General features: G+C 34.7%; 2 protein-coding genes across 2 annotated transcripts; both read right to left on the bottom strand.

Moving 5' to 3' along the window:
- Nucleotides 1-14,358: 14,358 nt before the first annotated feature.
- Nucleotides 14,359-15,320, bottom strand: LOC109259535 (olfactory receptor 14A16-like). Its single transcript, XM_019437137.1, is given in 2 exon segments — nucleotides 14,359-15,144; nucleotides 15,147-15,320. Coding segments are annotated over 2 exon segments (960 nt in total).
- A 27,754-nt stretch (nucleotides 15,321-43,074) lies between these two features.
- LOC109259534 (olfactory receptor 14A16-like) lies at nucleotides 43,075-44,019 on the bottom strand. Its single transcript, XM_019437136.1, has one exon. It carries the CDS (start codon nucleotides 44,017-44,019, stop codon nucleotides 43,075-43,077), a length of 945 nt encoding a protein of 314 aa, XP_019292681.1.
- Between the last annotated feature and the right edge of the window lie 28,070 nt (nucleotides 44,020-72,089).

Here is a 72,089-nt window from a genome sequence, read left to right on the forward strand (position 1 = left end):
GAAAGAATTCAAACTTTCACTATTTGTAGATGATATGTTATATGGAAAACCCAAAGATTTCACCAAAAAAAAAAAAATTGGTAGAACTGATATACAACATCAGTAAAGTCTTAGGACACAAAATCAACATAAAGAATTCTGTTATATTTCTGTACACCAATAATGAAGCAGCAGAAATAGAAATCAAGGAATTGACCCCATTTAAAATTGCAGCAAAAAATAAAAGATACTGAGAAATAGATGTAACCAAAGAAACATAAGATCTGTACTCTGAAACTAAAAAACAGTGATGAAAGAAATTGAAGATGTTACAAAGAAATGGAAACATTCCATTCTCAAGGATTGGAAGAACAAATATTATTAAATATCTATATTACCCAAAGCAATCTACATATTTCGTGCAATCCCTTTCAAATACTACCTGCATTTTTCACAGTGCTAGGACAAACAATCCTAAAGTTTGTATGGAACCTTTTTCTTAATAGACAAAGAAATATTTAAAAAGAAGAGCAAAGTTGGAGACATCACAATTCTGGACTTCAAGTTACATTACAAAGCTGTAGTGATAAGATGGCAAGGTACAGACACAAAAATACACATGAAGATCAATGGAACAGAATAGAAAACCAGAAATGAATCTACAACTATATAGTCAAATAGACTTCAACAAAGCAAGAAAGAATATCCAAAGGAAAAAAAAAAAAAGACCGTCTCTTCAAAATTGATGTTGGGGAAACTGGACAGCAGCATTCAAAAACAAACAAACAAACAGAAACTGGACCACTTTCTTACACCATACAAAAAATATACACAAAATGAATGAAAGATCTAAATGTGAGAAATAAAATCATCAAAATACCAGAGGAAAGCACAGACAGTAAGTCTGAAATCAGCCATAGCAACTTCTAACTAGATATGTCTCCTCAGATGAGGGAAAAAAAAACAAAAAACAAAAATGAACTATTGGGATTTCATTAATACAAAACAAAACAAAACAACAACAACAAAAACCCTCAACTTTTGCACAATGAAAAAAACAATCAAGAAAACTAAGAGCCTACCTATGGACTGGGAGAAGGTGTTTGCAAATCACATATCTGGTGAAAGGTTAGCATCCAAAATCTATAAAGAACTTATGAAACTCAACACTCAAAAAACAAATAGTCCAGTTAAACAATGGGCAGAAGATATGAATAGACATTTTTTCAAAGAAGACATACAGATGGCTAACAGACACGTGAAAAGATGCTTAACATCACTCATCATCAGGAATATAGAAATCAATACTGCAATCAGATATCACCTTTTATCATTCAGAATAGCTAAAATTAACAACACAAGAAACAGCAGGTATTGGTGAGGATCAGGAGAAACCTCATACATGGTTTGTAGGAATGCAAACTGGTGCATCCACTCTGGAAAACTGTATGGAGCTTCCTTAAAAAGTTAAACATAGAACTTTGAAGGGATAAATGCACCCCTATATTTATAGCATCATTATCAACAATAGACAAATTATGCAAAGAGCTCAAATATCCATTGACTGATGAATGGAGAAAGAATATGTGGTATGTGTGTGTGTGTGTGTGTGTGTGTGTGTGTATTTATATATGTATATATATACACATATATATATGTGTATATATATGTGTCTATTGACCTCCATTTGAATGATGAATATTTCTCTATCCCATCAGTTTCAAATGCAGGTGTCTTTAAAATATCTCTTATAGGCAGCAAATATATGAATCTCTTTGTTTTATCCATTCTGACACCCTATGTCTTTCATTTCATGCATTTAGTCTATTTACATTCACAGCAATTACTGATAGATATGTATTCAATAACATTTTATTACTTGCTTTGTTATTTCTAGAATTTTCTCTGTTCTTTTCTAATCTTTGTCACTTTTGGTGACTTTCCTTCCTACTTAAAGAGTCCTCTTTCAGTGCTGGTTTAGTGGTCATGAACTCCTTTAGTTTTTATATACTGGATTATTACTCAGTTATAAAAATGAATTCTTTCCATTTGCAAGGACATGGTTGGAGCTAGAGTGTATTATGCTAAACAAAATAAGTCACTCAGAGAAAGACAAATGCCACATCATTTCACTTATGTGTGGAATTTAAGAAACAAAATAGATGAACATAAGAAAAAATTTAGAAAAAAAAGAGTCAAACCACAAAGCAGACTCTTAACAATATACAAAAAATAAAGAATTGGAGGGGTCATGGGGTGGATGAGTTAAATGAGTGATGGTTATTGAAGAGGGCACTTGTGACGAGCACAGGGCGTTGTATGTAGGTGATGAATCACTAAATTCTATACCTTAAACTGTTATTACATTGTATGTTACCTAAATGGAATTTAAATGAAAACATGAAGTATAAAAAATTAATTAATTAATTAGATAAACAAATAAACAAATAATAATATTTAACTGGAAAATTTTTCTCCTTGCATTTGTACTATGAGATAATTAATATAAACTAATTTGTAAAAATGCTTGCAAATGAAAATAATCAACGGTCACTTTATGTATCCACATTTGAGAGGTAAATTTATCTGTCTTCATACATTATTGCATTTTAATATTCAGGTAGAGAATAAATAGAAGGAAGACTCTTATTTGCAGTTTTAAACAATCACCTAGGATTCATTCTTCTGATAACTTTTATGCTTTAACATTATGCATTAAAATAACTTTTTAGATGTTTGCACAATAAACATTTTATATATTCATGTGATAGATTTGGTACTGGCTTATCCAGAGGCTTAGGTACCTCCAGGACTCAAGATCATTGCATTTCTTATTGCTTATATATTAATATGAGTAATGGTACACAGACCTAGTTAAAAGTTTACAAAATATGAGAGAAAAGCCATTATCAAAATATCACCACTTACTATGGAATCAAAGTTCTAAGAGATTACTTAATGTTTCCCACACTTTGAATATCATTGAGAAGTTTAAGAGCCATAGTTTTAATTTTGATTGCTGTATATTTTCATAATTATGCTACAATCTAAAAATCGACATTTTATGCGGAGTTTATTTTCTGATTTTGGTGTAAAATGCATAAAGGGACTGGAAGTTAAATTCAAAATATATTTTTCTGGATCATAAATCCTATCATCCTTCTTAGTATTTTTTTTTTGTGTATTTAATTATTTTGAGAGAGAGAGAGAGAGAAAACAGACACAAGCTAGGGAAGGGCAGAGAGAGAGAAAGAGAGAGAGAGAGAGAGAGGATTTCAAGCAGGCGCTGAACTGTCAGAACGCAGCCCAGTGCAGAGCTCGAACTCACAAACCATGGGACCCTGATGTGAGTCAAAATCAAGAGTCAGACACTTAAGGGACCAAGCCACCCAGGTGCCCCATCCTTCTCAGTAATTTAATAAAAGTTTCTGTCAACTTACTCGGCTACTGATTCACACTTGGGATAGTTTCCATTATCAATTAATCTCTTTAATTACTATGGTTTATTCCTACTTTTTTTCCTTATTGAGTTGAATACAAATTGTTTTTTTGCAAAAGACTATATTTTACATTTTCAAATATATTGTTATGTCACTTTTGTAGTTGTCTTATGAATTTTGATTTTCACTTTCTAGTTATATACACAGTAAAACCTTGGATTGCTAGTAACTTGTTCTGTGAGAGTCCTGCAAGATATGCAAATATTTCTAATAAATTTTAACTTGATAAACAAGTGATGTCTTACAATACGAGTAGTACATAACACCAAACATCACATGATCACTACTGAGCTAATGGCTTTCTCTCTCTCTCTCTCTCTCTCTCTCTCTCTCTCTGACATTGTGGGTGACCATCTCTCATACTAAGATGCTTTGTCACAGGCCACAGTGTTTGGCAGGAATCAGTGGTTTTCAGAATGTTGGAAGGGGCCCACAACTAGCACTAGTGTATTTTTTGTCGCTTCAAATCACCAATGGACAGTTCTTTGCTTTTTAATACAGGAATAAGTTTAGGAATACTTTGCTTTATTCTAGATCAGGCTGCCTAAAGATATTGACCCTTTCTTCTGCTGCCTTATTTCCAATTATAGTAAATACAGTATATGATATGAGTTTATTAATACAGTAGTCTGGTCAACATCCATGGAAGCATATGTAATGATCCCATTCAGGAAAAGGTGGAAAAGAAAAGCAATAATAAAGAGATGATTATGGTGGAAGTTAAGAAGGAAATCACTGAGAAGTATGGATGAGGTAGGCAATGTCCAAAATTGCAAGAATTTATAAGAAGGCTACATTGATCATTTGTACAATATTAAAGAAGAAAGAAGAAATAAGGGGCTAGATGCAGCAAAAGGAGTCAAATGATATAAAGGAGATATGTACAATGTGGGAAACTGCAAACTTTTGTAGAAAAGCACCACCCAAATAAGGCCGTAACAGTGAGAGTGATGAATCTGTTTCAATGACAATGCAATGTCACACTTCTGTGGAATACTTAAAAGGAGGCAAAAACAAGTGTCATTAGATAAGTTCCAGGTTAAATTTGTATGAAAAATAAATCCAGAGAGCCAATAGATAGCAATGATTCAGTTAGTAATAATGAAAGTTGTCCTACACAGTAACCCTCCTTTCTCTCGTCTGCCTCATTCCAACCATGAAGGTTTTCAAAGGTAAGTGCAGGTTAATTTGTTTATTTTTCTTTATATTTTGTATTTTCTTTGTTATTTTGTATTATATTACAGTGTTATAATCATTTTTATGTGAATATTTTTGGATTGTGGAATATATCATCTGAGTTTCCATTATTTCTTATGGTGAAATTCTCTTCAAGACAAATTGCTTTGGATTACAAGCATGTTTCAGAAATGAACTATGCTCACAAGCCAAGGTTTTACTGTACAAGAAATCAAAGAGACTCACAGCAAGACAAATTATGATTAAAGTATCAAAACATGGGGCGCCTGGGTGGCTCAGTCGGTTGAGCGTCCAACTTCAGCTCAGGTCACGATCTCACGATCTCGTGGTCCATGAATTCGAGCCCTGCGTCAGGCTCTGGGCTGATGGCTCAGAGCCTGGAGCCTGCTTCTGATTCTGTGTCTCCCTCTCTCTCTGCTCCTCCCCCGTTCATGCTCTGTCTCTCTCTCTATCTCAAAAATAAATAAATGTTAAAAAAATTTAAAAAAAAAAACCATATAGACAACGATAAAATCTTAGAAGATCTAAGAGAAACAACTTGCTATTTATAAGGGAACCACAATAAGACAATCAGCAGATTTTTTCAGCAGAAATTTCACAGGCCAGAGAGAGTGACACAATATATTCAGGTGTTGAAAAATAAAAACTTCTAAGCAAAAATACTCTGCCTGATAAAATCTTTATTCAGAATTGAAGAATAGATCATTTTCCAGAGAAGCAAAAGCTTCGGGATTTCACCACCTCTGAACAATCCTTACAAGCAAAGTTAAATGGACTTTGTTAAGCAAAAATGAAAGCATGCTATTTTGGGCCATAGAAATCATATAAACATATAAATCTCACTAGTGAAAGCAAATATCTAGTAAAATTCAGAATAGCCCAATGTTGTAAAAGTAGTGGGTTAAATAGTTGTAAAGTTAGTAGGAGGCTTATAAAACGAAATAATAAAAATTACTATAACAACAGTAATAGATTAATGGATATACCAGATAAAAAACGTAAATAGTGACATCAAAAATACAAAATGTATGGGGAAGGTATAAGTGTGGAGTTTAGAATGTATTTAAATTTTTTTTTAACGTTTATTTATTTTTGAGACAGAGAGAGACAGAGTGTGAACAGGGGAGGGGCATAGAGAGAGGGAGACACAGAATCTGAAACAGGCTCCAGGCTCTGAGCTGTCAGCACAGAGCCTGACACGGGGCTCGAACTCACAGACCGTGAGATCATGACCTGAGCCGAAGTCGGACGCTCAACCGACTGAGCCACCCAGGCGCCCCTAAAATGTATTTAAATTAAGGTGCTATGAACTTGAAATAGATTGTTGTAAATAAATCTTTTATGTATACTCATGGTAACCAAAAGCAAAATTATCTGTAGTGGGTACACAAAAAATTAAGAGAAAGGAATCTAACAATATCACTCAAAAAATTATGAAGTCAAAAAAAGTAAAATAAATAAAAACAATGGAATTACAATTGGCAAGAAAAAATAATAAAACAGAAATAGGAAAATACCTATGAATAAATATTTTAAATGTAAATAGACTAAATTCTCCAATCAAAAGATACCGAGTGGCAAAATGGGTAAAATTATAGGAACAAAATATACACTACCTTCTACAGCCCTAGCTTCAGCTTTCAGAGCATATAAACACTAAAAGTAAAAAAAAAAAAAAAAAAAAGGAAAGATAATCCCTGCTAATGGAAAACGAAATAAAGCTGTGTATCTATGCTTATTTTAGACAAAGACTGTACTGAGAGACAAAGAACATAATTATATAAGAATAAGGAGGTCAAACCAATAAAGGATATAACATTTGTAAGTATTTATGTGCTCAACATAGGAGCACCTAAATATATAAAGCAAATATTTACAGACCTTATTGGAAAAATAGAAAGGAATACATTAATACTAGTGAACTTTAATACCTCACTTTTGGCAATAGATAGGTCATCCACATAGGAAAACAATAAGAAAACATTTGCTTAACAAATTACATTTAATGGACTTAAAAGATATTTCCTTTTTTTTTAACATTTATTTTTGAAACAGAGAAAGAGACAGAGAGAGCAGTGAAAGGTCAGAGAGAGAGGGAGACACAGAATCTGAAGCAGGCTTCACGCTCTGAGCTGTCAACACAGAGCCCAACGGAGGGTTTGAACCCATGAACCCTGAGAACATTACCTGAGGTGAAGTCAGACGCTTACCTGACTGAGCCACCCAGGCACCCCAAATGATATTTCAACTAAAAGCAGCAGAACACATGTTCTTCTGACGCACACATGGAACATTACCCAGGATAGATATGTTAGATCATAACACAAGTCCTTATAAATACAAAAAATATTGGAATGATACCAAACATATTTTATACCCACAATCATGTAAAACCAGGCATCAATTCCATGAAGAAAACTAGAAAATTCACAATAAGGGGAAATTAAAGAACATGTGATTAAAACCAATGGGTCAAAAGAGGAATCAAAAGAAAAATTTAAAAAATATATCATGAAAAATAAAAATAGAAATACAGTATACGAAAAAATATAGGATGCAAGTATAGCAGCTCTAAGAGGAAAGATCATAACAATAAACTCCTACATTTAGAAATACGAAAGATCTCAAGTAAACAACTTCACACCTAAAGGAACTAGAAAAAATGCAAAGCCTAAAATTAGCAGATAAAAAAAAGAAGAGATCACAATGAGAATAAATGAAATACAGTCTCCAAAAGACAATACAAAAGGAAATGAAAGTAACTGTTTTTTTAAAATAAACAAAATAAACAAACCTTTAACAAGACTCAGCAAGAAAAAAGATAGACAACACACATCAATAAAATCAGAAATTAAATATTAGATGTTACTATTTTTACATATATAAATATTGTAAATACTTAAAGTGTTATAATTATATAAATAGTATATAATATAAAATGTGTAATAGTATTCAGCTATTAATAGCACAGAAATTCTGCCATTTGCAATAACATGGATAGACCTTGGGTGCATTCTCACTTATAGGTGGAATCTATAAGAGCTGAGGTCATTAAAACAAAGAATAGAATGGTGGCTACCAAAGGCTAAAGGACAGGGAAATTGGGAGATGCTAGTCAAAGGGTATTGATTCAAGTTATAAGATGAATAAATTCTGAAATGTACAGTATTGTGACTTGGTTCACAATATTGTATTTTATATTTGAAAGTTCTAAGAAATTAGCTCTTAAATATTTTAGTCACAAAAAAAGTGTAATTATGTGAGATGATGGACATGTTAACTAACCTCCTTGTGGTACTCATTTTGGATATATGTGTATCAAGTCATTACAATGCAAATATTAAATTTATACGATTCTATATGTAAATGTATCTCAGTGAAAGTATTAAAAGAATAAGCTAAATCACCATGTAAGAATAATGCCATCAGCATCAAAAATAAAATCGAACAAAGCAAAATAAATTAAAATAATAAAAAAATAAAATAAAATAAAATAAAAAATGTGTAAGTAAAAAATGTAATTAAAGGGACAATTAATGATGGAAAAAATTCAGATGTAATAAATGCTATTATCTGCAACTTTATAAAAGTACATTCAATTTAACCACAAAAGTTATCACACCACAGGCAAATGAATAAACTATATGAGCACATGATTACCATTACTAATTAGAAATAGTTAATGAGTATGTTCCCTTACGTAGTGAACAAGTAATAAAGCAGTCTTTGCGTTATTTTTATATGGGAATAAATATCATATGAAAACAAAGTAAGTTTTTAAAAGGGTTTAGAGTAGTTGATCAATAAAGAGCCTGAAGTAGTCTGGAATACTTCTTGATTATGTGCAATCTCAATGGTGGCAGCTACAGATGTCTTATGAGTGCTGAAGGATTGTTGCATGGGGTTTTGGTTCCTGTATTGTGACGTGCAGGAATGCTCTGTTCTTTCTGTAAAAGTATGCAAGGTCTACAGATGGAGTTTAACCAGTTATTTGTGAATGTAGTCTGGTCTTTTCCTCACAGAAAGTTTGGTCCTTCACTCCTCAAAAGCAGCAGTTTGCAAATTTCAAATAAAGTAAGTTAGTTGTTCCACAGATCAAGGGACTTAGATCAACAAGCAAGTAGTGTATACCTTTGAAACAATTTAACCCTTAAGACTGATTGGAGTGTTTTTACAGTAGTATATCTTAAATATGTACCATTTATATTTGTCAATCATACTTAACTCTTGGAAAATCTGAGAAAGAAAAACTTTTTTTGAGGAAAGACATAAATATCATAGAGACAAATAAAAAGCAAAAAATATAAAATGGTATAAAGCTTATATTGTATCAAGTAACACTTCTGATTGATAAACCAAATTAAACAAAATTTAAAATATAACCTAGATCTGGGCACCTGGGGGGCTTAGTCAGTTAGGCGTCCGACATCAGCTCAGATGATGATCTCGTAGTTCATGGGTTGGAGGCTCTCATTGGGCTCTCTGGTGACAGCTCAGAGTCTGGAGCCTGCTTCATATTCTGTGTCTCCTTCTCTCACTGACCCTTCCCTGCTCACGCTCTGTATCTCTCTCTCAAAATAAATAATAAAACCAATTTAAAAATTTTTATTAAAAATGAACATTAAAATATATATATGTATATGTATATTTTAACATTAAAATATAAACAACATATAAAATATTATAATTTATATCTTGACATATAAAATAAACATTAAAATATATATATATATATAGCCTAGATCTGCCTAAAACAAAATTTCATAATAATGAAAAAGATATATACTGTGGACTCAATTCTACTATTAAACCTCCATGTCAAATGTCCACGCAATCCTTTTTGTATATATTAATACATCATTATCATCTGTCTATACAGCTATACTATATATGTATCTGTGTCTTTACTTAAGCATATGTTATTCTAAGGTCCAATAGATGATCACAGATTGCTTTTAATCAACATCTTCTTTTCCCTCAAACTTTATTGAAGTATGATACTTGTGTATATTTAGAGTGTAGAACATGATATTTCTATATGCACGTATATTGTGAAATGATTACAAAAATGAAACTAATTAACATTTCTGTCACTTCTCATAGTTATCATTTTTGGGGATGTGGTAACAATACTTAAGATTCACCCTCAGCAAATATTAAGTATACAATGCAGTATTTTCCAGTTTATTCTCACTTTTTGTTTATATGTATCATGTTTGTGTCTGTGTGATTGTGTACATACGTGTTTGTGAATTTTTGTTTCCTTTCTTCTACAAAATATTCATGGCAATTTTTCATATTTGAGTTTATCACTAATTTTAATTTTTAAGCTTTCATTGACTTTTTATTTTAAATAATTATCTTCTATTTATGCAAGTAGTACATACAACTATTTTTCAAAACTTTATGGTCAATAATTATTTCCCACACTTCATTTTTAAGTCTCTTTGATTCTCTCTAGATTTTAAATATGGCACATATTTGGGGCACCTGGGTGGCTCAGTCGGTTTAGCATCAGACTTCAGCTCAGGTCATGCTCTCATGACTCGTGGGTTTGAGCCCCCACATCCAGCTCTGTGCTGACAGCTCAGAACCTGGAACCTGCTTTGGATTCTGTGTCTCCCTCTCTCTCTGCCCCTTCCCTGCTCATACTCTGTCCTCTTTGTCTCTTAAGAAAATAAAATAAAACATTAAAAAAAAACTAAAATATGGTACACATTTATTTATCTTCTGAGTTAACTATTGGAATGTATATAATTTTTATACAATGAGAATTTTTTAAACAAACTTAAAAATATATAAGAAAGTATTATGTGATGTTCTTTAATATGGATTTGTGTATTAAAAGTAAATTGTTAATGGTCCATTAATATAAGTTAATTTAGTAATTAAAAATAAAATAGAGTAAGAAATCAACCTAATCACTGTAATTGTGTTTAAAAATGTAAAAGCATACATTAGCCATCATTGAATGTTTCATTAACTTAGTTAAAATATTTTAAATTGCATTCTACAGTCAATTTTGGAAAACATATTGGCAACAGATAGATTTAAAATATGTTTAAAATGGTCTATGGGTGCCTGGGTGGCTCAGTCAGTTGGGCATCCAACTCTTGATTTCAGCTTGGGCCATGATCTTGTGGTTTGTGAGTTTGAGTCCCATATCAGTCTCTGAACTAACAGTGCAGAGTCAGCCTGGGATTCACTCTCTCCTCTCTCTTTGCTCCTCCCCTGCTCTCACTTTATCACTCTCTCAAAATAAATAAATAAACTTAAAAAAATATTAAAATGATGTAATTTATTTTATAATACATCATTGAATTCTTATTATATTCCATAACTCTTTTGGAATGAGAATGTAATAGTATTACAATTAATATTAAAAAATAAGTGAGGGGCATCTGGGTGTCTCAATCGGTTATGTGTCCAACTTTGTCTCGTGTCATGATCTCACGGTTTGTGAGTTCAAGCCCGATGTCGGGCTCTGTGCTGAGAGCTCAGAGCCTGGACCCTGCTTCAGATTCTGTGTCTCCTCTCTCTCTCTGCCCCTCCCCTGCTCACACTCTGTCTCTCACTCTATCTCAAAAATAAAGATTAAAAAAGTCAATAAAGAAAATAAAGTGATTCGTAAGAGAAAACAATCATTAAAAACATTTACACAACAAATTCAAAAGATCAAGATTTTATAATCTATTCTAATCATTCATAGATGGTCTCCAAATATACATTTTATCCATATCAAAATCAGTATTGGGCTGAAGACAATGTGAGAGTTGATAATAACCATTGTGGTGTGGACTTTTGGTCACTTGAGAACAAATCAATATTGTATTGTATATTGAACCTAAATTGTTATTATGTAATATTTTGGCATTACATTTGCACATATTTGAATAGAATAGAAAGCAAATGTCTCAGCACAGTGAGGAATCACAGAGCTTCTGTTTGTGTATGCTTGTGATACAATTTGATACTTATTTCAACTGAGGTAAGGAAGAAAATAATAGAGAGTGAAGATTATTTGTTTTTCCCATATTTCAATTTCTTCTTTAAAATATTTACTTTTCTTAGGCTGTATAAACTCTATGTTAAATTATATGATTTTGTTATAAATTCAAACTGTTCTTCCTTTATTTTATTTAAATGTTTATTCATTTTTGAGACAGAGACAGAGCATGAACGGGGGAGGGTCAGAGAGAGAGAGACAGACACAGAATCCGAAGCAGGCTCCAGGCTCTGAGCTGTCAGCACAGAGCCCGACACGGGGCTCGAACTCATGAACTGTGAGATCATGACCTGAGCCGAAGTCAGAGGCTCAACCAAATGAGCCACCCAGGTGCCCCAAACTGTTCTTCCTTTAAAATGTCTGTATGCAAAAGTAAATATTTAGTGTATGACTTATTGTGATGAAATTAAGTGTTCCACCAGGACATTTTTCTTAGCTTCCCACGCTCTTCATGTAATTAAATAAATGAAAATAAATGCATACATAGAGCATAGAATAGTGTTATAAATGCTATTCACCAAATATTTCTGGAAATATTAGATTTATGATATAAGCTAATATCTATTATTTTGTTTTTACCATTATAAAGTAGTTTTTTATCTTTTTTGCTCTAAACAATTCTAGTCCTTTTTTTTTTTTCTTGGTTATTCTTATCACACAGTTAAGGACTCTCACACATATTGGTTTATACCTTACAATAAATGTATGTTTTATTTTAAATAAGTGCTAGATTCCCATATTTAGTTCCTATAAGATGGTCTAATTCAAATAACATCTATAATACTTATCTGCATTAGAATGTGATTATTCAGATTCTAACTACAAATCATAGTACATGCCTTATTTATGTAACTGTAGCTCTTGTACTGATTAAATAATGTGGCATCCTAAGCTAGTTCATAGTCATTGTTCACACAAGTGCTAAGGGATATCAGTAACATAGAAACATGAAGATATTAGCCTTGGAAACAGAGATAAAGCTGATACCTATTAGAATTACAATTAATTAAAAGTAGACAATATTCTCTGAATACTGACTTAAATCAGAGTTTGTTGCATCTCTAAAGAGATACCAAAATGGGGAATCAACAGACAAAGAAAAATTACATAAATGTCTATTACTTTCCATTATAATACAGTATCCAAAAAGATCTAAGTGTTAAAAAGAAAAAAAAAGAGTTAATACAATATATAAACAAAATTATATTCAGTCTTCTTAAAATATAATTTCAAAGAACACAAACATATGTGTGAATGTAATTACTTTAAAAATATAGAGAACTATAATGAACTTTCAAAATAAATTATTCATAAAATAATGAATTTATTAACTCTAGTACATTTTTAAAATACGGTGTTGTATATTAGTTTTTTTTATTATAAATGTGTGAATGATAAAAGTAGTACAAAATGTAATACTCTTCATCATTGAAAACTAAGTCAATTATTTCAACAGGTAAAGATTTTTGAAAATAATAAAAGCTAAAACAAACAGAACACATATCATCAGCCCTCTTTCTTTTCAGTGCGTTCTAATGTCTCTTTCTATGAAAAGATTTATTCACTGCACATTGATATTTAGTTAAGTTTATGAGCTATAAATGTATAGAAAATTATTTATATTATATTATATTATATTAATTATATTTCAATCAGCAGACTCATCTGGAAAATTTGACTGAATTTGTTTTGTATCAGTTCTTTCCTCATGCAATCACTGGGACAAATAATGAATGGACATTGCCAAAAGGAATGCTAATAAACACATCAATGAATCTCATATAATTTATTTTTTGGTACTCATCAGGTATAATACAGAATTAAGAACATTTTCATAATATTGGGTAAGAACTAAAGTGTAAAGTGGAATTTGGAAAATAAATACAGAAACTATTAATACAATTACAATTTAAAGTATACATAAATTCTTACCTTTCCATATTTTATACCACCCAAAAATATTGAACTGATATAAATGCAGGAATATAGTAAATGCAAAACTTTATGTGGGTGTAGAACTGTTATCTATGAAGAAACAAATCTCCCAGGCAAAACTGGGCTCCCATTTTATTCTTCACTTATATTTACAAATATACTTGTGAAGTAAAAGTAAATGTTTTATTTACCTCTGTTCTGGTTTTGTAGATTTATATAATAACAAAGAATTACAATAATGTATCAATCTGTATTCAGGAAAGATTTGTTACAGCAAATGGTATAGTGTAGCAAAAGCAAAGAAGTATAATGCAATATTAGGGACATTCAGAAGAATGAGGCTCAGCTTCTGGGAAACATTTTCAGTCATGTGAGACATGCTTCCTCTCTGGATAATAAATCAGGACACCAGGGAATCCACACTCTCATTTAAGGAGAAAACTTTTATGGTTCTCCAGTCAAGTATCCAAAACCAGATGTATAATCTGACTCAATAAACAGAAATTAAAACAGCCTAATAGAAACCAGGTACAAACTAAGAATGTTTACATTTTCTCTAGCAATGTTCCAAAGTTATGTCAGACCTGAATGCATCCTCACTGACACTAGTTAGTATATTTAACTCCATTTGGTCAAGGATTACCACCATGGTTCCAGGTAACTCCAGAGATAAGTACAAATTTGCAACATACTAGCTAGATTAACCCTGTATTTACAAGAAATATTCAAAAGAAAACACCTCTACTCTTGGAGAAAATTAAGGACATTCTCCTTTCTCAAAAGTCTTCTAGGGATCAGCTTTCCCAGACCTGCCTTCATTGCCTTGTTTCTTAGGCTGTAGATGATAGGATTAAGGGAAGGGGGTAACAAAATATAGGAAGAAGATAGAACAAGATCAGTGAATGATGTACACCCTAAAATAGGTTTCAGGTAAGCAATAAAAGCAGTTGAGAGAAAAAGTATAACAACTGCCAAATGTCGAAGGCAAGTGGAATAGGTTTTTGACTGCCTTTTCGTGGATGGTATCTTTCTGACAGTGTAGAAGATGTAGATGTAGGAGACTGTGATGCAAATAAAGCAGAAGACATCCAGGACTGCATTAACAAGAATGAGTACAATTTCTACAGTTATATTCTCTGAGCAAGTAATAGCTAACAACTGGGGAATATCACAAAAGAATTGTTGAATTTCATTGATTCCACAGTAAGATAAGGAAAAGGTTCCTGCTGTATGTATAACAGATATAAAGCCACTAGTGAGCCAGGACAGAGCCACTGTCTGCACACATGTGCCCCTGTTCATGATGGCTTCATAGTGCAGTAGATGGTAAATGGCAGCATAACGGTCAACAGACATCAGTGTAAGGAGGAACAGCTCTGCCCCTGCTGAAAAAGGCACCAGGAAGACCTGGGTGACACAGCCAAAAAATGAGATGGAATTGCTGCGGGTCAAGGAATTGGCAACAGTTTTGGGCACAACAGCTGAAATGAGACAGATATCTAACAGAGACAGATTCTTAAAAAAAAAAAATACATGGGTGTGTGCAGGCATGGGTCCAAGGATGTTATGGTAATAATGAGGCCATTCCCCATCAGGGCAAACAGGTAAATTACTGTAAAAAGCACACATTGTAAGAACTGAAGACTCCATGGGCCTGAAAATCCCAAGATAAGAAATTCTGTCACCACTGAAATATTGTTCATTTTTGATGAAACATTCTGCATTAAAAAAGAAAAGGTATAGTTACAACGGCCGTGAATTCTAAGTATATTTATTTCACCTCAATAGAGAAAAAAAAACCCTCTGTTAATTCTTATCACATTAGTAAATGCGGTGTGTGTGAGAAAAATTCAGAAATAATTTTAAAAAATGCATTTTCCTCATCAATAAATCCACATTTTGTATGTACTTCGTTTCATCAAGTTTTTGTTTCTCTAAGTGTCTGTTATAATGTTATGAGAACATATGTACAAACTGATTATCAGACAAAATGCAACCTGTGCTTATAGAGAAGAATATCAACTGAATATTAACAAAATGCAACCTGTGCTTATAGAGAAGAGTCTTAATTTACACATGAAAGAAAGTGGGGGAATAAATATGAAGTATCCAATGGTTCCATGCCACATCCTCTATCCAATTCAATGAATTAATAATTTGATAATTAACTGTTCCTGTACTTGTATTAAAAGTAACTTCATGAAACAACAGGCATTCCTCTTTCTACTTTAAACTTTCTTTCTTTCTGTATTACTTTAATCCTTTCTTTTATCTTCTGATATTTTAGATTACTGTTTATAAGTGACTAAATATAATACAGAATTTCTTATTTTAGCTATCTGGATTAAATATTATACCTTATACCTTGTTACACTTAAACTTTTTTTATAATATATATATATAATATATATTAATATTTATTATATTATATTATATTATAATTATATATTATATATATATTTATATATATATATAAATATATATATAATATATATATAATTATATATTATATTATATTATATTATAATATAATATATATATATATATAATATATATAATATATATTATACCTTGTTACACTTAAACTTTTTTTAGTTATCTAGTTTTCACAAATTAAGGTCATTTTATGCATTTGTGAAATCCATATGCCTAGATTGATTGATAGATACAAATAGATATACATATATGTGTTTATCCAATCTTACTTTATTACACTGCTACACAGTTACAAATACAAAGTTAAACTTCTATTTACAAGTCTGTATATCCTTTCCCTGTATTTTAACTAATAATATCCTTTTTCTAATTCTCTGATGGACATGATGCTTACACATGAATTCTTTTCAAATATTTTACTTAAAATAATCCTATATTAAGTAAAAAATGCTGTATATTTTTCTACTTGATTTAAAATCTGCCAACATTTTAACAGAAAAGACTTGAAATGGGTAGAGATAAATTGCATAAATGATAGATGATATAGACAGATAGATATAATATACATATACATAGATATAATATCATATAAGCATATTTATTATTTTATATATTTATATTATATATATTATATATATAATCTATCATTTATATCATCTATCATTTACTGTCTATCTAATTTTACTTCAATATGTTTTATAAGTTTAACCCTTATGTGTCAATATCTGTGACTTCTCTTTCACCCTCAACAATTACCAATTCTTACTCATTCAATTAAGAATTCAATTACTTGAACATAGTGTAAATGGATGAAGAAAGTGCAGTTGGTTCAAAAAGTTGGGTGAACGGATTCAGTGTAAATTTCTGAAATCAACTGACCTCTACTATTTTACAAATCTATACTTGTATAATATATAATTATGTATAATTTAAAGCAATCTAATGTTTCCATAAATCAAAAATAAGGAAAGCTAATTGATGATACTGTAGCCTATAATCCCAATAATTTTAACTACATTTTAGAGGTAATGTTTTGCCAACCTAGTCATCATTTTTTTTTATCTATCATTTCACGACTTAATTCTTTTATTACTCTCTGCTTATGACTAAAATAAAAATTTACTTGGTATTTTAATTGTTTTTAATTGATTACAGTGAAATCAGCATCCTGTTTGCATTAAAATAAAGTTACATAGGGGCGCCTGGGTGGCGCAGTCGGTTAAGCATCCGACTTCAGCCAGGTCACGATCTCGCGGTCTGTGAGTTCGAGCCCCGCGTCAGGCTCTGGGCTGATGGCTCGGAGCCTGGAGCCTGTTTCCGATTCTGTGTCTCCCTCTCTCTCTGCCCCTCCCCCGTTCATGCTCTGTCTCTCTCTGTCCCAAAAATAAATAAAAAACGTTGAAAAAAAAAAAATTAAAAAAAAAAATAAAGTTACATAAATAAGTGTTTTGAAGTCCAAAGTGCCCTTGTGTGAACTCATATTTCAGAACAAGTTTGGTCTGCACTTAGAAAACCTATGCTCTAGAGATATTAAAATAAACATTTAATAATCCAAGAAATTTGTATCACTAGAGAATTTAGGAAACTTTTTACAGGTTTATTATTTTCTTACTGAAATTACAATCAATAACCAGAATAAAAGAAAATAAAACTCACTAAAGTATCCGTTCTGTAGAAGATGGAAGAAATCATCAGGGTTTGTGTATAGTTGTTGATGAAACTATTCCTGATTATTCTAAGTCAACAACAGTAGCTCTGATTTTCAAATATTGAGAAAGTTCTTTCCTAAAAGGCACTTTACTTCTTGCTCTCTTGGCTTTAGCACAGTTGTGAATAAGATTAAACACAATGAGAATGGTGATTTTATATTTGCTGTCCATCTCCCAATGGCTTGAACTCTGGAGTATTCCAAAGGGAAATGCTGCCACTTTTGTCGGAATGGACTGATGTAGTCTGTTTCTCACAATCATAAGAGACACACATTGGCACAATAAGATATGTGGAAATGAAGTATCATGATAAAATTTCCTTTTTAATGATTAACTTCAAATACTGTGATGCAATCAAGAGTCTTCATAATTTGTGAGAAGACACTGAAGAAACATATATATCCAATCACACAAAGAGCCATTATAGAGAAGTGTCTATTAGCCTGACACTTTCCTTGGTGTGTTTACATTATCTCATTCACACTATAAATATATTTTTATTCAATAGCCTCTTGAAATCACAGTTATATTCTCATTTGTCATGTTGGACTGTCCAGTCATATTTTCTTCTATAGAGCAAATAAATGGTTTCAATGAGTGATATCAATTAATATCGTAAAATATCATTAAAAAAACCTACACATACAGACAGTGAGACAGACAAAAGGTAATTTAATCAACTAGGCATTAGTTTACTTATAATTTTTATACATTAGCTGGAATTAATAAGTTTAATAATTTTGTTTTAGTAATTGATAGACTGTTATGTAAACAAATTTCATGAAATTGAGTGCAATGCAAACACATATTATTGTGTTTAAATAATTCCAGATCCAGATGGTAAAACATGTTGTGAGATGTAAAAAAGAAAATCTTAGCAAATGCAATTAAATAATTTAGAATTATTTAATAATTAGAATTTAATATCTAATTTAATCTAATCTAATTTAATAATTAGAATTAAATATTTAGAAAAGGTATAAGAACACTATAAGCAGTTGTTGAACTTTGGGTTAAAATAAAGTACTTTGAGTCATTCCAGATAAAACCAGCTCACTTGAAGATAATTCATATGCAAATCCAGACCAAGATTTAACAACAACAACAAAAGAAGAAAAAGGGTAAGACCTTTTATATTTATGGGACTCCATCAAGACAGCTACTTGCTGTGGAGAGACAAAGGGAAGAGAAAGAATGCTGGGGAATCATAGGACTGTATCTGAAATTGAGAAAAACCACAGACCAGGATTCAGAAAGATTCAATCTCTAACTGCAGGGCTTTCTCCAGAATGGGGCCAGCTGCCCTGTTCCTGCACCTGGGGAGGAGGATAGCCAGCCCCCAGCTCAGTAACAAGTTCTGAGGCATAGTCCTCACTTGGAGAAAGTAATCCCTTCCCTGGAGTGCTATGGGAATAAGGTATATAACAATTCAAAGGACAAAGAGTGCCTGCACCCACCAGCCAAAGACTATATATCTGGCAGGGCCGAGTGGCATTTCCCCAGAACCAGGGCACATGGAGTGGGGCCCCTTAAGATATCAGGGTTTAAATCCCAGCTGAGCACCAAGGAGGCATGGGAGTCAGTGGAGTGGGGGGTGGGGTGGCAAAAAGCCTCATTTGTGCCTGTGGTAGAGAGAGGATGGCCAAATTAGAATGGTTTGGGACACCCAGTCCATGGAAGAGAGACTGGGATATTGCCATTTTTCTCACCATCCCCAGGAAGGTGGGGCTTTAGGGGACAGACAGCAGACCCACAGTGGAGGTGGGACCCACCTACACCAAACCAGGCCCCTCTATGCCTGGAAATTGCATATCTACTGGAACTGGATTGGCACTGAAGAACCAGACAGCCCCTCCTCAAGACCAGCAGTGCCACCAGTTCCAAAGCATCCAGAAGTTTTGCATTTCCTGATTTAATTCTTGGATAATTCTTATTATGTATATATATATATATATATGTATATATAATATATATGTATATATAATATATACATATATATATTTATATTTCTTTCCTCTTCTAATCTGGTTATTCTGATTGTTGGTTTCTTAAACAGACATCCTTACTCTATTCTCTTTATACTTGTTTTATACCTCATTCTTTATTTTTATCTCACTCTCTCTCTCTCTCTGGATTAAACCTTATAGTTGCTCTGTCTGCTTAATTTTCTTTTGTTTTATTTCTCTCTGTCTCTGTTATTTCTCTCATTGTATGGGATAATGCCTCTTCCATCAGCACTGACACCACACTGTTGTTTACTTGTAGCTGATGTTTCTGCTTTTTTTGTTCTTGGTTTGTTTATTTGTTTTTCTTCCCAGGGTGACTTCAATGACCGAATCAAAGCACACATGCTGGAGGTTCCAAAACATCACTACAAGTAGGGATATAAAACAAAGTCACAACAATAGAGAGCAAGTAAGACATTCCAAAAAATACCTCTTGAAGGGCCAGGCCCTATACAGTGTTTGACCCCTCTTTAATACAGTAGAGCTCACAGGTGCAAGGCATATAGCAGTTTTTAAAACACATAAGGTACAGAAAACTAGCCAAAATGATGAAATGGAGGAATTCTCCTGAAAGAAATTCCAGGAAGAAATGAAAGCTAAAGAAACGAAAGCTAAAGAAATGAAACCTAAAAATATAAACAATATAATTAAGTAAGAATTTAGAATAGCAGTCATAAGATTAATCACTGGACTTGAAGAAAAGCATAGAAGACAGTAGAGAATCTACAGCTGCAGAGATCAAGGAACTAAAAAAATAGTAATGATGAATTAAAAAATGTTGTAAATGAGTTTCAAAATAAACTAGAAATAGTGAAAGCAAGGAAAGAAAAGTAAGAGGGTAGAATAAGTAAAATAGAAGGTAAAATGGAAATAGATGAAGCTTAGGAAAAAAGAGATAAAAAAATTCTAGACTCTAAGGGGAGAATAAGAGAACTAAGTGATCAATGAGCCCCCAAAGTCTGGCTTGCAAAAGCAGAGGGGCCGGACTGTGTAAATTCTGACAGCCAGCTGGACTTAACATCTGGAATATTAGAAGTGCAGAGGTCTGCACTTGGAGAGCAGGGAAGGCGAGAGGACGCCGGGAGGGAGAGTTGAGCCATGGTAGGACAGAGCTCAGTGGGGTAACAAAGGTGCTGGCAAGAGCTATTTCCCTCTCCCATCCCCCAGCCGAAAATCCAAAGTGAAAAAGTTCCTGTCACCAAACTTGATTGTACCATGCAAACGCCCAAAACTGTGCTTCTCTGGATCCATCCCTCCCTTGGGCCTGCCTCCCTCCTGGTGCTTCAAGGCCCCTCCCGCAGAGGACAACTGAAGGCAAGGCAAAGCTAGCTAAGCCTGCCCCTCCTGCCCCTGTGCACCTTGCTGATTGACCCCATCAAATACTCCCATGGCCAGATCCCATAAAAGCAGCACCACAAGCATGGCAGTGTGCAAGCAGCCAAAACAGGAGCCACACCACTCCACAGAGAGGCCTGCCCCTGGGAGAGGGGAAGATAAGGTATACACCAGTCTGACTGTGGCCCCAGCCCCAGCAGGGGGCATATATTGGGGCTGACTACTGCCCTGCCCACCAACACAAGTTTCTATGGACAGCACAGGGAAGTGCCTTGCAATTTGGAGCTACCACAGGGACTACCCAAAATGACGAAACAGAAGAATTTTCCTCAAAAGAAATTCCAGGAAGTAGCGACAGTTAACGAATTGATTAAAAACGATTTAAGCAATATAACAAAACAAAAGTTTAGAATAATAGTCATAAGATAAATCGCTGGACTTGAAAAAAGCACAAGGACAGCAGAGAATCTATTGTTACAGAGATCAAAGGACTAAACAATATTCATGAGGAACTTAAAAATGCTATAAATGAGATGCAAAATAAAATGGAGGTGGCCATAGCATGGATTGAAGAGGCAGAGGAGGGAATAGGTGAATTAGAAGATAAAATTATAGAAAAAGAGGAAGGTGAGAAAAAGAGAGATAAAAATATCCAGGAGTATGAGGGGGAAATTAGAGAAATAAGTGATGCAATCAAATGAACAATATTCTTATAGGAATTCCAGAAGAAGAGAGAGACAAAGGGGCTAAAGGTGTACTTGAAGAAATTATAGCTGAGAACTTCCCTGATCTGGAAAAGGAAACAGGCATTAAAATCCAAGATGCACAGAAAACTACCTTCAGATGTAACTTGAATTGATCTGCACAACATATCATAGTGAAACTGGCAAAATACAAGGATAAAGAGAAAATTCTGAAAGCGGCTAGGGATGAACAGACTCTAACTTACAAAGGCAGACACATAAGAGTAGTAGCAGACCTATCTACTGAAACTTGGAAGTCCCAAAAAGAATGGCAGGAAGTCTTCAATGTGATGAACAGAAAAAATATGCAGCCAAGAATCCTTTATCCACAAAGTCTGTCATTCAAAATAGAAGAAAAGATAAAGGTTTCCCCAAACAAAAACTGAAGGAATTCATCACCACTAAACCAGCCCTACAAGAGATCCTAAGGGGGACTCTGTGAGTGTACTGTTGTAAGAACCACAGAGTACCAGAAACATAACTACAAGCATGAAAACTACAGATTACGCAACCACTCTAAACCCATATCTTTCAATACTAACACTGAATGTAAATGGACTAATCAAAAAACACAGGGTATCAGAATAGATTAAAAAAAAAAAAACAAGACCTATTTGCTGTTTACAAGAGACTCATTTTAGACATGAGGACACCTTCAGATTGAAAGTGAGGGGACAGAGAACTATCATGCTGATGGAAGTCAAAAGAAAGCTGGAGTAGCCATACTTATATCAGACAAACTAGACTTTAAAGGCTGTAACAAGAGATGAAGAAGGGCATTATAAAATAATTACAGGGTCTATCCATCAAGAAGAGCTAACAACTATAAATGTCTATGCACCGAATACAGAAGTCCTGAAATATATAAAACAATTAATCACAACTATAACCAACCTTATTGATAAGAATGTGCTAATTGCAGGGGACTTTAGTACCCTACTTACAGCAGTGGATAGATTATTGAGACACAAGATCAATAAGGAAACAAGGGCCCTGAATGACACATTGGATCAGATGGACTTGACAGATATATTTAGAACTCTGCATCCCAAAGCAACAGAATATACTTTCTTCTTGAGTGCACATGGAACATTCTCCAAGATAAATCACATACTGGGTCTCAAAACAGCCCCTCATAAGTATAAAAGAATGAGATCATACCATGCACACTTTCAGACCACAATGCTATGAAACTTGAAATCAACCACAGGAAGTCTGAAAAACCTCCAAAAGCATGGAGGTTAAAAAACACCCTATTAAAAAATGAATGGGTCAACCAGGCAATTAGGGAAGAAATTTAAAAAAAATATGGAAAAAAATGAAAATGAAAATACAACAATCCAAAAGTTTTGGGATGCAGCGAAGGCAGTACTGAGAGGAAAGTATATTGCAATCGAGGCCTATCTCAAGGAACGAGAAAAATCCCAAATATAAAAATCTAATAGCACACCTATAGGTAATAGATTCATAACAGCAAAGACACCCTAAACCCAGCAGAAGAAGAGAAATAAAAAAAGATCAGGGCAGAGTAAACAATATAGAATCTAAAAAACTGTAGAGCACATCAATGAAAGCAAGAGTTGTTTTTTTGAAAAAATAAACAAAATTGACAAACCTCTAGCCATGCTTCTCAAAAAGAAAATGGAGAGGACCCACAGAGATAAAATCATGAATGAAAATGGAATTATTACAACCAATCCCTCAGAGATACAAGCAGTTATCAGGGAATACTATGAAAAATTATATGCCAACAAACTGGACAACCTGGAAGAAATGGATAAATTCCTAAACACCTACACACTTCCAAAATTCAAACAGGAAGAAATAGAAAACGAAAAGACTCAAAACCAGCTATGGAACTGAATCAGTTATCAAAAATCTCCCAACAAATAAGAGTCCAGGACCAGATGGGTTCCCAGGGGAATTCTACCAGACGTTTAAAGCAGAGATAAAACCTATCCTTCTCAACATATTCAAAAAAATAGAAAGGGAAGGAAAACGTCCAGACTCATTCTATGAAGCCAGCATTACTTTGATTCCTAAACCAGACAGAGACCTAGCATAAAAAAGAACTATAAGCCAATATCCCTGATGAATATGGGTGCAAAAATTCTCAACAAGATACTAGAAAATCAAATTCAACAGCATACAAAAAGAATTATTCACCATGATCAAGTGGGATTCATTCCTGGGATGCAGGGCTGGTTCAACATTCGCCAATCAATCAATGTGATACATCACAATTATAAAAGGAAAGATAAGAACCATATGATCCTGTCAATCGATGCAGAAAAAGCATTTGGCAAAATTCAGCATCCTTTCTTAATTAAAACACTCGAGAAAGTTGGGATAGAAGAGACATACTTAAACATCATAAAAACCATTTATGAAGAGCCCACAGCTAATATCATCCTCAATGGGGAAAAACTGAGAGCTTTTCCCTGAGATCAGGAAAACGACAGGGATGTACTCTCTCACCACTGTTGTTTAACATAGTGTTAGAAATTCTACCATCAGCAATCAGACAACAAAATGAAATAAAAGGCATCAAAATTGGCAAAGATGAAGTCAACCTTTCACTTTTTCCAGATGACATGATTATACATGGAAAGCCCGATAGACTCCACCAAAAGACTGCTAAAACTGATACATTAATTCAGCAAAGTCGCAGGATATACAATTAATGTACAGAAATCAATTGCATTCTTATACACTAATAATGAAGCAACAGAAAGACAAAGAAACTGATGCCTTTCACAATTGCACCAAGAAGCATAAAATACCTAGGAGTAAACTTAACCAAAGATGTAAAAGATCTGTATGCTGAAAACTATAGAAAGCTTATGAAGGAAATTGAAGAAGATACAAAGAAATGGAAAAAGCATTCTGTGCTCATAGATTGGAAGAATAAATATTGTTAAAATGGCAATACTACCCAAAGCAATCTACACATTCAATGCAATCCCAAACAAAATTGCACCAGCTTTCTTCTCAAAGCTAGAACAAGTAATCCTAAAATTTGTATGGAACCACAAAAGACTCCGAATCGCCAAAGTAATATTGAAGAATTAGACCAAAGCAGGAGGCATCACAATCCCAGCCTCTACTACAAAGCCATAATCATCAAGACAACATGGTATTGGTATAAAAACAGACACATAGACCAATAGAATAGAATAGCGACTCCAGAACTAGACCCACAAAAGTATGGCCAACTAATCTTTGACAAAGCAGGAAAGAATATCCAATGGAAAAAAAAATACAGTCTCTTTAACAAATGGTGGTGGGAGAACTGAATAGCAACATGAAGAAGATTGAAACTAGACCACTTTCTTACACCATTCACAAAAATAAACTCAAAATGGGTAAAGGACCTGAATGTGAGACAGGAAACCATCGAAACCCTAGAGGAAAATGCAGGGAAAAACCTTTCTGACCTCAGCCACAGCAATTCCTTACTTGACACATCTCGAAAGGCAAGGGAATTAAAAGCAAAAACGAACTATGGGTACCTCTTCAAGATAAAAAGCTTCTGCAGTTCAAAGTAAAAAAAAAAAATCAATAACACTAAAAGCCAACTGATGGAATGGGAGAAGATATTTGTACATGACATATCGGATAAAAGATTAGTATCTGAAATCTATAAACAACTAACCAAACTCCACACCCCAAAAACAAATAATCCAGTGAAGAAATGGGCAGAAAACACGAATAGACACTTGTCTAAAGAAGACATCCAGATGGTCAACAGGCACATGAAAAGATGTTCAACGTCCCTCATTATCAGGGAAATACAAATCAAAACCACACTGAGATATCATTTCACGCTGGTCAAAGTGGCTAAAATGAACAAATCAGGAGACTATAGATGCTGGAGAAGATGTGGAGAAATGGGAACCCTCTTACAAGTTGGTGGGAATGCAAATTGGTGTAGCCACTCTGGAAAACCAATTTGACAATAAATTTCATATTAAAAAATGCTATAAATCTTAAAATCAACCAGAGGAAAAAGCTTACAAAATGTCCAAAGGAATGGGGGTTGAAAAACATTCTACTAAAGAATGAATGGGTTCACCAGGCAACTAAAAAATAAAATAAAATAAAATATGAAAACAAGTAAGAATGAAAACATGACAGTACAAACCCTTTGGGATTCAGCAAAGGCAGTACTAAGAGAAAGATACACTGAAATACAGGCCTATCTCAAGAAACAAGAACAATCCTAAATACAAAATCTAACATCACACCTAAAGGAACTAGAAGAAGAACAGCAAAGAAACCCCAAGGCCAGAAGAAGAAAAGAAATAATAAAGATCAGAGAAGAAATAGACAATATAGGATAATAAAATTAAAAAAAAAAGCAGAACAGATTGATGAAACTAAGAGCTGATTTAAAAAAAAAAAAAATATATATATATGTATGGGGCACCTGGGTGGGTCAGTTGGTTGAGCGTCCGACTTCAGCTCAGGTCATGATCTCACAGTTCATGGGTTCGAGCCCCGCATCGGGCTCTGTGCTGACAGCTCAGAGCCCGGAGCCTGCTTCCGATTCTGTGTCTCCCTCTCTCTCTGCCCCTCCCCCACTCACACTCTGTCTCTCTCTCCTTCAAAAATAAATAAACATTAAAAAAAAATTAAAAAAATATATATATATGTAAAAAAAAATTGATAACACCGTAGACAGACTTCTCAAAAAGAAAAGAGACAGGACCCCAAGAGATAAAATCACAAATGAAAATGGATTTATCACAACCAATCTCTCAGAAATAAAAACAATTATCAGAGAATACTATGAAAATTTCTGACAACAAACTGGAAAACATGGAAGAAATGGACAAATGCCTAGACATCCACACACTACCAAAACTCAAATGGGAAAAAATAGAAAATTTGAACAGACCCATAACAGTGAAAAAATTGAATTAATTATCAAAAATCTCTGAACAATTAAGACTCCTGGGCCAGAGTTGCAGGGGAATTCTACTAGTCATTTAAAGCAGAGTTAATACCTATCTTTCTCAAACCATTCTGAAAAATAGAAATGGAAGGAAATCTTCCAAACTCAATCTATGAAGCCAGCATTACCTTGATTCCAAAACCAGACAGAGATCCCACAAAAAAAGGAGAAATATAGGCCTATATCCCTGATTAACCTGGATGCAAAAATTCTCAGCAAGATACTAGCAAGTCAGGGGTGCCTGGGTGGCTCAGTCGGTTGAGAGTCCGACTTTGGCTCAGTTCATGACCTCGTGGTTCGTGAGTTTGAGCTGTGCGTTGGGCTCTGTGCTGATGGCTTGGAGCCTGGAGCCTGCTTTGGATTCTGTGTCTCCCTCTCTCTCTGCCCCTTCCCCGCTCATGCTTTGTTTCTCTCTGTCTCTCAAAAATGAATAAACGTTAAAAAAAATTAAAAGATACTAGCAAATCATTTTCAACAGCATATAAAAATAATTATTCACCATGATCAAGTGGGATTCATTCCTAGGCTGCAGAGCTGGTTCAGTTTTTGCAAATCAATCAGTTTAATACATCATATTAATAAAAGAAAAGATAAGAACCATTGATCCTGTCAAGAGATGCAGAAAAACATTTGGCAAAATACAACATCCATTCTTAATAAAAACCCTCAAGAAAATCAGAATAGAAGGAACATACCTAAACATCATAAAAAATTATATATGGAAAGCCCACAGTTAATATCATCCTCAATGGAGAAAAACTACGAAATTTCTCCCTGAGATCAGAAACGTGACAGGAATATTCACTCTCATCATTGTTGTATAGCACAGTGTCAGGTGTCTTAACCTCAGTAATGATACAACAAGATAAAATAAAATGCATCATAATTGGCAAAGAAGAAGTCAAATTTTCACTTTTCACAGATGACATGATACTCTACATGGAAAACCCTACAGACCTAACCAAAAGTCCACTAGAACTGACACATGAATTCAGCAAAGTCACACTATACAAAATTAATGTACAGAAATCAGCTGCATTGTTTTTCACCAGTAATGAAACATCAGAAAGGGAAATCAAGAAATTGATCCCATTTACAATTGTACCAAGAACCCCTAAATATCTAAGAATAAACCTAACCAAAGATGTAAAGAATATGTGTGCTGAAAACTAGGAAACTTATGAAGGAAATTGAAGAAGACACAATGAAATGGAAAAAAAAAAACATCCCATGATCATGGATTGGAAGCATAAATACTGTTAAAATGTCAATACTATCCAAATCAATCTACACATTCAATGCAATCCCAATCAAAATTGCACCAGTATTCCTCTCAAAGCTAGAACAAGCAATCATAAAATTTGTATGGAATCACAAAAGACCCCAGATTGCTAAAATAATATTGAAAAAGAAAACCAAAGCAGGAAGCATCACAAATCCAGACTTCAAGCTGTATTATAAAGCTGTAATCAACAAGATAGTATGTTACTGACACAAAAGCAGAAACATAGACCAATGGAATAGAATAGAGACTCCAGAATTGGACCCACAAATGTATGACCAACTAATATTTGACAAAGCAGGAAAGAGTATAGAATGGAAAAAAAAGTCTCTTTAGTAAATGGTGCTGGGATAACAGGACAGCAGCATACAGGAGAATGAAACTAGATCACTTTCTTACACCATACACAAAACTAAATGGGTGAAGGACCTGAATGTGAGACAGAAAACCACAAAAATCCTAGAGGAGAAAACAGGCAACAATCTCTTTGACCTCAGTTGCAGTAACTTCTTGATTTACACATCTCCAAAGGCAAGTGAATTAAAAGCAAAAATGAACTATTGGGACCTCATGAAGATAAAAAGCTTATGCACTGCAAAGGAAACAATCAACAAAACTAAAAGGCAACTGACGGAATGGGAAAGATATTTGCAAATGACATATTGAATAAAAGATTAATATCCAAAATGTATAAAGAACATGCCAAACTCAACACCTGAAAAACAAATAATCCAGTGAAGAAATGGGGAGGAGACATAAATAGACACTTTTATAACGAAGACATCTAGATGGCCAATGGACAGATGAAAAGATGCTCAACGTCCTTCATCATGAGGGAAATACAAATCAAAACTATAGTCAGATGACACCTCACACCGGTCAGAGTGGCTAAAATGAACAACTGATGAAACAACAGATGCTGGCCTGGATGTGGAGAAATGGGAACCCTCTTGCATTGTTGGTGGGAATGCAAACTGGTGCAGCCCCTCTGGAAAACAGTGTGGAGGTTCCTTAAAAAATTAAAAATAGAACTACCCTATGACCCAGCAATAGCACTGCTAGGAATTTACCCAAGGGACACAGGAGTGCTGATGCATAAGGGAACATGTACCCCAATGTTTATAGCAGCAGTGTCAACAATAGCCAAATTATGGAAGGAGCCTAAATGTCCAACAACTGATGAATGGATAAAGGCGATGTTGTCTGTATATACCATGGAATACTAGTTGGCAATGAGAAAGAATGAATTCATGTCATTTGCAAAAACGTGGATGGAAGTGTAGGGTATTATGCTAAGTGATATAAGTCAGTCGGAAACAGATATCATGTTTTCACTCATATGTGGATCTTGAGAAGCTTAGAGAAGACCATGGGGGAAGGGAAGGGGAAAAATAGTTACAGAGAGGGAGGCAAACCATAAGAGACTCCTAAATACTGAGAACAAACTGAGGGTGGATAGGGTTTGGGGGACAGGGGAAAATAGGTGATGGGCATTGAGAAAGGCACTTATTGGGATGAGCTCTGGATGTTGTATAGAAGCCAATTTGACAATAAATTATATTAAAAAACAAATGTAGATACATATTAATATATTACAGTATTGAGAATAGGCATACAAAAAAAGTTAATATTTGCATTATCGAAGCTCAAAAAGAAGATCTACAAAAGGGGAGAAAGTTTATATACAAATAAAATGACTAGGAGCCCCTGGGTGGCTCAGTCAACTGGTTAAACTTCTGATTTCAGCTCAGGTCATGATATCAGTGTTTGTGAGTTCGATCCCCACATTGGTCTCTGTGGTGACAGATCAGAGCCTGGAGACTGCTTGGATTCTCTCTCTCTCTCTCTGTCTCTCTCTATCTCTCTCTCTGTGCCCCTTTCCCACTCATGCACTGTCTCTCTTTCTCTCTCTCAAAAATATATAAACATTGAAAAACCAAAAATAAAATGACTGAAAACTCCCAGAATGGGGAAATTAAGTAGATATCTAGATAAATGAGTGATAAATGTCCCCAACACATTCAGATAAAATAAGACTTCACTGAAGCATATTATAATCAATTGTCAAAAATTAAAAAAAATAAAATAGAACAGCAAGAGAAAGGAGCTTGCCACATGCAGAGAAATCCCCATAAGGCTATCTATAGTGTATTTCCCAGCAGAAACCTTAGAGACCATGAATTGTGGGATGACAGACTCCACAGATTAAATGAAGAAAACCTGCCAAAAAAGAATATTTTACCCATCAAAACAGTCATTTAGAAATAAGGGAGAAATAATGACTTTCTGGACAAGGAAGTCTGAGAAATACCATTACCACTGAGACTAAATTATAAGAAATGCTAAAGGAACTCTTCAAATTAAAATGAAAAGACACTAATATAACCCTCTATATTAACTAAATGTAATTAAAATAAAAAGTTAAAAAAATTAAAAAGCTTAAAATTATTTAAAAAATTTAGCACACTAAGTACTAATGTAACTGTACATATGAATATGTAAAATGCACTGGTAAATATGCAGACAGATTCAGAATACTCTAATGCTGTAATCATGGTGTGTAAATCACTATTAACTGTAGAATAAATGTTAAAAGACAAAGTATTAAAATAACTATACTTTAATAATTTATTAAGGAATGTAAAATATAAATGTATGTAAATAGACATATTAAAAACATAAAATGTTTGAAGGAAAGTAAAAATAAAAAGTTTTTGCATATTATGAGATTGAATTTTAAATTTAAAATGAACTGTTGTAACTCTAAGATATTTTATGCAAAGCTTTTTGTAATCACAAAGGAAAATCTTATACCAGACACATAAATGCTTAAGAGAAGGGTATCAGAGCATAAAACTACAGAAAAGCATCAAACCCCAAAGGAATTCAGTAAAAGGCAAATAAAAGAACAAATGATCTACACAACAGCCAGAAAACACGTAGTAAACTGGCAATAAGAAGTCTTTGAATATCATTAATTTTTTTACATGTAAATGCAATACATTTTCCAATCAAAAGACAGTGGCTAAAAGGTTAAAACAACAAAAATAAGACCACCTCTATATTATGTATAAAAGACTCAGATGTAACTGATTACATAGACTGAAACTGAAATAATTGAATAGGATATTCTAAAATAATGAAAGCAATAGATAGATAGATAGATAGATAGTAAGATAGATACACAGATAAATAAATCAGCAGTCACAAGATATAAAATCAACAAATTGAAATCAGGCGCATTTCTATACACCAATACTGAAAGCAGCACGAAGAGAAATCAAAGAATCAATCCCATTTACAATTGCACCACAAACCATAAAATATCTAGAAATAAACCTAACCAAAGAGTTAAAATATATGTAGGTGAAAACTACAGAAATCTTGTAAAAAAATTTTATGAAGACACAAATAAAAACACTCCATGCTGATGGACTGGAAGAACAAACTACTAAAATATCCACAGTACCCACAGCAATCTCCACATTCAATGTAATCTCTATCAAAATAACACCAGCATTCTTCACAGAGCTAGAACAAACAATTCTAAAATTTTCCTGGAACCAGAAAAGACCCCAAATGACCAAAGTAATCCTGCAAAAGAAAAGCGAAGCTGGAAGCATCACAAATCCAGACTTCAAGCTATATTTTAAAATCTGTAATCAACAAGACAGTATGCTACTGTCACGAAAACAGAAACATAGATCAACGGAACAGAATAGAGAACCCAGAAATGGACCAACAAATGTATGGCCAACTAACCTTTGACAAAGCAGGAAAGAATATCATATGGTAAAAATACAGTTTCTTCAGCAAATGGTGCTGGGAAAACTGGACAGTGACATGCGGAAGAATCAAACTAGACCACTTTCTTTCACCATATACAAAAATAAATTCAAAATGGATGAAAGACCTAAATGTGAAGAGTGTGGTTGGCTCAGTCAGTTAAACGTTGGACTTTGGTTTAGGTCATTGTCTCATGGTTCGTGAGTTCAAGCCCCACATTGGGATCTCTGCTGTTAGCATGGAGCCTGCTTTGGATCTTCTGTTCTCCTATCTTTCTTTTCCTCCCCACCTTCTGCTCATGCTCTCTCTCTCTCAAAAATAAACATGATAAAAAGACCTAAATGTAAAACAGCAAACCATAAATATTCTAGAGGAGAAAACAGCAGCAAATTCTTTGACTTTGGATACAGCTGGTTCTTTTTTTTTAATGTTTATTTATTTTTGAAGGACAGAGAGAGAGACAGAGTGTGAGTGGGGGAGAGGCAGAGAGAGAGAGGGAGAAGCAGAATCCATAGCAGGCTCCAGACTCTAAGCTGTCAGCACAGAGCTGGACGTGGGGCTCGAACCCACGAGCTGTGAGATCATGACCTACGTCAAAGTTGGACACTTAATTGACTGAGCCACCCAAGCACCCCTGGCTGCTGTGGGTTCTTACTAGACACACCTCTGGGGCAAGAGAAGCAAAAGCAGAAATGAACTTTTGGGACCTCATCAAGATAAAAACTTCTGCAAAGCAAAGGAAATGATCAACAAAACTAAAAGGCAACTGAAAGAATAAGAAAAGATATTTGCAAATGACATATATCATAAAAGGTTAGTAACCAAAATCTATAAAGAACATATTAAACACAACACCCAAAAAGTAATCTACTGAAGAAATGGACAGAAGACATAAAGACACTTTTCCAAAGAAGACATCCTGATGGCTAACAGACACAAGAGAAGATGCTCAAATTATTCATAATCAGGAAATATAAATCAAAACCCAAATGAGATACCACCTCACACCTGTCAGGATCGTTAAAATTAACAACTCAGGAAACAACAGATGTTGGTGACAATGCAGAGAAAGGGGAACACTTTTGTACTGCTGGTGTGAATGCAAACTGGTGCAGCCACTCTGCAAACACTATGGGGGTTCCACAAAAAGTTAAAAATAGAACTACCTTACGAGCTAGCAGTTTTACTACTCGGTATTTATCCTAAGGATACAAAAATGTTGATTAGAAGGGGCACAGGCACCCCAATGTTTACAGCAGTGCTTTCAACAGTAGCCAATTATGAAACAGCCCAAATGTCCATCAATTAATGAATGGATAAAGAAGATGTGGTGTGTATATATAATACCATAGAATATTATTTGGCAATCTGAAAGAATGAAATCTTGCCATTTTCATCAATGTGGATGGTACTAAAGGTATTATGCTAAGCAAAAGAAGTCAGATAAAGATAAATATATGATCTCACTCATATGTGGAATTTAAGAAACAAAACAGATGAACACATGGGAAGAGAAACAAAAATAAAAGAAAAACAGAGAGGGAGGCAAGCCATAAGTGACTTTTAAATACAGAAAACAAACTTAGGGTTTCTGGAGGGGAGGTGGGTGGAGGGATGGGGTAAATGGGTGATGGGAATTAAGGAGGGCACTTGTTGGGATAAGCTCTGGGTGTTATATGTAAGTGATTAATTACTGGATTCTACTTCTGAATCCAATAATACTACCCTATATGTTCACTAACTTGGATCTAGATTAAAAACAAATATGTTTAGCAAATAAATAAATAAGTAAATAGTTGCCATTGTTATATTAGACAATAGAGACTTTCAATCAAAAACTGTTATAGAATACAAAAATCATTATATAATGATAAAATAGTCAATTTATCAATTGTACATAACAATTGAAAATTTAAATGCCCCTAACATGGATCACTAAATATATAAATGAAATATTAAAAGATTTCAACTAAGACAAGGCATCAAAACACGAGTATAAATCTTTAATACCCCACTTTCAAAAATGACTAAATCAAGCAAAAATAAAATGACAATCAGTAAGGATTATTGGACTTCAAGTACCCATTAGACCAACCCATATTTGCAATAAATTCTATTTAATACAGCAGAATACACATTCCTGTGATGTTCACACAGAACAATCTCCAGGATAGATCATGTGTTAGGACACAAAACAAGTCTTAACAATTTAAGGAGACTGAAATCATACCCAGCACAATTTCCAACAAACAATATAAAAATCAGTAGCAGGTGGATGACTAAAACAATTTACATAAGTAAAAAGAAAACAACCCATGAATGAAGAACGAGTGACTCAAATAAATTAAAAGGGAAGTAAGTAAATGAGACAATGAAAACAAAAACACAGCATATCAAAATTTATAGGATGTATCAAAGGGGTTCTATTAAATAATTCTAATGGAATAAAAGCCTACACTAAGATAAAAAACAATATTCTAATAAAGAACCAAACATACACCTTAAGAAGTTATAAAAAGAACAAAGTAAGGCCAAAGTTGTTGGAGGTAAGGAAATAAAAGAGATCAATTCAGAAATAAATGAAATAGAAAACAGAAAATGTAAATAATAATAAATGTAAGAGATGGTTTTAAAATATTAACCAAACTGACAAACCATTAGCTAGACTAAGATAAAAATAGAGAAAACTCAAATGAATAGAATCAGAAATTAACAAGAAGATATTACTACAAATATACAAATACGTAAAGGATCATGCCATCAATTTGGACAAATTAAAAGAAATGGATTACTTCCTAGTAACATGCAGACTACTAAAACTGATTCATAAGAAAAAATTGTAAAATTCTCAAAAAACCAATAATATGTAAGGAAATAGAAGCAGTAGTAAAAATCTCCCAGAAATGTCCAAGACCAGGTGTTTTCATTAGTAAATTCTACCAAAATTTTAAAAACTTATAATTATTAGTAATTTTTCTTAAACTCTCACAAAAAATTGAAGAGGAAACACTTCCAAACTCATTGTGTGAATCCAACTTTATACTGATACCAATGTTAGAAAAATACACTACAAGAAATAAAGACTATAGGCCATAATCTGTGATGAACACTGATACCAAAATCCTCAGCAAAATACTATTAAACTAAATTCTACACCCATTAAAATGATCATACACGATGATCACTGGAGATTTATTACTGGGAAGCAATAATGTTCAACATATAGAAATCAATAAAAGTGATATGACACAATTAAGAAAATAAATGATAGGGGTGTGGGGCTGGTTCAGTTGAAAAAGCATGCAACCCTTGATCTCAGACTTGTGGGTTTGAGCCTAATGTTGAGTGTAGATTTTGCTAAAAAATATTTTTATTGCTAAAAAAGAGAAAAAGAAAAATTACATATATATTCATTTCAAAAGATTCAGAAAAGCATTTGGCAAAATGAAAGTCTTTCTATGCTAACATTTCTTTATTATTAGGTATAGAAGAAATGTACTTGAATGCAATGAAAGTCATGTATGACATTTCCATGGATAACATCACACTCACTGTTTAAAAACTGAAAGATAGTCCTCTAATTTCAAGACAAAGGTGAGGGTGTCCAAACTTATCACTTCGACTCAACATAGTAGTAGAAATCCAAGTAGTCCAACCAGAACAACTGGAAAAGAGAAGATATTCAACTTGAAGTAAAACTGTTTCTGTTTTCAGGTGGTAGTTATGTATAACCTTATGTTCCAGGACAAAACTATTACAACTAATAAATAATTTTAAGTAGAATACAAAATCAGCATACAAAGATCTATAGTTTACATTAAAAAAGATTATCCAAAATATAAATTAAGAAAGCTATTTAGGGACACCCGGGTGGCTCAATCAGTTAAGGGTCAGATTCTTGATTTCAGCTCAGGTCATGATCTCACAGTTCAGAGGTTCAAGCCCCTGCGTTGGGCTCAACACTGACATTGTGGAGTCTGCTTGGGATTCCCTTTCTCTCCTTCTCTCTGCTCCTCCTGCACTGATTACCTCCCCCCACCCACCTCTCTCTCAAAATAGATTTTAAAAACTTAAAAAAAAAAAAACAAATCAAACACTTAGGAAAAAAAAACTTGAGCAAGGAGATAAAATGTCTGCATACTGAACACTAGAACATACTAATAAAAAATGGAAGAATATCTATACAATCCAAAAAAAATATAGATTCAATGCAATTCCTATGTAAGTACAAGTTTTCACAGAAAAAAAAAATTAATTCTTACCATACCAGAAAAAACATTGAAAAGTCAAATCAATTTAAAGAGGAGCAATATCATAGACATCATCCTCTTGATTTGAATTTTTATTACAAAGTTATAGTAATTAAATAGTATGATACATAAAAATAGGTATATAAATAAATGGAACAAAATAGATCCTAGAAATAAACTCATGCATATATAAAAATTATTTTTTAAACTTTTAAATGTTTATTTTTGTGAGAGAGATTCCGTGAGTTGGGGGGGGGGGCAGAGAGAGGGAGACACCAAATCCAAAGCAGGCTCCAGGCTCTGAGCTGTAAGCACAGAGCCCTACAGGGTGCTGAAATTCATGAACCATGAGATCATGACCTGAGCCAAATTCGGGCACTTAACCAACTGAGCCACGTAGGCATCCCTATGGAAAACTAATTTTAAGCAAAGTTACAAAGAATACATAATGGGGAAAAGATGGCCTCTTCAATAAATGTTGGGAAAAATGGATATACTCATGCAAAGTAATGAAATGAGTTCCTTATATAGTTCACAAAATTCAACTCATATGCAAATCATATCTGATAAAGGGCTAACATGCAAAATACACAAGTAACTTATGCAACTCAGGAGTTGTGAATAACAAATATTTTTAATGAACAAAGGAATTTTTTAGATATCTTTGCAAAAAAAAAGACATATTGGGTGTTTTGAAGGATTCTCTATATCATTAATAATCAGATAAATACAAATAAAAGAAAAAAATGGGATGTCACCTCACACCTGTTAGTTGGCTGTTATTCAAATAACAAAAGATATGAAGAGATATTTCTCCAAAGAAGACATTCAGAAGGATAACAGACACATGACAAGACACTAAACATCACTCATCATCAGAGAAATGCAAATCAAAGGATGTATCAAACCTGTCAGAATGCCTAAAATGAAGAACACAAGAAACAAGTGTTGAGGATATGGGAAAAGGGAATCTTGATGCACTGTGGGAATGCAAGCTGGTGTAGCCACTGGAAAAAAAATGTATGGAGTTTCCTCATAATTAAAAATAGAACTATCTCATGATCTAGTTATTTTACTATAGGGTATTTACCCTCAAAATACAAAAACATTAATTCAAATGGATACATGTACCTCTAGGTTTATTGCAGTATTATTTACAACAGCCAAATCATGGAAGCATCCCAAGTGTCCATAGATAGATGAGTGGATAAAGAAGTGGCATATATACACAATGGAATATTATTCAGCCATAAAAAATAATGAAATCTTGCCTCTTGCAAGGATATGAATGGAGCTAAAGAGTATAATGCTAAGTGAAATAGGTCAGTCAGAGAAAGACAAATTCCACATGATTTCACTCACATGTGTAATTTAATAAACAAAGCAAGCAAGCAAAGAAAGAAAAAAAAAGAGAGACAAATCAAGAAACAGACTCTTAACTATAGAGAACAAACTATGGTTACCAGAGTGCAGTTGGGTTGGGAGATGGGTGAAATGGGTGATGGGGATTAAAGAGCACACTTATCATGGTGAGCACTAATGTATAGAATTGTTGAATCACTATATTGTACACCTGAAAGTAATATAGCACTACCTGTTATCTATATTGTAATTAAAATAAAATCTTAATTAAAAAAATGATAACACATATTGATGGGGAAGTGGAGAAAAGGAAAAACTTGTGTCCTGGTGTGTGAATGGAAATTTGAACAATCATTTTGAAAAACATTATTGAGTTTCCTCAGAAATGTAAAAGTAGAACTGCTATATGATCTAAATTTCCACTCTTGGGTATATACCTAGGTGAAATAAAATCACCACATTTTGGAAATATTTTTATTCAATTGTAATTGTATAATTATTCCCCACAGAGAAGTTTTTAAAACAATCCAAGTGTCCAATGACAGAAGAATTAATAAAGAAAATGTGTAAATGTGTGTGTGTGTGTGTGTGTGTGTGTGAGTGAAATATCATTTGGCCTTAAAAAAGAGAAGAAAATTGTTTTATATGTGACAAAATAGATGAACCTGGTGACATCATGTGAAGTGAAACAAGTAAGAAACAGAAAACAAATACAGCATACTCTCATCTATATATGGAAAAATTTGTGCAGTGATATTACATTGTTGTTTTCATTTACATTCAACTGATGATAAGAGATGTTGAGCATCTTTTCATGGAGATTAAACAACATACCACTAAACAATGAACAGATAAATCAGAAGTAAAAAAAAAAAGTTAAAAATACATGGAAACAAAATGAAAGCACAACAGTCAAAAACATTTTGGATGCAGCAGATTGGTAATAAGACAATAGCATATAGCAGTACAGGCCTATCTTAAAAGCAAGAAAAATCTCAAATAAACAAACTCAACTTACACCAAAAGAAGCTACAAAAAGAATAACAAATTAAGCCTAAAGCCAGCAGAAAGGATGAAATAATAAAAAGTTTAGAACAAAAATCAGGGATATAGAAACTAAAAAACAAACAAACAAACGTACCAGTGAAACCAGGAGCTGTTTTTTTGAAAACTAATAAAATTGGTAAACTTGTAGCCAAACTTCTCCAAAAAAAAGAGGAAGAACCCAAATGAATAAAATCATAAATAAGAGAGGAGAAAAAGCAATCGATGACACAGAAATACAATTATAAGATAAAATTATAAAAAAATATATGCCAACAAATTGAACAACCTGTAAGAAATGGATATGTTAGTAGAAACGTATAAACAACCAAAACTGAAACAAGAGTAAGCAGAAAACTCAACAGATTGATTGCCAGCAAAATTATTGAATCAGTAATCAAAAATCGTTCAAAAAACAAAAATCAAGGGCCAGGTGGCTTCAAGGTGAAGTCTACAAAATATTTAAAGAAGAGTTAATACCTATTATTCTCAAACTAGACCAAAATGACAAGAAAAAAAAAAAGAGAGAAACCTCTTTTTCATTTTTTAATGTTTATTTATTTGAGAGAGAGAGAGAGAGAGAAAGAATGAGTGGGGAAGGGGAAAAAAGACAGAAACACAGAATCCAAAGCAGGCTGTCACCACAGAGCCCAACACGGGGCTTGAACTCACAAACCATGAAATCATGTCCTGAGCTGAAGTCCAACACTTAACCTGAGCCACTCAGGTGTCCCAAGTAGGAAAACTTCTAAATTCATTCTATGAGGCCAGCATTTTCCTCATAGGAAAACGAGATAAATATACCACTAAAAAGACAGTTATCAGATAATATCCCTGAAGAACATGAATGCAAATATTTTCAATACAATACTAGCAAACTGAGTCCAACTATGTGTTAAAAGAATAATTCACCGCGATCAAATGGGACTTGTTCTTGGGTTGCAAACGTGGTTCAATATTTGCAAATCAGTCAACATGATACACAACATTAATAAAAGAAAGGATGAGAACTGTGTGATCATCTCAATAGATGCAGCAAAAGCATTTGACAAAGCACAATACCCATTAACGACAAAAACCCTCAACAAAGTAGGGAGAGAGGTTACATACCTCAACACAAAAAAAGGCTATCTATGAAAAACATGAAGTGAGCATCATGCTCAATTGGGAACATGGAAAACTTTTCACTTATGTCAGGAATAAGACAAGGATGTCCACTCTCCCACTTTTACTCAACACAGTACTGGAAGTCCTAGCCACAGCAATCAGACAGCAAAAAGGAATAAAAGCAATCTGGATTGGTAAGGAAGATGTAAAACTCACTATTTGTAGATGACATGATACTATACATAGAAAACGCTGAAATCTTCACCAAAAATCTATTAAAGCTGATAAGTGGATTTAGTAACTTCATAGCATACAAAATCAATGCAAAGAAATATGTTGCATTTCTATACATCAATAATGAAGCAACAGAGAAATTAAGACAACAATGACACTTAAATCCGTACCAAAAACAATAGCATACCTAGAAATAAACTTCATGAAAGATTTATACTTTTAATACTCTGAAAACTATACAAGACTATTAATTAAATTAAAGATGACACAAAGAAATGGAAAGATAATACAGGCTTATAGATTTAAAGAATAAATATTGTCCATACAAAGGGTCCATACTACCCAAAGCAATCTATATATTTAATGGAATCCTTATCAAAATAACAAGAGCATTTTTTCACTAAACTAGAACAAACAATTCTAAAATTTATATAAAACCACAAAAGACTTTGAATAGCCAAAACAATCTTGAAAAAGCAAAGCAAAGTGGAGGTGACGATTTTAGTCTTCAAATTATATTACAAAGTTGTAGTAATAAAAACAGTATGATAGTGGTACAAAAATAGACATATCAATAGAACAAAATAGAACATTTAGAAATAAACTCACAATTATATGGTCAATTACTCATTGCCAAAGGAGAAATGGATATTCAATGGGAAAATAAAGATAGTCTCTTGAACAAAGGGTCTGGTAAAACTAGACAGCTTCATTCAAAAGAATGAAACTGGACCACTTTCTTACACCATATACAAAAATATAGACTCAAAATTCATTAAAAACCTAAATATGAAACCTTAGTGCATAAAAATCCTAGAAAAGAACACAGACAATAATGTCTCTTACATCTGCCATAGGAAAATTTTTCTAGGTATGTCTCTGGAGGCAAGGGAAATAAAAGTAAAAATAAACTATTGGGACACCATCAAAATTCTGAACAGTGAAAGAGACAATAAAGCTAAAGGCAACCTAAGGAATAGAAGATATTTGTATGTAACATAACTGATAAAGGGTTAGTAACCTATATCTATCTATCTATATCTATATCTAGATATAGATATAGATAGATATAGATATAGATAGATATATAGATATAGATATAGATATAGATATAGATATAGATATAGATATAGATATAGATATAGATATATAGATATGTATACATACACACACACACACACACACACACACACATATATACACACAATATAACACAACTCCAAGAAAAAAAAAATCCAATTAAAGATGGACAGGTGACATGAACAGATATCCCTTTCTGTTAACCCTGACGACTTTGAGATAGCCAATACACACACGAAAAGATGCTCAACATCACTCATCATCAGGGAAATGCATATCAAAAGTATAATGAGATATCATCTCACACCTGTCAGAATGGCAAAACAAAAGAAAACAAAACAGAAACAGAAACAAGCATTAGTGAGGATGTGGAGAGAAAGAAACCATCTTGCTTTGTTGGTGGTAAACTGGTGTAGCCACTGCAGAAAATAGTATGGCCATTCCTCAAAAAGTTAAAAACAGAACTACCCTATAATTCAGTAATTTCTTTTTTTTTAAATTTTTTTAACGTTTATTTATTTTTGAGACAGAGAGAGACAGAGCATGAATGGGGGAGGGTCAGAGAGAGGGAGACACAGAATCGGAAACAGGCTCCAGGCTCCCAGCTGTCAGCACAGAGCCCGACTCGGGGCTCGAACTCACAGACCGCGAGATCGTGACCTGAGCCGAAGTCGGCCGCTCAACCGACTGAGCCACCCAGGCGCCCCATAATTCAGTAATTTCAATGTTGGAATATTTACCCTAAAAATACAAAAAACACAATTCAAAGAGATATATACAACCCTATGCATATTGTAGTGTTATTTACAATAGCCAAGCCAAGTTATGGAAGCAGCCCACATGTTTATCAATAGATCAATGGATAAAGAATAAGTGGTGTGTGTGTGTGTGTGTGTGTGTGTGTGTGCATGCGTGTATACATATAATAATATTCCACCACAAAAAGTATGAAATCTTTCCTTTTGCAAAGACATGAATTAAGAAAAAGTGTATGATGCCAAGTGAAATAAGTCAGTCTGAGAAAGACAAATACCATATGATTTCACTACTATGTGAAACTTAAGAAACCAAAAACTGAGCAAAGAGAAAAAAAAAGAGAAAAACAAAGCAACATATTATTAACTATAAGCACAAACTGATGGCTACCAGAGGGGAGGTAGGTGGGATGATGGGTGAAATAGGTGATGTAGATTAAGGCAGGCACTTGCGTTAAGTGCTGAGCTATGCATGGAATTGTTGAGTCACTATATTGTACATCTGAAACTAATATAGCATGTTATGTCAAGTATACTAGAATTAAAATTTTAAAAAAGCAATATAATTTTACCATATAATCTCACAATCATGCTCCTTTGTATTTATCCAAAGGAAATTTATGTACACAAATAAAACTGCACAAGGAGGGTTATAGTAGCTTTATTGTTAGTTGCCAAAATCTGGAGGAAACCAAGATGTCCTGTAGTAGGTGAGTGGATAAATAATTGCGGTACAGGAAAACAATGAGATATTACACAGCAATAAAAGGAAATGAGTTATTTAGCTACAAAATCACATGGAGGAAACTTAAATGCATAGTAACTAAATTAGAGTAGCCAATCTGAATAGATTGTATACTGTATGATTCCCACTATGTGACATTCTGGGAAAGCCAAGAATATGCAGATAGTAAAAAGATCAGTGGATACCTGGGGTAATCTAAGGGGAGAATCATGGGTAGAGCACAGAGGAGTTTTGGAGTAGTGAAATGCTCTATGTTACATTACAGTGATGAATATATTTAATTATGTATTTGTCCAAACAAGAGATGTAAAGCACTAAGAGAATCCCTAATGTAAACTATAGACTTTGGATAATCATGAGGTTTCAATGTAGGTATGTTTTTGTTTAAAAAAATAAAAAATTATAAATAAATAAATAAATAAAACAAAAAATTTTGATCCTAGTGAATTATATTGTTACTGTGGAAGTCTATGCAGTGGTTATATGGAAATTTTCTGTACTTTCTCTTAATGTTTTTAATCCTAAAAGTGCTCTAGAAAAATTTGAGGCAAAAATACTAAGAAATAATGTGTGTAAAATTGTAGATCATAAGTATTATTGAACATTAAAAAAAGAGGGAATAATTTTTAATTTTTGGTGAATATTATTTTTAGCAACCTCCCCAATGACATTTTCATGGCATTATTTCTTAGACTGTATATAATAGGATTAACGGTTGGGGGCACCATAGTGTAGAACATAGAAATTAAAAGGTCAGAAATAGAAGGAATCCCTGAAATTGGCTTCAGATAAGCAAAGATGCCAGTGAAGAGAAATAATATAACTACCACCAGATGTGGAAGGCAAGTGCAGTAGGCTTTTGACTGACCTTCTGTTGATGGAATCTTCTTGACAGTGGAAAAGATGTTCACATAGGAAATAATGATGTAAATAAAACAACAGATGTCCAAAACCACACTAATGATAATAGGTACAATTTCTCTTGTTAAATTTTCTGAGCAAGATATAGCCAATAATTGGGGGATGTCACAAAAGAACTGATGGACTATGTTAGATCCACAGTAGGATAAGGAGAAGGTACCAACTGTGTGCATCAAAGCAATCAAACCCCCACCCAGCCAAGATGCAACTGTCAAGTGAACACACACGTCTTTGTTCATGATAATTTCATAGTGCAGGGGATGGCATATGGCAGCACAGCGGTCAAAGCACATTGCTGTCAGGAGATGCAGTTCTGTGGTTGCTGAAAAAACTACCAGAAAGACCTGTGCAACACAGCCAATGAATGAGATGGAGTTATTGTGAGACAAAGAGTTGGCAATGGATTTGGGAATAGTGATTGAAATTAGGCAGAGATCCCAAAAGGATAAATTATTCAAGAAGTAGTACATGGGGGTGTGGAGATTCTGGTCCAAAGTTGTGACCATAATAATGAGGACATTCCCCATCAGAGCACAAAAATAAATCAAAAAGAAGAACACTAACTGCAAAATGTGTATATTTTCATTGGTAGAAAATCCCATGAGGATAAATTCTGTCACAACTGTGAGATTTGTCACTATTGGAGGCATAATCTGTATAAAAAATAGAGAAATAAAATATCATTGTCAACTTTTCAATATTGAACATAAAATGGGTTTCTACAATGGCAATCATACAAACTATTTACCAGAGAAATCTAACTCCTACACATTATATCAATCACCAATAATTACTTGAGTAATATTATTTTATTGAAACACTTTATTTTCAGTTCTTGTAAATGTGTTTCAACATATGTCCTATGAAAATTGTTGAAGCATTGAAATTTTCAACAGTTCTTATCAAAACATGAAAAGCATGTATCCTTCCCACATCTGTCAGTAAATTCAAAGTGACAAACCAACAACTATTAAATTGCGTCTTAGTCACATGGTCCCTATATCATGATTATCCTATGACTAACAAAACCTGTTTCAGCATACCTTCAAGGAGTGGAATAGTAAACAATTCTTAGAAAGAAAATGATTACAGACCTGCAATCTATCCTATGAAATCTTTGACCTACTTACTGTCTGCTTATTTTAGAGATGTCCTTACACTTAAAATGTTTAATAGTAGGGTACCTGGGTGTCTCAATCTGTTGAACCTCTGACTTTGGCTCAGGTCATGACCTCTGGTCCATGGGTTTGAGCCCTGCGTCAGGCTCTGTGGTGACATCTCAGAGCCTGGAGCCTGCTTCAGATTCTGTGTCTCCTTCTCTCTCTGCCCCTCCCCTGCTCACACTCTCTCACACTTAAACACAAATAAACATCAAAATAAATAATAAATACAATGTTTAATAGAGAGATTAAATAGAAATAAATCTAACTTTGTTCTCATTCACAAAACTCAAAATATTTATCATAAAGTTACATGGTTTTATGTGCATACTTTCATATGATACATGTCCTGATTTAGTCACCAAAAATCCTACATTGTTTTAGCTAAGATTATTGACCTCCTCATCACCAATTAATTCATTATTCACACTGTCATCTGATTTCTCCCACTATATCATTAGGGAAAAAAAATATTTTCCTCACAAACTTTTTTTTTTCCTTTTTCATCATATTTACACATCTAATACTAAAATGTTTGTACTTGCGAACTATAACAGTTTTCAAGTCCACCTCCTGTCCAATCCCCTTCCTTGTCTTCTTCTTTTCTTCCCATAAAATTAATGCAAATCTCTGGCAGAGAAGAACAGACCACACACTTAGGAGATAAATCCAAATAGTTTTAGTCTCATGAGTGTGGTTGTCAATTTGATTTGCAGTGACATTTGGTGTCTTCTGTTTGTACAGATTTTATTAATCAGCCTTCATGCAAATTTAGGGAACTATAAAGATGCACTATACAATATTCTCTCCCACACCTTCTTCTTATTTTAATTATCCCGCATATGTGATCAACCTCTCTCTATTGTGATGGACAATGGAAAGATCCTGAGTAAATAGTGGTTGCTGGAATTGGGGAAATAGTAATATAAAAATTTTAATATATTAAAAAATATAATTGCAGAAACTTTAAAGAAAACAATGCAATAAATTTTACAATATATTTTAGTCCAAGACGTAAAAATATTCTGAATGATTTAAAATGTTTTTAATAATTAAATTTTATATACATGTACTACTGTCCCTGTAGAAATACTATAAATTCTTCATCTTATAATACTACTAACAGCTCAAGTGATGGAGGAAGAAAAACTCAGAAGTTCAAAGCTACAAATAGAATGATTTCTATATATGCTTGTCATCTCTAATGTGATAGATATAAAATGATTGGGAAATATTAGCTTAAAGAGCTCTTGAAGGGGTGCCTGGGTGGCTTAGTTGGTTAAGCGTCCAACTTTGGTTCAGGTCATGATCTCACAGTTTGTGAGTTCAAGTCTCATGTCAGGCTCTGTGCTGACAGTGTGGAGCCTGTTTGAGATTCTCTGTCTCCCTCTCTCTCTGCCTCTTTCCTGCTCTCTCTCTCTGTTTCTTTCTCTCTCTCCTTCTCTCAAAAATATGTAAACTTTAAATACAGAGTTCTTGAGGATTTTAATTTATACATGTGATTAATATTTGGGGGGCTAAAAAATATAGCATTCCACTTCCAACACTTAGTGCTTTTTTTTTTAGTTTCACCTTGAGTTTCTTTCTTCATTACCTATTCTTATTAATTATGATTTAATTTAACATTGAATACAATTTAAGCTTAGTGTGTTACAGTTATACAGCTGGCAATTGTCATATATGCTCTAATTCAAAATATTATAATATGATAGAAGTATTAAAAATCGTAAAAAGTGGAGTCTCTTAAATTGAGTAATATATATATATATATATTATATATATATATGTGTGTGTGTGTGTGTGTAGGTGTGTGTGTGTGTGTGTGTGTGTGTGTGTGTGTGTGTATTTGCATACGTATATATTTCTCCCAGTGAATCTGACTACAGAAACCTGGCATTTTTAAATCAAACAATCTGTGCAGCAGAATAAGACCATACCTTTACATTTTCTTGGTTTTCATTATTTGTAAAATTAGTATTTTTAACTCCTATTTTTCTCATATCCAAAATAAATTATTATATCTAAAACATTTTAAGCTTAAATGTTTTTTTTCCTTCCAAATAAATCATTTAATAGTATACCTCCAAACCTGGTATATGAAAGTTCCAGTTGTATTTTTAACTATTACCATCACAAGGGCAGAAGGATATAAAATCTCATTTCAATACAGATGATTACATGCATTGATCGTCTGAAAAGTCATATGATTTCCATAACAAGCTTTATCGTTATGTCAATAGGAAGAAATATGGGACTTAAAGAACTTGGCAATTTTACCTCTCTTACTAGTCTCTTGTGTACTTGAATTGTCCAAGACCTTAATTTATCGAGCTGCCCTATTCCAAAGGGAAAATAATGTTATGTTTTTCTTGACTGAGTTGCTTAATTGCCACCAGCCAATAATAAATCTCACTGAATAATTAGTAAAATCAGTAGATTGTGTGTGTGTGTGCGTTTTTTTGTTTTTTTTTTTTTTTTTGTTGTTGTTGTTGTTTACACATCTATGGATAGGATTGTAATTAACTTTAGCATCTAATGTTTTAGTCATGATATATTGAGTGTTGCCTATGGATCACAACCAGTTTTTGGCACCACTTCAGTAAAACCAATGCAGTGATTCAAAGTTCAAAAGTGAGCTCTAACCTCACTGTCTTTCACCAGGAGACAGAAACATTGGAAAGGAAGTGGGATGCACACAGAACAAAAAAGAGTGTAGTCCCAGAGAGAATAGGACTAAAATGGGTCCAAGAAAAGCACATGGTGAGGTTGTGACATGGGGACTTCAGAGTCTAGTGCAACTTCAGGGAAGCAGGCAACAATAAACTAGATGAGGATTTAATTACATATAAAAAAAATGAAAAAATAAAAAGAAATAGCTGCAAGGCCAGCAGACACTGCAGTTCATGTGAAGTTAACTTTTACTCTGAATGAGAGGAAACCACAGATGACTTTGAGTAGAGAAAGTAAATGATCAACTTATATTTAAAACAGATCAGTCTCTGACAAGTGCAGGCTGTGGAGAAAGCTAACTGGAAATAAAAAATGAATGCTATGTCTCTATTCCTAATGAGGGTTCATGATGACTTAGAAAAAGCATGTAGGAGAGGTGAGAGAGGTATTTTGTTCATGAATATATTTTTATAGTGATACCTAAAGTTCTCCTTTAACAAAACCTTAATCTATTTTTGTTTTATAAACCCTAATCTCATGTGCTTAAGAGATTTTTTCAGATAATGATATTATTTTTGAGTGATATTTTTGAGAAAGTAAATTTAAACCTAAAATACTATGACCAGAAAAATTATATTGTACATTAGACAGCCAAAAAGAGACAACAAAGTAACATGTTTTCTAGATATTCAAGGAATTGTTAATTTGATGTTGTAAATACTTTAAATTTGACTTTTTAGGATTTGAGGTTGTTTCTCTGTCTTCCCTCCTCCTTATCTATATTGATGACCTATGCACTCAAACTCACAATAATTTTATGTTTATGTGCCATAGACTCTGTCTGGAGTTCTCTGTTGCCTGACAAGAGAGTGGATTCAGGATTAAAGTGTGAGAGAGACTAATGTCTGAGAGGAGACAAGAGTCCTGACTAAGGGTCCTTGCTCTGTTTTTATTAGGATCAGAAGACTTACAAGTGTGATGGATGTGAGCAAAGACAATGAAATCATAAACATTCACTCATGGGCATGAGGGAAAGGGGCTTTTGAAAATATGCAGTGTTAGGGGATTGGGCCAACAGGAAACAAAATCCTGGCACTGGGTGGAAGGTTTTTTACAGCAGATATGAGGCACCACCTCCCTTTACCTAAACTTGCCTGGGGACAAGAAAGAGCATGGTACCTCAGGGTCAACAAGGCACCTTTCTTTTGCTAATTAGTTCTGCTCCAGGCAACTTTGCCCTACAGAGGTCAATAGCCCTGTTTATCTGTTTACCTATTTTGGTCCTTTGTTCCTGTGAAAGCAGCTTTTTGCTATTGTACTAAGTTGGGAGGCATTTCCACCCTGAATACCTAATCTTGTTTATATCATTTTGGACAATTTCATCCTGAGATTTCCTATTCCTATACCTTATTCCTATATTGGGGGCCTTTGACCTGTTTACCTAATCTTATTTGCCTAATAATCTTGGATGCATTCATCCTGTGGCTTTCTATTTTTTTTTTTTTTTTTATGTCTTGTTAACCCACCTATGCAAACTCAGGGAATTCCTATGCTTTTTCCTCACATTTATGCATATTTGTTTATTCTCTTGCTGAATGATCTTGAGGGAGTCTGTTTCTTGTGCTCATGGATTGCACAGTATTTTACCATGTTGTAAAGTTTCTGTTTACAGATCCTTGTTCTGAGAATAAAATGGAGCCTTTCATTCTTAAACTCATTTTATTCTTTTAATGAATTATCTTCCCTTTTTAAAAATTTTTGATACCTTTCTTTTTGTTTTTCTTTTCTTTCCTTGAAAGGGCGGGCCTACGCCTGCTGACTCCATCTTGTTCTGTGTCCTTCACCTAGACCATGCCTCCTCCCCTTGAGTAAACTCCCGCTCAGCCATTCAAACTTCCTGATCAAAACACACCCAGCGACTTGGGTAACAGGACTCCTACCCTTCCCCAGCCAATCGGCTGAGGCCATAGCCATTACCTCACCAACTGCCCCTAGGCCCCAATAAAACCTTTGTGCTTTTGAAACTCGCTCTCTCTCCCTGGTATCTCACCGCTGTGTCGGTGCAGGTAGGGGATTGAGCTCGAGCTAGCTCGAATAAAGGCTCTTTTGCTTTTGCATCGGACTTGGCTCCCTGGTGGTCTTTGGGGATCACGAATTCTGGGCATAACATCCTCTCTCAGGAAATTTATTATTTTGACTTCCTTAATTGCTATTATTTTTAATGCTGTTTCTCTAACCTTTATTTTTTCTGTTTCTCATTTAACTCTTCATGGAAGTCTCCTAAACTATCCTTACATCTTTACCATGTCAATGTTTTTCTGTATTTTACATTCAGATATTAATAATATTTATATAGTTCTCTATAGAAGAATTTTCCTTTTTTATGAGAAATTTTATTTTTGGTTTCAATATTTCCTTCAATATTTCTGCAATACTTTTTTTTTTCTTGGTTTCTATTCTCTATTAATATTACTGATATCTTATTTTCTATCTTTAAAATTAGAATTTTCACACTCACCTGATGATCTCTGATTTTATAATTAAGAGTGAGGGAGTTTATGAAATGTTGGGTTTATGGGCTGAATTTGCTGTACAACTGAGCTTCATTGAGAAGGAAGTAGAAATTTTGACAGGTCATAAATATCCATTTTAAGGTGGGTTTTTCTCCAGAAGTAAAAATCACAGAATATTGAGCTTAGTGGAAGACTGGTCACATGAATTCTGTAAAATATCTTAAAGTTAATTAATGTCTTCAAAATAGTTAATGTCTCTATTCAATACCTATCTATTTATGTATCCATTTTCCCCCACTACCATTTCTGCAATACCTGATATATCCAACTCTAATCTCTGTTTCGAATTCTGCATACTGTACATTAAACTCCTGCCTCCAGGAGTTGGAGTAATTTGTAAACTTTCAAAGTGGATAACAGATCTGTTGTCTTATCTCTATTTTGAACAAACTCTCTTCTTACACAAAGTAACTAATCCACAAATCTCATACTCCATTTCTTCTCCACTATTGTATTCTTTCTGAGGAAACATTTCTCAACTTCCCTATCATCTAATAGTTTGGGAGACAGAAGTAGAGAGATATGGCTGTTTCAAATCTATTATTTTATCCAAAATTATGTTTTCCTTAATTTCAGGTGCATGATTCATTTTCCAATACAAAAAAAAAAAAAAAAAAAAAACATTGTTACATCATAAAATAATATAATAACTTTCACATCTAGTTGTGTCTATGTAAATAGTACCTTAAAGCCAGACTATCTATCCCCAAAAAAGTCAGGCTATAAATAAAACATAGGAGACAATTGTTTTTAGGTAGTGAACATCAGACAGTACAAGAATGTAAATCATGATATCTGATTCCTGATTCTAGAAATAAAGGAAAAAAAAATACTATGCAACTATTTTGGACTTGGAAGGAAATGACAAATACACATGTCCTATTTCAGAAAAAAAATCAGATTGTGGACACAAGCATTCACAGAATTTAGCACCTTCTAACTTGAATATCCAATGTAAAGACATGGCTATTGGAGAGGAGTTAAGCCTGTGGAAAAGTAAGGTGACCCTATGCTTGCTTCATTTTTCAAACACAGCCAGATAAATATCAAATCATTTTGAAAATTCAAGAAATCAGACTGAGAACAAACTGCACATGTAGAGGAAGAAAAAAAAATGGTCACATTGTAGAAGGTAGGAGATACAGAGAGTTGATTTGGAGGAGAAAGTAATTGCACGTGCTACAGAGGAAGGAGTCCTGATCACAGAAAGAGGAGTGAGAAAGAGAAAGTGAAAGTAGTGTACAGGGGATTGCACAAGAGAAACTCTTCACTAAAACCATTGCCTGTGGAAAGGAAAGGGCCTGAACTGTCACAGTTTTTATAAGCAGTGGTGCTCAAAGTCTGAAGTTTTAGATGTCCCACCATTTCTGGGGTCATGCCAGTTGGGCTTAGCAGTGCTCCTGTGGGAAAGGAGGGCAGAGGCCCAAGAGTGGACAAGGTGGTCTTTGTTTCCTCTGGGTTGCACAGGGAGAAACGGTTCCTCTACTTGAAGTGCACTGAGGAGAGGCTGAATTACCTCACAGGGAACAAAAGAGTAAGTGGGTTCCATTGGGTGGCTGCATTAATTAGCTTAGCAGCAGAGGCACCTGATGAAGGCAGCCAACTTGGTAGCCAGCTTTTGACTGGGCTTTACCATAAACTCCAAATCCCACATGGTCTTGTGACTGCTTTTCTAGGGCAAATAATCATCAGCCACAACACAAAGAGACCCAGAGGATGAGCACAGGTCTGCACCACACCAGATCCCTGGAGCTTTGAAACTCAGCCACACACCTGAGATAAAACACAGCAATACTGTCCACCAGGCAGAGAGATGGTTCGGACACAGGGTGAAGGCAAGTTCTGACAGAAGCTTAGGACACCTGAGGGGAGATTTTTCACTCTTCTGTGAGGGCTTCCTGAACAGCAGTGGGTGCAAACTCCCTTTTCTGTGGATGAGAGAGTGGGTGATACCATTTCCCTCTGCTCATCATTATGGACAGACTTCAGTGGGCAATACAGCACATGAGTGGAGGCTGGAGTGCCTTACTCCAAGACCAGCCTCACTCTGTCCTGCAGGTGCATCATTACAAGGACAAGTTGGCCTGAAAACCAGTGCATCAGGCTCCTTCCAAAGAAAACCAGCACACCACCCCACCCCCCTGCACACACAAAGTCTATTTATCATAGAGTGCTGCAGAGCTTCAGTTCTAAAGGAAATAAGATAGAGCCTTTTCTAACAAGCAAATGAAAACACAGTTAAAACTCACCACACATTGGACCAGATCCAAACACTCCACACTGCAGGCAAGAAGAAATTCAGCATAAGACTAATCTGACAGAAAGAGCAACCAAAACAAAACAGCAGAGTCCACACAGCAAAAAAAAAAAACAAAAACAAAAAACCCTGACATTCCAGACACGGACAGTAGTATAGGACCTTTCTTAATATAGCTATTACTCTCTCAGGACCAGGAAATGTAACAGATTTTACTAACACACAATAGACAGAGGTCTAAGCAAATTTCAAAAAAGGAGGAATTAGTCACCCCAAAAAATGAGAAGAAGTTGTGGCAAAGGATCTAATAAAAATACATGAATAATATGCTTGAACAAAATTTTAAAATAAGGATATTATCTGGGCTTGAGAAAAACCTAAAGGACAGTATAGAATCCCTTTCTGCAGAGGTAAAAGACCTAAATGCTTGTCAGGCCAAAAAAAAAAAAAAAAAAAAATTACAACCAAGATGAAAAACTGATAGCAGGCAATGAGAACGAGAATGGACAACACAGAGGAAAGAATCAGTGCTAAAGAAAATAGAATTGTGGAAAATAATGAAGGTGAACAAAAGAGAGAATGGAAAGTAATGGATCACCAATGTAGACTTAGAGAACTCACCTGACTCCATAATGTGTGATAACATTCTTATCACAAGAGTTACAGAAGAAGTCAGGGGAAAAGTGCAGCAAGTTCATTTGAGAAAACCTTAGCTGAAAACATTCCTAATCTGGGGAAGGAAACAGCCATTCAAATCCAGGAAGCACAAAAATTCCTATAAAATTCAACAAAAAGTGGGGGTGCCTGGGTGGCTCAGTCGGTTAAGCGGCCAACTTCGGCTCAGGTCATGATCTCGCGGTCCATGAGTTCGAGCCCCGCGTCAGGCTCTGTGCTGACAGCTCAGAGCCTGGAGCCTCTTTCAGATTCTGTGTCTCCCTCTCTCTGACCCTCCCCCGTTCATGCTCTGTCTCTCTCTGTCTTAAAAATAAATAAACATTAAAAAAAATAAAATAAAATTCAACAAAAAGCCTGCGACAAGATATATTGAAGTACAATTTGCAAAATATAGAGATAAGAAAAGAATCCTGAAAACACCAAGGGAAAAGAAATCCCTAACCTACAAGGGAAGATTAATCAAGTGAGCAGTAGACCACGCTTTAGAAACCTGGCAGGCCAGAAGTAAGTGGCATGTTATATTCAACATCATGAAGGGGGTTAAAGATGCAACCAGGAATACTTTATCCATCAAGGCTGTCAGAATAGAAGGAGGGATAAAGACCTTCCAAGATAAACAAAAACTAGAGGAGTTTGTGATTACTAAACCATCCCAGCAAGAAATATTAAAGGGGACTCTTGAAGTGGCAAAGAAAGACCAAAATCAAAGACTAGAAAGGAACAGAGGGACACCTGCGTGTTTTAGTCAGTTAAGCATCTGTCTCTTGATTTCAGCTCAGGTCATAATCTCACGGTTTGTGGGTTTGAACCCCACACTGGGCTCCTCACTGACAGTGCAAAGCCTGCTTGGGATTCTTTCTCTCTCCCTCTATTTGTGCCCCTCCCATGCTCTCTCTCTCTCTCTCTCAAAATAAATAAATAAACTTTGAAAAAATGCTTAAAAAAAGAAAGCAACAGACAAAATCTCAAGAGTGATTTTACAGGTAATACAGTGGAACAAAATTCTTATCTATAAAAATTACTTTGAATGTAAATGGACTATATGGTCCAATAAAAAGATATATCAGAATGGATAAAATAATAAAACCCATCTATATGCTACCTAACATTTGCAGATTGGAAGTGAGGGGATGGAGAACAGTTTATCATGTAATTGTCACCAAAGAAAGCCAGAGTAGGACACATATATCATAAAAACTAGGCTTGAACCAAAGGCTATAACAAGACCTGAGTAAGGGAGGGCACTTTATCATAATTTAGGGGTCTATCCACAAAGAACCAAAGGCTATAACAAGACCTGAGTAAGGGAGGGCACTTTATCATAATTTAGGGGTCTATACACAAAGAATATATAACAATTGTAAATATTTTGTTGGCAGTTTGCAAGTACCCAGATATATAAATCAGTTAATAACAAACAAAACTCATAAATAATAATACAATCATAGTAGGCGACTTTAGCACCCTACATATAGCAATGGACAGATCATCTAAGCAGAAAATCAATAAGGAAATAAAGGCTTTCAATGACACACTGGACCTGATAGATGAACAGATCTATTCAGAACATTTCACCTAAAGCAGCAGAAGACACATTCTTCTTCAGTACACATGTAACATTTCCCAGAATAAATCACATACTGGGTCACAAATCAGGCCTCAACAAGTACAAAAATACTGATATCATATCATGCATGTTTTCAGATTAGAATGTTATAAAACTTGGAAAAGTTACAAGAAAAAAATGCAGAGACCAAAAATACATGAAATTTAAAGAAAATTCTGAAAAATAAATGAGCTAACCAGGAAATTATAGAAGAAAAAGATATGGAGTGAAATAAAAATGAAAACACAACAGTCTAACCCTATGGAATGCAGAGGTACAAATGTACAACTGTACAAATCTTCAAAGTACTTATATTTGTACCAGTACAAAATATTTATAGAAGTGATTACCCAAAAAACAAATAATCTAGCTAAGAAATGGGCAGAAGCCATGAACAGACATTTTTCCAAACAAGACATGCAGATTGCTAGCAGGATGTTAGTACAAATTGGCAAAAGACATGAATAGACACTTTTCCAAAGAAAACATCCAGATGACTCACAGATGCATGAAAAGATACTAAACATAACTCATCATCAAGGAAATACAAACCATAACCAAGATGAGATACCACCTCATACATGTCAGAATATCTAAAATTAACAACGCAGGAAACAACAGATGTTGGTGAGAATGCAGAGAAAGGGGAACCCTCTTACATTGTTGGTGGGAATGTAAATTGTTTCAGCCACTATGGAAAATAGTTTGGAGGTTCTTCAAAAAGCTAAAAATAGAACAAACCAAAGACTAAGCAATTGCACTACTAGGTATTTACTGAAAGAATAAAAAATACAAACTCAAAGGGGCACATGTATTCCATTGTTTATAGCAACATTATCAATAATAGCTAAATTATGGGAAGAGCTCAAATGTCTAAGAGATGATTGTATGTATATAAATATATATATATATATGAGTGAAATCATATGGTATTTGATTGTGTGTATATATATATGAGTGAAATCATATGCTATTTGTATAAATGTGTATATATATATGTATATATATATGAGTGAAATCATATGGTATTTGATTGTGTGTATATATATATGACAGAAATCATATGCTATTTGTATAAATGTATATATACATGTATATATATATATACATATATATATACACGCACATATGTATGTATGTATGTGTGTGTATATATATATATATATATATGGTATTTGTCTTGTGTATATATATATATATATATATATATATATACACACATACATACATATACAAGACAAATACCATATGATTTCACTCACATGTGGAATTTAAGAAACAAAGAGATAAACGTAGGGGAATGAGGAAAAAAAAAAGACAGGGACCCTAACAGTAAGAGACACTTAACAATAGAGAACAAACTGAGGGTTGCAGGAGGGGAGATAGGCAGGGGACAGGCTAAATGGATCATAGGTATAAAGTATGGCACTTGTGATGAACATTCCAGAGTTACCTGAAAGTGATGAATCACTATATTCTAGTCCTGGAAATAATATTACATAATATGTTAACTCACTAGAATTTACATAAAACTTGAAACAAAGAAACAATAAATAAAAGTGTCACACATAATGATTAAGTATAGGGACGCCTGGGTGGATCAGTTGGTTAAGTGTCTGACTCTTGGTTTCGGCTCAGGTCCTGATCTCACCGTTTGTGGGTTCAAGCCCGGCATCGAGCTCTGTGCTGACAGTGAAGACACTGCTTGGGATTCTCTCTCTCCTTTTCTCTCTGCCTCTCCCTGACTTGCTCTCTCTGTCTCTTTCTGAAAAATAAATAAATAAAATGATTAAGTAGAATTTGTAAATGTGATGTATGGATGGCTTACCATCCATACATCAATAAATGTGATACTAAACACTAATAAACTTAAAGATTATATAATAAATAAATAAATAAATAAATAAATAAATAAATAAATAAAATCTACAAAAATTGAGACAACAAATTACAATGGGTAAAAGTCTTTTGAATAAATGTTGGGAAAATTGTTTAGCCACATTCAAAAGTATGAAACTGTGTCTCTTCCAGACACCACACACAAAACAAATAAACAGACCCAATTATATACAATAAAACTGGTGTTATTGGAGGAGGTGCTATTGGAGGAGGTTGGTGGGGGATTGGACAAAGTGGGTGAAGGGGAAAAGGAAATACAAGTTTTCAATTATGCAAATGAAAGGTAAAGCTTAAGGAATATAGTCAATGATATTGTGATAGCATTTTATGGTGAGAGATGGTTGCTATACTTGCAAATATAGCATTAAATATAAAGTTTTTGAATCAATATGTTGTACAGCTGAAACTGAAGTAATATTTTTTGTCAAAAATACTTCAATAAAAATAATAAATTAATTAAAAATATATGATCAACTGAAGAGATGCAGAAAACATTTGATAAATGCCAACATCTTTTCATGATACTCTCCAAAATTGAATATGGAAATAAAGTACTTCAATAAAATAAAGAACAAACCCACAACAAACACAAAATTCAAAATAGAAAAATTGAAAGCTGAGCTTTTCTTCTAAAAGCAGGAATAACACAAGGATACCCACAGTTACAATCCTATTGAACAGTACTGGAAGACATGGCCAAAGCAATTAGGTAAGAGAAAGAAATACAAAGCATCAAATTTGGCAAGGAAAATTTAAAATATCTCTGTTTGCAGATGATATGATTGCAAATTTACACCAATAAACAAAATTAGAAAAATAGCAGGATACAAAATAAATATTAAGAAAGTTTCATTTCTATATACAAACAACAAACTCCCTGAAAAATATGTTTTTTTAAATCTCAATTAAGGAGCCACCTGGGTGGCTCAGTCAGTTGAACATCTGACTCTTGTTTTCAGCTCAGGTCATCATCTTGTGGCTCATGAGTTCAAGCCCTGCATTGGACTCAGTGCTTTCAGTGTGGAGCCTGCTTCAGATTCTCTTTCCCTCTCTCTCTGGCCCTCCCTTGCTTGTACATTCTCTCTCTTTTTCTATCCCAAAACAAATTTTAAAAATCTCAATTATCATTGTTACCTTTTTTTCACAGAAACAGAAATAAAAGCTATCTCTAAGTTAATACAAAATCACAAAAACCTAGATGAGCAAAAACAATCTTGAAAAGAGAAATAAAATTGGAGTCATCACACTTCCTGATTTCATACTTAATTACAAAATTATAGTAATTAAAATCATACGTTACCAAGATAAAAATGAACACATACATCAATGGACTGATTGACTGCCAAGAAAAAGAACCCACTTATATATATGGTCAACTAATATTTATCAAGAAAACAAGGAAGATATAATGGGAACATAATATCTTCAATGTAAGATAAATGGAAATAGATAAACTTATGTGGAGAAAAATAAAAAATTGGTCCCCTACATTACATCATTCGCATAAATTCACTTAAAATGGATTAAATTTTTACATGTAACACTTGATAACATAAAATTTCTAGAAAGCATATAATAGAAACTTCTTAATTTTGGGTCTTGTCAAAGTGTTTTTTTTTTTTTTTTGAGAGAGAGTGACAGAATGACAGCAAGAAAGGGGCAGAGAGAGAGTGAGATACATAATCTGAAACATAATCTGAAATAATAAAATTTTAGAAGAGATACAAGCAACATAGAAATAACAAACAAACAAACACAACAACAACAAACAGTAGAACACATCAATGAATATAAGAGTTGTTTTTCTAGAAGAATAACAAAATTGATAAACCCCTAGCAAGACTTCTAAAAAAAAAAAGAGAGAGGGCACAACTAGATAAAATCACGAATGAAAGAGGAGAAATCACAACCAACACCACAGAAATGCAAACAATTATAAAAGAATTGAATGAAAAAAAAATATATGCCAACAAACTGGGCATTCTGGAAGAAGTGGACAAATTCCTAGACACACACTACAAAACTCAAACAAGCAGAAATAGAAATTTGACAAGGATGCATAAGCAATGAAGAGATTGAATCAGTTATCAAAAACCTCCCAACAAACAAGAGTCCTGGGATAGATGACTTCCCAGGGGAATTCTATCAGACATTTAAAAGCAGAGTTAATACCTAATCTCTCAAACATTTCCAAAAAATACAAATGGAAGGAAAGCTTCCAAACTCATTCTATCAAGCCAGCATTACCTTGATTCCGAAACCACCACAAAGACCTCACAAGAAAGAATTACAGGCCAATATCCATATTAACGTGGATGCAAAAACTCTCAATATACTAGCAAATTGAATTCAACCGTACATTATAAGAGTTATTTATCATGATAAAGTGGGATTCATTCCTGGGCTGCAGGCTGGTTCCATATTTGCAAATCAATCAGTGTGATACACCACATTAATAGAAGAAAGGATAGGGACCATACAATCTTGTTAACACATGCAGAAAAAGCATTTGATAAAATACAGCATCCTTCCTTGATAAAAACCCTGAAGAAAGTAGGGATAGAAGGAAGATACCTTACCTCATAAAAGACATATATGAAAGGCCCACAGCTAATATCATCCTCTGTAGGGAAAAGCTGAGAGCTTTCCCCTGAGATAAGGAACATGACAGTGATGTCCACTGTCACCACTGTTGTTAAATCTAGTGTTGGAAGTCCTAGTCTCAAAAATCAGACAACAAAAAGAAATAAAAGGCAGGCAAATTGGCAAAGAAGAAGTCAAACTTCCACTCTCACAGAGGACATGATACTCTAAGTGGAAAACCCAAAAGATTCCACCAAAAAAACTGCTAGCGCTGATACATGTGTTCAGAAAAATTGCAGGATATAAAATCAATGTGTAGAAATCAGTTGCATTTCTATACACCACTAATGAAACAGCAGAAAAGGCTCAGCAGAGAGCCCAATGCATGGCTCAAACTCATGAACAGAGAGATCATGACCTGAGACGAAGTCAGACACTCAACCGACTGAGCCACCCAGGTGCTCCTATTTTTTTTTTTTTATATGGTATAGTTAATATATGGTGCTATATTAGTTTCAGGTATAGAATATAGTGATTCAAAAATTCATACATCACACCAGTGTTTCATTACAAGTGAACTCCATAATCGATGTCCTCCTATTTCAGCCATCCCTCTATTCACCTCCCTTCTGGTAACCATCAGTTGGTTCTCTATAATAAGATTCTGTTTCTTGGCTCTTCTCTCTCTCATTTTCTTTTTCTTTGGTTCTTAAATTCTACATGAGTGAAATTATATGGTATTTGTCTTTTTCTAACTGACTTATTTCATTAGCATTACACTCTCCAGCTCTACTCATGTTCCCTGCAAATGGCAAGATTTCATTTTTTATTGCTGAGTAATATTCCATTGTATATATAATATATGTATTAAGATACGCACACACATTTTTTTAAATTAAAACATTTACATTTATTTATTTATGATAGGCCTAGAGCCACAGAGCACAAGTGGGAGAGGGGCAAAGAGAAGGAGACAGAATCCAAAGCAGGCTCCAGGCTCCGAGCTGTCAGCACAGAGCCTGACCAGGGATCAAACTCACAAATCGAAGTTGGACACTTAACCGACTGAGCCACCCAGGTGCCCCTCACCACATCTTCTTAATCCACTTATCTACTGATGGACACTTGGTCTGCTTCCATATTTTAGTTATTATATATAATGCTGCTGTATACATATAGAAGCATATATCACTTTGAATTAGTTTTTTGTGGGTTTTTGGTTGCGGGGGGTAGACAGTAATGCAATTACTGAGTAATATGGTAGTTCTATGTTTAACTTTCTGAGGAACCTCCATAATGTTTTCCACAGTGGCTGCACTTAGAAAGAAAGGCATTTTATAAACCTTGGTGCCAACTGACTGGATGTGCAAGCTTGGGGATTTAGATAGTTTTGATTATCCCTTTAAGTAGTATAGGTTATTCATTTTTTAAAATTTTATTGTTTTGGGAATGGGCTTAAGTTTTACATTTCAATTTTTTATCAAATCATTTTTGAAACATTCTATGGATTTTTACCTCTAATCTTTAGTCTTTCAAAATTGTATTTATATTTTTATTTTCATTTATATTTATTTCTTTAACCTTCATAAGTAATTTATGTACAGGTAATTAATATATTTAAAATTTTAAGCATACAAAATCATTTTAAATATTTTACTTTTTCTGTCATATGCATGCACTTTATCACTTTGAAATGATATCTTTCACTTTTGTCATATATAAAAATATACATATAAAAATGAACATGTGGTAAACAGCCAAGTCATATGTAGATATAGAATTTGGGTGTACAATTTTCAGTAATTAAACTAAGAAGTCAATCTGATATAAGTTCTAACTCAGACCACGATCCCTGCTAAAAATAAGGGAAGCCAAACAATAACCCTAGTAATAATCATACATTTTCAGAAACTGATTAATAACTGACATTTTTCCAAATTATTTTTATTTCTCCCTGTGGGGGATAAGCTTAGGAATATCCTGGGCTTACATCAATGGAAAAACAAGGCATAAAGAAATACAAAGTCATAAAATGCTCACACCCTAGCTTGGGTGAACCAGATTGGCACTCCAAGAATAGAGGGGTGCAAAGACACCTGGAGAATAGGGAGGCAAAAAGGTGCCAGGAATAGTGAGGTGCAAAGGTACCCCCAAATAGGGAGGGGGTATAGAGACCCCAAAATAGAGAAGGAGAGGCAAAGGCCTAAAATAGAAATGGTGCAAAGGTGCCCAATACATACGAGTGACAAGATTAGGTATTCAGGGTGAAAGCACCCCAAATTTAGTATATAGCAGAAAAGCTGCTTTCACAGGAGAATAGGGCCAGGTTAGGTAAATTGGTGAATTGGACTATGAGCCACTGTGCTGAAGGCAAAGCAGCCCAGAGAGGAGGTAGTTAACAACAACAACAACAAAAAGGTACCTTATTAATTACCCTGAGGTTATTCCCCCTATCTGTCTCATACTCTAGGCTAGCAAAGATAAACAGGCATGGCAGTGCCTCCTGTCTGCTGTTAACAACCATCTGCCCATCTGCCCGGTGCCAGGATTTTGTTTTATATTGACCCAAAACGCAAATACTGTATATCTTTATAAAAAAACTCTTTTTCCTCAGGTCCCCAAGTTAATGTTCACAGTTTCTTTGTCTCTTTGTGCACACCCATCACGTTTGTAACTTTCTAATCTGAATAAATATAGGGCAAAGACCCTTTTTCAAGGTTCTGTTCTTTTTCCGGGACATTAGCCATCTCTCGTTTTAATGCTGCATCTGCTCTTTTGCTGGCCAAAAGAGAACTTTAGACTAAGAGTCTATGACACTTAGGAAAAACTAGAGAAAGTCAAATATATACCTCTGGACTGCCTACAGTTTCCACATGGAAGCAGTCTCCAATCAGGGCATACCTGATTATTTTCCTTTTCCCACCATAAAAATTTTCCAGTCAGCCAAGTATATTTGAGTCTCTCCTAAAACACAAGTAATGTTGGCTGATTTCTTTGTGACTATTTGTAACAATTTGAATAAATGATTTTGCTTTTTTTTTCATTTGGTGGCTTTACATTTATTTCCTCAATTAATAGTACTGATGATTTTTTTTTAATTAATGTTTATTTATTTTTGAGAGGCAGAGAGAGACAAAGTGTGAGTGGGGGAGGGGCAGAGAGAGAGAGAGACACAGAATCTGAAGCAGACTCCAGGCTCTGAGCTGTCAGTAAAGAGCCCTACGTGGGGCTCAAAACAACAAATTGCAAGATCATGACCTGAGCCAGTTATACTTAACCCACCGAGGCACTCAGGCACCTCACTGATGAATTAAAAAATAAATGAAACAAATATATATACATATATATATTTTTTTGATATCTATAGGTGCTATTTACACTTCAAGAAAATTTACAGTGAATGACATTATTGAAACACCATTATATTTGTGATGTACTTTTGCAATCTATCTCTCATATAATGTGGACTTATATTTAGAGAGTTGTATTGTAAGCTCTGGGAAAGTGAAAGGGGTCATTGCTGAAGCGTCAGCAATGCTCTGGTCTCAAAGTTGTCAAACAGAATAGCACTATGAGATCCAGAACCCCATGATACTCCAGGAGGCAATTAAAGAGCAGTCCCACTGTAATGGCCTAGTAGTCCTTGAAACTGCACATCTTCCCTGCATGTTTTCACTTAAACACCATATGTGTATTTGGTCTATGTCTGGAGGCTCTTTGTGTTTTCCTATCATGCTTTGAAATTCTTTGATGTTTATCCCTGGAAAACATGAAATAAAGACTGTGTGCCTTTTGCTACTACTGCTGTTTCTCTGGCAGAGGCAGCCCTGCACGCCTGCTCAGTCTACTCTTTCTTCAGTGAGAGGCTACAGTATACATGTACATATCGAATTTATTGTTTGAAATTGGTATCATGTGCGAATCCTTTTAGGTTATCATATAAGTAAGAATAAAATGTTTTGAGGAATTATAATATAAGTATGTGTATTTGTTTCTTGAATCTGATTCACAGATGTAATTTTTGATTTCTCATGAGATTAGGTTAACCACCAAGGCAGGGACAGCAGCTTTGATACCTCAGAATGCAACAATACCCAAACAGTATCTTACAGTACAAGTCATGACCAGAACCCTGGGTCTTTTCTGAAGATGTTTTTTAGCAAGTCTAGTGGTTTGGGTATCTAGCACATCACATAGGTGAGAGTGAGAGGATATGGGGGATACCTTGCAGTGAGGGGAAAGCGTGTTCAGCCAACCACTCTTCAACCAGTCCACCTGTATTTGTTGTGTATTTATTGTTAACTCTTCTGGTTGGTTGTTTGTATATCTCTCTTGTTTTTGTTTTTTTTTTTTTCTGCTCCATCTTATGTTTCTCAAATTCTAATAGATTTTTTTAAAAAATAAACAGCCTTTTTTTTAGTGAATTCTTATTACTTGTACTTTTTAAAAATATTTTTGTTAATGTTTATTTATTTTTGACAGAAAAAGAGACAGAGCATGAGCAGGGGAGGGGCAAAGAGAGAGGGAGACAGAATCCGAAGCAGGCTTCAGGGTCTCAGCTGTCAGCACAGAGCCCGACGTGGGGCTCAAACCCACAGACCGCGAGATCATGACCTGAGCTGAAGTCGGACACTCAACCGAAACCGACTGAGCCACCCAGGCACCCCTTATTATTTGTTCTTAATCACACTCTTGTCATTTATTATATATTATAATTTATTCATTTATTATATATTTACACACATTATATATATATATATATATATATATATATGGAGAATTAATGGTTGTAGCTACATATTTTCTTTTATATTTAAATAGTTTATATAACATATGCAATTGTATGCTTTAGGTTTACCCAGCTGCTCTTTTTCTTATGGAGTAATATTTGGGGAATAATCAGGAATAATCAGGATTTCACTGAGCTTGAACACACCCAAGTTTGTGTAAGCAAGATTAGGTAAATAAAATTAGGTAAACGGGGCAAAGGCCCCCAGTATAGGACAAAACTACAGGACAACAGAAGATCACTGCTTCCACAGGAAGGAAGGACCAAATTAGGTAAACAGGTAAATAGGGCAATACAGTGGGCAAAGTTGCCCAGAGTGGAGCTAATTAGCAAAAGAAAGGTGCCTTGTTGACCCTGAGGTAGCATGCTCTGCCTTTCTTGTCCCCTAGGCCAGTTTAAGTAAAAAGAGGTGGGGCCTAACGTTTGCTATAAACAAGCTTCCACACAGCACCTGAATCTTGTTTTGTATTGACCCAAACCACATATCTCCAAAACCTTCTTTTCCCCACACCCATGAGTTAATATTCCGGTTTCATTGTCTCTCTTTGCATGTCCATTACACTTGTAAGCCTTCTGATCTTAATAAAAACGGAGCAAGGACCCTTATTTGGTGCTCTTGTCTCCCTGTGGACATTAGCTTCTCTCGCATTTTCAATCCTGCATCCCGCTCTCTTGCTGGACAAAACTCAACTCCACACCCAGAGTCTAAGACAGTAACATCATCCAATATAGTAGCCACTGGCTATGTGAGGTTATTGGGAACTTGAAATGTGGTTAGTTTTATGAAGATATGTTTTTTTTTTCAATATATGAAATTTATTGTCAAATTGGTTTCCATACAACACCCAGTGCTCATCCCAAAAGGTGCCCTCCTCAATACCCATCACCCACCCTCCTCTACTCCCCCCCCATCAACCCTCAGTTTGTTCTCAGTTTTTAAGAGTCTCTTATGCTTTGGCTCTCTCCCACTCTAACCTCTTTTTTTTTTTCCTTCCCCTCCCCCATGGGCTTCTGTTAAGTTTCTCAGGATCCACATAAGAGTGAAAACATATGGTATCTGTCTTTCTCTGTATGGCTTATTTCACTTAGCATCACACTCTCCAGTTCCATCCACGTGGCTACAAAGGGCCATATTTCGTTCTTTCTCATTGCCCTGTAGTACTCCACTGTGTATATAAATCACAATTTCTTTATCCATTCATCAGTTGATGCACATTTAGGCTCTTTCCATAATTTGGCTATTGTTGAGAGTGCTGCTATAAACATTGGAGTACAAGTGCACCCATGCATCAGCACTCCTGTATCCCTTGGGTAAATTCCTAGCAGTGCTACTGCTGGGTCATAGGGTAGGTCTATTTTTAATTTTCTGAGGAACCTCCACACTGTTTTCCAGAGTGGCTACACCAATTTGCATTCCCACCAACAGTGCAAGAGGGTTCCTGTTCCTCCACATCCTCTCCAGCATCTATAGTCTCCTGATTTGTTCATTTTGGCCACTCTGACTGGTGTGAGGAGATATCTGAGTGTGGTTTTGATTTGTATTTCCCTGATGAGGACCGACTTTGAGCATCTTTTCATCTGCCTGTTGGCCATCCGGATGACTTCTTTAGAGAAGTGTCTATTCATGTTTTCTGCCCATTTCTTCACTGGGTTATTTGTTTTTCGGGTGTGGAGTTTGGTGAGCTCTTTATAGATTTTGGATACTAGCCCTTTGTCCAATATGTCATTTGCAAATATCTTTTCCCATTCCGTTGGTTGCCTTTTAGTTTTATTGGTTGTTTCCTTTGCTGTGCAGAAGCTTTTTATCTTCATAAGGTCCCAGTAATTCATTTTTGCTTTTAATTCCCTTGCCTTTGGGGATGTGCCAAGTAAGAGATTGCTACGGCTGAGGTCAGAGAGGTCTTTTCCAGCTTTCTCCTCTAAGGTTTTGATGGTTTCCTGTCTCACATTCAGGTCCTTTATCCATTTTGAGTTTATTTTTGTGAATGGTGTGAGAAAGTGGTCTAGTTTCAACCTTCTGCATGTTGCTGTCCAGTTCTCCCAGCACCATTTGTTAAAGAGACTGTCTTTTTGCCATTGGATGTTCTTTCCTGCTTTGTCAAAGATTAGTTGGCCATACGTTTGTGGGTCTAGTTCTGGGGTTTCTATTCTATTCCATTGGTGTATGTGTCTGTTTTTGTGCCAATACCATGCTGTCTTGATGATGACAGCTTTGTAGTAGAGGCTAAAGTCTGGGATTGTGATGCCTCCTGCTTTGGTCTTCTTCTTCAAAATTACTTTGGCTATTCGGGGCCTTTTGTGGTTCCATATGCATTTTAGGATTGCTTGTTCTAGTTTCGAGAAGAATTCTAGTACAATTATGATTGGGATTGCATTGAATGTGTAGATAGCTTTGGGTAGTATTGACATTTTGACAATATTTATTCTTCCAATCCATGAGCAGGGAATGTCTTTCCATTTCTTTATATCTTCTTCAATTACCTTCATAAGCTTTCTATAGTTTTCAGCATACAGATCTTTTACACCTTTGGTTACATTTATTCCTAGGTATTTTATGCTTCTTGGTGCAATTGTGAATGGGATCAGTTTCTTTATTTGTCTTTCTGTTGCTTCATTGTTAGTGTATAAGAATGCAACTGATTTCTGTACATTGATTTTGTATCCTGCAACTTTGCTAAATTCATGTATCAGTTCTAGCAGACTTTGGGTGGAGTCTATCGGATTTTCCATGTATGGTATCATGTCATCTGCAAAGAGTGAAAGCTTGACTTCATCTTTGCCAATTTTGATGCCTTTGATTTCCTTTTGTTGTCTGATTGCTGATGCTAGAACTTCCAGCACTATGATAAACAACAGTGTTGAGAGTGGGCATCCCTATCGTGTTCCTGATCTCAGGGAAAAAGCTCTCAGTTTTTCCCCATTGAGGATGATGTTAGCTGTGGACTTTTCATAAATGGCTTTTATGATGCTTAAGTATGTTCCTTCTATCCCGACTTTCTCAAGGTTTTTATTAAGAAAGGGTGCTGAATTTTGTCAAAGGTCTTTTCTGCATCGATTGACAGGATCATATGGTTCTTATCTTTTCTTTTATTAATGTGATGTATCACGTTGATTGATTTGGGAATGTTGAACCAGCCCTGCATCCCAGGAATGAATCCCACTTGATCATGGTGAATAATTCTTTTTATAAGCTGTTGAATTCGATTTGCTAGTATCTTATTGAGAATTTTTGCATCCATATCCATTAGGGATATTGGCCTGTAGTTCTCTTTTTTTACTGGGTCTCTGTCTGGTTTGGGAATCAAAGTAATACTGGCTTCATAGAATGAGTCTGGAAGTTATCCTTCCCTTTCTATTTCTTGGAATAGCTTGAGAAGGAGAGGTATTATCTCTGCTTTAAATGTCTGGTAGAACTCCCCTGGGAAGCCATCTGGTCCTGGACTCTTATTTGTTGGGAGATTTTCCATAACCGATTCAATTTCTTCACTGGTTATGGGTCTGTTCAAGCTTTCTATTTCCTCCTGATTGAGTTTTGGAAGAGTGTGGGTGTTTAGAAATTTGTCCATTTCTTCCAGGTTGTCCAATTTGTTGGCATATAATTTTTCATAGTATTCCCTGATAATTGTTTGTATCTCTGAGGGATTGGTTGTAATAATTCCATTTTCTTTCATGATTTTATCTGTTTGGGTCATCTCCCTTTTCTTTTTGAGAAGCCTGGCTAGAGGTTGGTCAATTTTGTTTATTTTTTCAAAAAACCAACTCTTGGTTTCGTTGATCTGCTCTACAGTTTTTTTAGATTCTATAATGTTTATTTCTGCTCTGATATTTATTATTTTTCTTCTTCTGCTGGGTTTAGGCTGCCTTTGCTGTTCTGCTTCTATTTCCTTTAGGTGTGCTGTTAGATTTTGTATTTGGGATTTTTCTTGTTTCTTGAGATAGGCCTGGATTGGAATGTATTTTCCTCTCAGGACTGCCTTTGCTGCATCTCAAAGCATTTGGATTGTTGTATTTTCATTTTCGTTTGTTTCCATATATTTTTTAATTTCTTCTCTACTTGCCTGGTTGACCCACTCATTCTTTAATAGGGTGTTCTTTTACCTCCATGCTTTTGGAGGTTTTCCAGACTTTTTCCTATGGTTGATTTCAAGCTTCATAGCATTGTGGTCTGAAAGTATGCATGGTATAATTTCAATTCTTGTAAACTTATGAAGGGCTGTTTTGTGACCCAGTATATGATCTATCTTGGAGAATGTTCCATGTGCACTCGAGAAGAAAGTATATTCTGTTGCTTTGGGATGCAGAGTTCTAAATATATCTGTCAAGTCCATCGGATCCAATGTATCATTCAGGGCCCTTGTTTCTTTATTGACCGTGTGTCTAGATGATCTATCAATTTCTGTAAGTGGAGTGTTAAAGTCCCCTGCAATTACCACATTCTTATCAATAAGGTTGCTTTTGTTTGTGAGTAAATGTTTTATATGTTTGGGGGCTCCTGTATTCGGTGCATAGACATTTATAATTGTTAGCTCTTCCTGATGGATAGATCCTGTAATTATTATATAATGTCCTTCTTCATCTCTTGTTACAGCCTTTAATTTAGAGTCTAGTTTGTCTGATATAAGTATGGCTACTCCAGCTTTCTTTTGGCTTCCAGTAGCATGATAAATAGTTCTCCATCCCCTCACTCTCAATCTGAGGGTGTCCTCAGGTCTAAAATGAGTCTCTTGTAGACAGCAAATAGATGGGTCTTGTTTTTTTATCCATTCTGATACCCTATGTCTTTTGGTTGGTGAATTTAGTCTATTTACATTCAGTGTTATTATAGAAAGATATGGGTTTAGATTCATTGTGATGTCTGTATGTTTTATGCTTGTAGCGATGTCTCTGGTACTTTATCTCACAGGATCCCCCTTAGGATCTCTTGTAGGGCTGGTTTAGTGGTGACGAATTTTTCATTTTTTGTTTGTGTGGGAAGACCTTTATCTCTCCTTCTACTCTAAATGACAGACTTGCTGGATAAAGGATTCTTGGCTGCATATTTTTTCTGTTCATCACATTGAAGTTCTCCTGCCATGCATTTCTGGCCTGCCAAGTTTCAAAAGAGAGATCAGTCACGAGTCTTATAGGTCTCCCTTTATAAGTTAGGGCCCGTTTATCCCTTGCTGCTTTCAGAATTTTCTGTTTATCCTTGTATTTTGCCAGTTTCACTATGATATATTGTGCAGAAGATTGATTGAAGTTACGTCTGAAGGGAGTTCTCTGTGCCTCTTGGATTTCAATGCCTTTTTCCTTCCCCAGTTCAGGGAAGTTCTCAGCTATTATTTCTTCAAGTACACCTTCAGCACCTTTCCCTCTCTCTTCCTCCTCTGGGATACCAATTATGTGTATATTATTTCTTTTTAGTGTATCACTTAGTTCTCTAATTTTCCCCTCATACTCCTGGATTTTTTTATCTCTCTTTTTCTCAGCTTCCTCTTTTTCCATAATTTTATCTTCTAGTTCACCTATTCTCTCCTCTGCCTCTTCAATCCGAGCTGTGGACGTTTCCATTTTACTCTGCATCTCGTTTAAAGCGTTTTTCAGCTCCTCCTGACTGTTCCTTAGTCCCTTGATCTCTGTAGCAATAGATTCTCTGCTGTCCTCTATACTGTTTTCAAGCCCAGCGATTAATTTTATGACTATTATTCTAAATTCACTTCTGTTATATTATTTAAATCCTTTTTGATCAGTTCATTAGCTGTTGTTTTTTGCTGGAGATTCTTCCGAGGGGAATTCTTCCGTTTGGCCATTTTGGATTGTCCCTGGAGTGGTGTGGACCTGCTGGGCACTTCCCCTGTGCTGTGGTGTATAACTGGAGTTGGTGGGCAGGGCCGCAGTCCGACCTGATGTCTGCCCCCAGCCCACCGCTGGGGCCACAGTCAGACTGGTGTGTGCCTTCTCTTCCCCTCTCCTAGGGGCGGGATTCACTGTGGGGTGGTGTGCCCCATCTGGGCTACTTGCACACTGCCAGGCTTGTGGTGCTGGGGATCTGGCGTATTAGCTGGGGTGGGTAGGCAAGGTGCACGGGGGCAGGAGGGGCAGGCTTAGCTTGCTTCTCCTTAGGTGATCCACTTCAGGAGGGGCCCTGTGGCAGCGGGAGGGAGTCAGACCCACTGCAGGAGGGGTGGCTCTGTAGAAGCACATTGTTGGGTGTTTGTGCAGAGCAAGCAAGTTCCCTGGCAGGAACTGGTTCCCTTTGGGATTTTGTCTGGGGATGAGCAAGGGAGATGGCGCTGGCTAGCACCTTTGTTCCCCGCCAAACTGAGCTCTGTCATCCCAGGGCTCAGCAACTCCCACTCCCTTTGTCCTCCAGCCTTCCTGCTTTCTGAGCAGAGCTGTTAACTTATGACCTCCCAGATTGTTAGTCCTGCTTGTTGTCGGAACACACTCCATCAGGCCCCTCTGCCTTGCAAGCCAGACTCGGGGCTGTGCTTGGCTGGGGGGCCGCCCCTCCGCCCTGGCTCCCTCCCCCCAGTCCGTGGAGCGTGCACCGCCTTGTCGCCCTTCCTACCCTCTTCCATGGGCCTCTCGTCTGCGCTTGGCTCCAGAGACTCCCTTCTGCTAATCCTCTGGTGGCTTTCTGGGTTATTTAGGCAGGTGTAGGTGGAATCTAAGTGATCCGCAGGATGCGCGGTGAGCCCAACGTCCTCCTATGCCTCCATCTCTGGATTCCTGAAGATATGTTTAAGTATAAAATAATCCACATTGGATTTAGAAGATGTATTCATTTTGTTTGTATTACTTTTATTCTTTCTGTTTGTTGAGATTAAAAATAAAATTTATATATGTATTTTAAGTGTACAGTATGATAATTTAATATAATTTTATGACATACTTTTATCTGTTTCTTTGTTAAGAAACCCACTTCATTTATTTTTTGAATGATAGTTTGTAATTTTATTTTGTTAAAAGTGACATATATATGTATATATACAGTGATGTATGTTAAAGTGGCATATGTAAGGAGAGACAGACAGAGACAGAAAGATAGAGAGACAGAGAATGCTCTTTGGTATAAATTATTTAATTATAATTAAACGTATTACACATAGCGTTTATGTATTTCAAATTTTGTGCTTTCTTGTCAACATTTTTCTGTTTAATTTTTTGTTTCATGTGAACATGTTATGTTATAGGTCCAATATGCTTTTCTTATAACCTATATATGATTCTTTATTAATAACTAAATATTGCAAAATTAATATTAATTTCATTTATTTATTTTTTTCCTTTTAAAATTTAATTTTAAGTTTAAATTTTAGTTTTTTAACATACAGTGCAATATTAGTTTCAGGAGTAGAATTCAATGATTCATCACTTACATACAACACCCTTTGCTACTCACAAGTACCCTCTTTAGTAAACATCACCCATCTAGATCATCCCCCACCTCCCTCCATTGACATGTAGTTTGTTCTCTATCACTATGAGTATCTTGTGGTTTGTTTCCCTCTCTTCACTTCTTCGCCTTCCCATATGTTCATCTATGTTGTTTCTTTAATTCCACAGTGAGTAAAATCATACAGTATTTTTCTCTTCCTTTCTTTAACTGATTTATTTTGCTTAGCATAATATATTCTAGCTACATCCACGCCATGCTAATGGCAAGATTAGCCACCATAAAGAATGAAATCTTGCTATTAGCATAGCTTAGGAAAATAAGTATACACACACGCACACACACACACACACACACGCATGCATACATATATGCCACAATTCTTTTTCCATTCATCAGTTGATGGACATTTGGGTTCCCTCCATAGTCTGGCTATTATTGATAATGTTGCTGTAAACATTAAGCTGCATGTACCCCTTCAAAACTGTATTTTTGTATCTTTTGGCTAAAATTCTAGTAGTGTACATGTCTCACATTTAGGTTTTTCATCCATTTGGAGTTTATTTTTGTGTATGGTGTAAGAAAGTTGTCCAATTACATTCTGCATGTTGGTGTCCAGTTTTTCCAGCACCATTTGCTAAAGTGATTGTCTTTCTTTTCATTGGATATTCTTTCCTGCTTTGTCAAATTTTAGTTGGCCATTTGTTTGTGTGTTCCTTTCTGGGTTCTCTATTCTGTTCCATTGATCTATGTGTCTGTTTTCATGCAAATACCATATTGTCTTGATGATTACAGCTTTGTAATATAGCTTGAAATTCAGAATTGTGTTGCCTCCAGCTTTGGTTGTAAAAATTGCTTTGGCTATTCAGGGTCGTTTCTGTTTCCATACAAATTTTAGAATTGTTTCTTCTAGCTCTGGGGAGAATTCTGGTATTATTTTGATAGGAATTGCAGTGAATATGTAGATTGCTTTGGGTAGTATAGATTTTTTAACATTTGTTCTTCCAATCCATGAGTATGGAATGTTTTTCCCTTTTATTTGTGACTACCTCAATTTCTTTCATAAGCTTTTTATCATTTTTCAATGAATGTATTTTTCACGTCTTTGGTTATGCTTATCCCTACGTATT

This window comes from Panthera pardus, unplaced genomic scaffold, assembly GCF_024362965.1.
Source record: "Panthera pardus isolate Hobbes unplaced genomic scaffold, ASM2436296v1 HiC_scaffold_1, whole genome shotgun sequence".
In the NCBI taxonomy this organism is placed as follows: Eukaryota; Metazoa; Chordata; class Mammalia; order Carnivora; family Felidae; genus Panthera; species Panthera pardus.

Bases quoted from the DNA above. Each gene is read 5' to 3' on its own strand.
- LOC109259534 (XM_019437136.1), bottom strand. From the start codon at position 44,019: ATGCCTCCAATAGTGACAAATCTCACAGTTGTGACAGAATTTATCCTC.